This window comes from Neodiprion pinetum, chromosome 4 (assembly GCF_021155775.2).
Source record: "Neodiprion pinetum isolate iyNeoPine1 chromosome 4, iyNeoPine1.2, whole genome shotgun sequence".
In the NCBI taxonomy this organism is placed as follows: Eukaryota; Metazoa; Arthropoda; class Insecta; order Hymenoptera; family Diprionidae; genus Neodiprion; species Neodiprion pinetum.
In genome coordinates this window covers 40,961,089-41,033,177 of record NC_060235.2, presented here as the reverse complement: position 1 = coordinate 41,033,177, position 72,089 = coordinate 40,961,089, and the positions used below count along the sequence as shown (strand labels likewise).

General features: G+C 37.2%; 4 protein-coding genes and 1 long non-coding RNA gene across 6 annotated transcripts in view; 3 read left to right on the top strand and 2 right to left on the bottom strand.

Annotated features, from left to right (window-relative positions):
* l(1)G0289 (lethal (1) G0289) overlaps positions 1-26,601 on the top strand; it is a 28,388-nt gene extending 1,787 nt beyond the window's left edge. Inside the window, exons 2-8 of the mRNA XM_046622273.2 lie at positions 22,316-22,635; positions 22,913-23,239; positions 23,486-23,678; positions 23,780-23,989; positions 24,488-24,874; positions 24,954-25,090; positions 25,237-26,601. Of these exons, the coding sequence (XP_046478229.1) occupies positions 22,316-22,635; positions 22,913-23,239; positions 23,486-23,678; positions 23,780-23,989; positions 24,488-24,874; positions 24,954-25,090; positions 25,237-25,305 (1,643 nt within the window). The 3' untranslated portion in view covers positions 25,306-26,601. The remainder of the gene's footprint in view (positions 1-22,315; positions 22,636-22,912; positions 23,240-23,485; positions 23,679-23,779; positions 23,990-24,487; positions 24,875-24,953; positions 25,091-25,236) is intronic.
* Positions 26,602-32,276: 5,675 nt separating this feature from the next.
* Positions 32,277-59,633, bottom strand: LOC124217031 (uncharacterized). Of its 2 annotated transcripts, XR_011176990.1 has the most exons (6): positions 58,551-59,633; positions 57,087-57,861; positions 55,480-55,667; positions 54,920-55,125; positions 53,602-54,683; positions 32,277-32,291 (listed from the first exon to the last, which is right to left on the bottom strand). XR_011176990.1 is itself a non-coding variant. In XM_046622272.2 (4 exons), exons 1-4 carry the CDS (start codon positions 59,544-59,546, stop codon positions 55,060-55,062), a joined length of 2,025 nt encoding a protein of 674 aa, XP_046478228.1. In that variant the 5' UTR covers positions 59,547-59,633; the 3' UTR covers positions 54,750-55,059. The 2 variants fall into 2 exon arrangements, 1 of the variants encoding a protein (XP_046478228.1); XM_046622272.2 differs by lacking the exons at positions 32,277-32,291; positions 53,602-54,683 and having other exon boundaries at positions 54,750-55,125.
* On the top strand, positions 44,928-47,769 carry LOC124217042 (uncharacterized). Its single transcript, XR_006882762.2, has 3 exons — positions 44,928-45,031; positions 45,300-45,483; positions 45,633-47,769. It is a non-coding gene; the product is annotated as an uncharacterized lncRNA (long non-coding RNA).
* Positions 59,634-61,286: 1,653 nt separating the features above from the next.
* On the top strand, positions 61,287-66,140 carry Calr (calreticulin). The gene is made up of 8 exons (XM_046622276.2): positions 61,287-61,449; positions 62,424-62,528; positions 63,130-63,333; positions 63,629-63,780; positions 64,213-64,479; positions 64,578-64,814; positions 65,027-65,170; positions 65,411-66,140. The coding sequence occupies exons 1-8, from the start codon at positions 61,365-61,367 to the stop codon at positions 65,426-65,428; spliced, it is 1,212 nt and encodes a 403-aa protein (XP_046478232.1). The 5' UTR covers positions 61,287-61,364; the 3' UTR covers positions 65,429-66,140.
* Positions 65,878-70,693, bottom strand: LOC124217033 (E3 ubiquitin-protein ligase TRIM23). The gene is made up of 7 exons (XM_046622275.2): positions 70,437-70,693; positions 69,645-70,205; positions 69,258-69,366; positions 68,775-69,148; positions 68,321-68,689; positions 67,991-68,195; positions 65,878-67,038 (listed from the first exon to the last, which is right to left on the bottom strand). Exons 1-6 carry the CDS (start codon positions 70,503-70,505, stop codon positions 68,007-68,009), a joined length of 1,671 nt encoding a protein of 556 aa, XP_046478231.1. The 5' UTR covers positions 70,506-70,693; the 3' UTR covers positions 65,878-67,038; positions 67,991-68,006.
* Positions 70,694-72,089: the final 1,396 nt, after the last annotated feature.

The following is a 72,089-nucleotide window of genomic DNA, read 5'->3' as shown; positions in this document are numbered from 1 at the left end:
TTTCATTACCGTATACAGCTAGAAACTCGTAAGTCGTCAACGTTTCTTTACAGAGTATGTATGTAAAATAATTATCATAGGCACGTGAAAGTATCTACATTGTCACTTCTAGGTACACGTACATGTAAATTTATAAATATACATTCGTTTCATCGATATAAGCCATGTATAACCTGCCCCTATGCATGTAAACGACGTTGAAGATCTGTCGTATTCCTGTACAATATCATTACAACAACGATAAGCGGTAGAGGAGACGACGACAATCGTGTTCTACCTCGTGTTCAGAAAGCGTTACATTTACGTCCGGTGCCAAAGTATAAATATGTGTGTATATATGTATACATATTTATATTGTAATTTCAATCCCTGCTTTAAACTTCACATCATCAATAATTAGGTCGTACGTTGTAACCTCGTTTGTTTATAGGAATGATGATGGTTTATATATATTGTGTGTATATATATATTATATATATTATATATAATATAAAAATTTTGTGCCATGCAAATGAGTTATTAAGATGATATTAATTATTATTTAATATCGTCTTAATAACTCATTTGCATGGCACAAAATTTTTTACGAAGGACGGCAATAGACCGATAAAACATTACTAAATTCGACGCAAATATTTGAATACATATAAGCGATGTACGCAGAAGAAGTAGATGAAGAATAAGAATAACAATCAAGTGAATTTATGATTAAACTGTCGAGGCGAAAGTTAATTAATTAACGAACAATTCGACTTTGTATCATTCGCGGATTGTGACAGCGTCTTTATAATAATCTTCGATTAATTGCTCTGTAATCATCTCGTTTCAACTTCTTTTGTTACTTATGTTCGAAGTAGCGAGAAGGTCAATTCGAGAGAATTATTATACCAATTATAATGAGTAACACGTTACCAAGAGAACCATTTGCGTATACATGAATATATAGATTATAATATAATCTCAAACGCAGCGATTCGGGTACCTTTGAAATTTGCCTTGGCTCTTTTTTTAAGTCTCGACCTATAATGCATGCATTATAATGTTATTATCACAGTCCGAGACGGGTTTATTAAAGCCGAACTGCAGTCGTCGCTTCTCCTGCCTTCTCCCAATATCGAAGATTATAAACTCGCACTTTCTTTATTTATCATCTCGTTCTCCTTCCGTCGAAGCCTTGAACAGTTGGAAATTTCGTCTCCTCGCTATGCGTGCATAAACGAAGACCCGTTTCATGTTTCATACGTGTGACTTGCATACTTTTGTGCATGAGCCATTCCATCAAATCTTGTACGCAAATCCGGCCTCCAAATTTTGTGATGTTTTTTTTTTTTTTTTTTTTTTTTTTTTTTTTTTTTTTTTTTTTTTTTTTTTTTTTTAATATTCTTTTCATGATTGTCATTTTTAGCGCGGGATTCGAAAAGTGAAACTTAAAATGTCAATTCCGCCATGTTTCCCATCGTTTTTTGAAAATCGGTTTCTTTTTTTTTTTTTGAAAATTGAGGAAATTTTCCGATGAAAATTATGTCGGAAAGATTTTCCACTCGTTTACCCACAAATCACAGTGTGTAATATCGGTGAAAAATAATGAAAGATAAGCCCTCAAATTTTATCTGAACCGAAACTGTGATTTGGACGTAAACAAGCGGAAAATTTTCAGACATGATTTTCGTCGGAAATTACCTCAATTTTAAGAAAAGCAATTACGATTTTCAAAGAAAACGATGTGGAACATGGCAGAGCTTACATTATACCTTTAACTTTTTGAATTCCGTATTAAAAATGACATGTAATAAAAAAAAGTGCTCATTATTTTCGTAAAATTGAGAAAATTTTCGATCAAAAGCCGTGTTTTCATTTCTATTTTAAGGCATGTTTCCAATCATTTAATTAGATTGGAAAATTTCTAAGCAAAATCTAATAATTACGGTAACCCCTATTAATTGAAGTCAGAGATCTTTCATACTCGAAAAATCTCTTTGTTAACACCTAAATAACGTAAAGAACTCGAAAGAGAAAACATAAAAAATTTGGTGGCCGGATTTGCGAACAGGATTTGGTTGTGGAATGTCGCACGTAATAAATCGGAAGCTGGCGCAGCAGCTTTTCGGCGGTGTTTGTTATAACATAATTGTTTGAAAAACATTTCACAAACAACAATAATAATCATCTATAAATTACATTGAACGTAAAAATGTAAGGAAAATTTTATTCATATATCGTATATTGTATCTCACTATTTACGCACGGCGACAAATGATATTTAATTTATTGTAACTGTGATCGTAGTTTCCGTAGCGTATCGTTATTCATCAGCTATCGTAGCCAACAATCGGAGCATAAATTATACCGTATATCCTACTCGTAGTTTAAATTTCATATATAATCGTGCGGTGCTTCCAAGATGATGAAGAAATTGTGTTTTAAAAACACAACACTTGCGAAACGTCTTTGTTATCGAAAATTAAATTAAAGTTTTAATACCGCAAGCACTGATTTCGTCTTATATATATATATATATATATATATATATATACTTACGGGCTTATCAATCGAAATATTTCGGTCAGCGACCCGATATAAATAAAAAATATATACTCCCCTTTGTTTCTTGAGTTCAGAAAATTGGGCAAAAGTAATTTGAAAGAATCTGACGGTGTGATTAATAAATATTTTCTCTTGTAGTTTTCCTCTCCCTCTCTCTCTCCCTCAACGATGACTAATCATTCACTTATATCTTCACAATTCGATGATTATTCAGAACTATTATTATTATTAATAATAATAACAACAACAGCCTAATTCGTGTCACGAATTTTTTCGCCTCTGCAGTTATCATCTGCATCTCATCATAGCCATTTTGTTCTGCAGTCGAAATATGCTCGGAGGTTCGCTCCTCTCCGATGTTCTCTAAATAGACGCGAGAGACTCGTAGACTCGTTCGTCTCGACAGACAAAAAACAAAAAAAAAAAAAAAAACAAGAAAACAAGAAAAACGAGAACTCGGCAGCATCAGCAGCAAGGCTCGCGGTTATAGAACGTTTCGATGTATGATTTTTCCCCCGTCCCTCGATCCCTGCATCATCCTCCAGCGTAACGCATCTTCATGCCGTCGTCGGCACGCGACATTTATTATTTACCATAATATTTTTCGTAAAGATTTTGAGAAAAAAAATTTTCAATCCCATTGACCGACGGAACTTTCACCCGAAAATTAGATCGCGATAAATGTTATTCGCTTGCTTGGTTTTATCGTATGTACAGGTAAAAAGAAAGGGAAAGGCAAGGAAAAGTGTGTCTAATTGATCTGATCAACAGATACGGTTTACTTTTTACATAAATGTTTTATCAGCCGATTGTGCGAAGCGAAAGAAATGAAAGCAAAGAGTTGCGAAAAGAAATGGGAAGAAAAAAAAATAATCTGCGATACATGTATAATGCAAAATATGTAATAAATTTCAGAAAAAGAGGGGATAAGAAACACGTTAGTGGAATAAATTGGTCGCAAACCTGATAAAAAAATTTAAAAAAAAATCGTGCTCGTTGACGTTTCAATCTTTGAATCTTGAATTTTGAAATGTGTATATATATAATATATATATATATATCTGTAAGACAGTAATTGGCACGAAGCAATTTAATCATCGTCGAAAGAACAAGAGAAAAAAATATCTTCTCTCTTATTCTTTTTCGATGTGTGTAGAGAGACGCGTTCGTGCGGTTTGCTCACGTAAACTCGTATTATCGTGAGCATTAAATTCAATCCGGCACTCTATACTGCAACACACGACGCAGAGTTAATTAAGCGGATTAGATTCGTCGTCGAGTATCGTCTTGAGTTCTGTAATCTGTTACAGGTATCATGCATGCACAATGAGATATATTATAGGTATATATTATGATGCCGGTATGTTTACACGTATACGAAAATATAGACGAAGTTGAAAAATATCAGGAGAGAACTATTTTTTTTTTTTTGTGGGTAACAATATTCTGTAAAAAAAAAAACAAACAAACAAAAACAAAAGGTCTCCAGATATTTTATACAATTTTGCATATTTTGAGAATTATCGCGACTCAACATATATATATATCTTCACGCGAAATCTGAAAAACGAAAACTCGAAAGCAACATCTTTAAATTTAATCCGATCTAGCTGAAATTTGTAGATTTTTTTCATTATCAATCCTAAACAACATTAATTACGAGGAATTCGCATTGAAAAAAATAATTTTGTTTTTGTCGAATCACTCTGATATACGTATACGTTAACATCTCGCTAACCATACGCACACGAATCGTATAATATGCCTGTATACCCGTGTATACCGTATACGATACTTCTATTATACCCTATATTCTACGTAACAGCAACAGGCAGGCAAGTATTTTCAACGGGGAAAATACGCGCGTGCGCGGGTCAATAACTTTTATTTTTCATACCTGTGTCGTCTCGTCGTAGCCGTTTCCGCTTCTTCGCTTCGGCTGTGCACAAACGTCTAATGTCACGTATAATGTGTGTTTTATACCCCTTCCGGGCAGGATATGCTCCCTACACCGCAATCATGTAAACGTAACTAATTCATAAACACGAATCGATCGGTTGTTTTTTTTTTTCTTTTTTATTATTATATTTTTTTTTTTTAAATTCCCCCTCCCCCCAAATATTTCGTCGCGCTGATCGAAGCATGAAATTATATACATATCAAAAATTATATGTAAGAAATTTACATTATTTTATATGTGTATTGAAATACGTTTAAGTTGTTGTTAGGTACGTTTAATAATCGCGAGTATTGCAAATATTACAAATATATATATATATATAATAACGTGATGGCGGATGCGACGAGTCTCTGCAGTAATGGCGGATGTAACGGGCCAGTAAACCTCCTCATCCTCATCCTCATCCTCCTCCTCCACCTCCACCTTCTCATTGCAAGTTTAGTTTAGTGCACTCCGCGCTCTCTGCACTCTCTTATCTCTTCCCTCCTCCCTCCTGTATTACGTTTATACTAATACATATGCATGTATAGGACTAATCCACTTATCTGTCGGTGTATATATGTCACGGTATATGACGTAAAAGCGGTCGTTTGTCGTTAGTCATGTAATCATAATCGGTGCTTTTTACAAACTTTATTGTCACATCTCAAGTATTTATACTCATGTGTGTATATACAATATTATATATATATACACAATATATATATATACATATATATATACTTCTCGCAAAAATTAAGGGAACAACAAAATTTTCGCAATTTTTTGGTGATTTTCAACAGGCTGTATTTCAGTGAAAAATGGTCGTGCAAGAAATGAAAAAACAAAGCTTTTGAAGCTTGAAGACTCTAGTTTTTGAATTTTTTGGTTAAAAATTTTTCGAAGCACTATTAGCCATGCAATCCTTGGATAAAGCACGAAGAAAAAATTTTCAAAATTTTTTACGTTTTTTCTTTCGCTCTACGGGCATGGAAAAATTTTTCCGAGCTAAACCAATGCATAGGTCGCATAGCCTGTTTATTCAGCTTCAAGATGCTTTTTTTTAAACCTCGATACGACCATTTTTCTTCGAGATATCGAATTTTGAATGCCAAAGGATCCTTTTTCACTCAACTGCTGATATCTCTGGAACTACTGGTCGCACAGCGAGCCGAAGGGCAGTTTCTTTTTCTGCAGAAAATTTCCTACAAAAATCTGTCAAGGTTAATGTCAAAAAAAATTTTTTTCCACCTGTAGCGTTAACGTGAAAAAAGAGCAAAAAAATGCCATTTTGCCTTTTTTTGGATAATTGACTGTATCTTCGTCAATATTGGGGGGAAAGCTTAGGTTAGAAGAAAATTTTACAGCCTAATGTACCCCAAAGGTCCCCCCAAATCGGTAGATCGATCGGTTCAGCGGTTTTCCTGGACCGATTGATTGAAATTTTGAAAAAATTAAGGGAACAAGGTTTTTGGTTCTTAAAGAATTTTTGGATAATCGACTGTATCTTCGTCAATATTGGGGGGAAAGCTTAGGTGAGAAGAAAATTTTGCAGCCTAATGTACCCCAAAGGTCCCCCTAAATCGGTAGATTGATCGGTTCAGCGGTTTTCCTGGACCGATTGATTGAAATTTTAAAAAAATCAAGGGAATAAGGTTTTTGTTTCTTAAGGAACCTTGTTCTCTTAATTTTGTCAAAATTTCAATCAATCGGTCCAGGAAAACCGCTGAACCGATCGATCTACCAATTTGGGGGGACCTTTGGGGTACATTAGGCTGTAAAATTTTCTTCTAACCTAAGCTTTCCCCCCAATATTGACGAAGATACAGTCAATTATCCAAAAAAAGGCAAAATGGCATTTTTTTGCTCTTTTTTCACGTTAACGCTACAGGTGGAAAAAAATTTTTTTTGACATCAACCTTGACAGATTTTTGTAGGAAATTTTCTGCAGAAAAAGAAACTGCCCTTCGGTTCGCTGTGCGACCAGTAGTTCTAGAGATATCAGCAGTTGAGTGAAAAAGGATCCTTTGGCATTCAAAATTCGATATCTCGAAGAAAAATGGTCGTATCGAGGTTTAAAAAAAAGCATCTTGAAGCTGAATAAACAGGCTATGCGACCTATGCATTGGTTTAGCTCGGAAAAATTTTTCCATGCCCGTAGAGCGAAAGAAAAAACGTAAAAAATTTTGAAAATTTTTTCTTCGTGCTTTATCCAAGGATTGCATGGCTAATAGTGCTTCGAAAAATTTTTAACCAAAAAATTCAAAAACTAGAGTCTTCAAGCTTCAAAAGCTTTTTTTCTTATTTTTTGTACGACCATTTTTCACTGAAATACAGCCTGTTGAAAATCACCAAAAAATTTCGAAAATTTCGTCGTTCCCTTAATTTTTGCGAGAAGTGTATATACACACACAATATATTTGTATATATGTATATTGAATTACGTCACGTGTCGTATCAAATTAATTAAATTTTTATTCAACACAATTTTTATTTTTTTTTTATTTTTTTTCAATATTTTAACGGAAATAAAAAATTACCGTCGTGGAATCAACAGAATAATGGTATTATTATTACAGTAATAATTGATTGTTGTTTTTTTTTCCCTCTTGTCACTATTCTTGAAACTCCGTAAATCGGAATTATTTGTGGGAGAGATAAATTGACGTTTCACAGTTTGGTTTCGCCGAATGATTATTGTATCTATACATGTATTTGGTGTATATATATATAGATGTATATATATATATAAAATACACTTTACATAGGTATAATATACTGTTATATTTAAACGGAGACGTTGCGCCTGCCTGCCTGCCTGTCACGAGGTATAATAATGACTTGAACCACCCACCAACAATTCAATTCGTTCGTTGAAGGCTGCTGTATAATAATATGGAGTAATTTTTTTTTTTACCGACGTAGGTATAGCAGCGCCGTGACTAATTAACAATTATCCCACAACCGCAGACTTTCGTTCTTCGTTCTTATTCACGCTGACGTATACTGTGTTAATAAAAGTCTCGTTTGTGCAGTTGCGGTAAATTTGATTATTATTATTGTTGTTGTGGTTGTTATTGTTATTATTATTATTATATATATATATATATATATATTTTTTTTTTTTTATTTGAAAGTTTTTGTTTTCCCCATCAATAATTTTGCTACGATTAAAATACATTTGTTGCGATAAATTCTTTTTGGTCTTTATTATATACGGATAGGTTCTAGTTTGTCTCGTTATTTTAATTTTCTTCTCCTTTGTTGCGAAATGTAGAGATATAGAAAAAACACTTGCATGATTCCATTAACTCACTTTTCGTCTTATTTTCGTATCTACGCTACCGTACTTTGGAAGTTTGCGTTCCAAGCCATCTGTTAATCACCAACCTTCTTTGTCTAACGAATATTATGATTATTATTGTTATTATTGATATTGTTATTATCATTATTATGAGTATCTTCTATGCGCATCTTGTCGTCAAACTGTTAGGTTTATTACATATACATACATATGTATACATATACACACACACACACACACACATACATTATACATGTCTTCCTAGGCAACTCTGAAAATTTGTTATTCTTATCTTATCACGTGAGAGCAAGCATACGGCTCGTCGGTAATTTCTCCATTTCTGTTTTGAATTATGTAAATATACGTTTGTAAACCTCTCTATCTTGTGTCAAGGTTGTGAGGAGATCTTTATTTATTTTATTTTATTTTTTTTTTTTTTTTGCAAATCATCTACAATTTCAGTAACTATATTTAGATATTTGAACAACGAATTTTACTGCTGTAATCATAAACCTTCCAGGCCCTGTTATTAAATCGACGAAGTTTCGACGTTGAATAAACATTGCGATACTGGTCGACGAATCATTATCATACAATTTGTATTTTGCATCATTAAACCATACGTAATACCTTATTCAGAAGGAATTTTAAAAATTTTTTTTCTTCAACTGTTACTGAGAAATTCCGAGCTACGTTTGTCCTGAGTTGAGAATTTTAATTATAGACTATTGAAAGCGGTTGAAGTTCGTTCAAATAGACAATGAGGCTGACGTTAGTAACGTTAACGTAACGAAACATCGGGGAAAAAAATTAATTATTATTACGCAATTTTAAAATGCTTTTGAAGGAACTGGATTTTCAAAATAAGATTATATCTCGTTTATCATGGTTTAGTAAATTTCGGACATTGCTAAATGTACGAAGTAACGATTTTTCCTAAACATGCATCGTTACAGTAACGTTACTAACTTCATTCTCATTATAGACGTGTATGTTTATAAATTATATAATATCTATTATAATAATGATACAAGACGAGGGTAATCAATAAACATTTATACTTACATACTTATAAGGTAAGTGTACCAGTTATGGACATATTTATACCCAATTATTGAACCTTTTATTTTACAAAATTATAAATTGACGGCACCAATTGTGAATTTCTCCATGACTAAAACCAATTGCTAAAGGATTAAACGCTACAAATTTATTTTCTGGTAATCCTTGAACTAAGGTTCAATCAGATTTAATCAAAAAAGATCAATAATTAATTATACGGTGATACCACACCCACAGCTGTAAAATTCTGATCCCACGTGATTCACGTAATGGTGAATAAACTTGAATGAATAGATTCCGTTTGCATCAAAGTTGGGAAATGAGAGAGAGAGAAAAAGGGTTTAAAAAAACAACCTTTCTAGTATGTGGTAGAAACTATTTTGGAGTAAATTTGAATAACACGAGTTGACATGTCAATGTGAGAAAGGTTTTTTGTTTTTTTTTTTTTATTTTTTTTCAAAGTAGAACCTTGAAAATTATCCAACTCTGATTTTTCTGACCCGGTTTCAATGCCTTGTAATAAGTAACGTGACGGATGTAGGCATATCGTTGCTAGCATCTGTGATACCGGAAGTATAGCAGAGGACTGGTTATTGTTCCGGGTACATGACGGAGTGCGATGCGTGCCCGCATATTGTAACTCGACGGGCTGAAGCAGACGACGAAAACGGACGTGAAACCCGAAAGCCTTAAAACACCGAAAACCCCGTGCAGCAAAGGCTCGTAACCATAAGAAACCCCAGAAGTTTAAATACACGGTCATTAGATACGGTTTGTCTCTTGTTAATATTCCGTTTAGTCACCGCACGGAAGCTCCGTCGGTAAAACAGTCGTCTCGAATTACATACCACCCGCGCTTAACTACCTAATACTTTCTTATATCTGAAACTAATTGTACACTTATGAATTGTTAACAGGAAATTTGTAATCTTTGATGGAGCAAGAGAAAGAGAGAAATAAAAGTATCTACGGACATGATGTGCAACGATGCAATTTCAGGAGAAATCATTATTTTCTATTTTGAAATTAAACTGTCCAAATTTCATTGTTCATAATAAAGCAATAGATACTAATTACTCTGAAACATTTTCTCCTATTTTCAACTCTCTCAGTCATTCAAAAATGACAAAATATTTATATATTACATCTTTCAGTGTTTCGTTTGTTTATACGTCAAAGTTATCAATTTCAAGGCCATAATTTTTCCGTTCAACACTATTGGTATACTCTGCAATATTACGTTATACGCACCTTATATGTTGCAAGAGCTGCCCCCGCCTTCTTGTAACATATATAACGTATGTATACGCTGAACCATTTTATCTGTGGCTATAAATTCGTTAACTACCGCGCATTTTCAAGTTTCCCTTACATACTCATATACAAAAGGCTTGCTCAAGGCTTTGCACTGGTGCAGGTGACGTGGGTGGTTCAGCTTCCTCGAAGATGTATACATCCAACATTTTCGATGCCCGTAACCTGTGTAAACCGACCTATTCCGACACGGACGTCGGTTCACTCGCCGGACATTTCCCATTTATTATTCATCATTTTATATATAACTTGGTAGTACGTTATAATTTTTATTATGACTTGACGGTCATTTTAACATTTTTTTTCTATATCAGAATCAGCTGCTTGAGTTCGGAATTTTTCATACCGGAAACGTGTTGTGTATACTAAATATGCTTGAAGTTAGAAGAAAAGAAAAGAACGAAAAAAATTATCGAATAAAATGAAGTCTGAATGCAGAATTGACCTGTTAAACATATTATAATCGTAGACTATTTAGATCGTGCACAGACAAAGAACCAAAGAATCGTTTATTACAACAACTGAAAACTCTTCTTCGTCATAACATATGAATTACAAATTATGTTTACACCAATTGTAAGTTTTACACGTATGCATACGTGTGTTAATGTAACGTACCTCACACGTGTGTGCGATATAATATAATATGCGAGATGTGGGACGTGTGATGTTCCTCGGCTATCAGGACGACGTAACTCGTTGGCGTACCGAGGGTTTTTATTGAAAGATTGACTCAATGAATTTGCGTATCTGCGGAGAGCTGTATATGTATGTCTATCTATCTATACACGCAGCTGTCATTGTCGATAGACTGTGTATATATATATATATATATATATATATGTTATTTTATTATACGGCGTGTCAGTCGTGTGATTCCTTGATGCGTACATATATACATATCATAAGTCGAGAACGTTCGACGACCGGTTATACGATAAATGCACAGTCATTGTATGGCGAAAAGTTTAGATATTTCGAAACTTGAAATAAAAATAAATCCTCCCGCTGCAGCTTTTCGATTTCTTGCCTTATTGTAATCGTGCTACTAACGTAAACATGCGGTTGCATTTATATAACAAATTCGGATAAGATTTTGTTGAAATTCGCCTGAAATTCGGCAACCTTAATTACAGAGTACCGATCATAAGGCTGAAGTTAGTAACGTTAGCGTAACAAAATATTTGGGAGAATAAAATCACCGTTATGCAATTCTCTAGTGACTTTGAAGTGGCTGAGTTTGACAATATGAATTACTTTTGCCTCGATATAATTTACTGCATTTCAGAGATTCCTAAAATTACGAATTAACGGGTTTTCTCAAATACAAATCATAACGATAACGTTACTAACTTCAGTCTCGTTAGCGGTCGTCGTTTGTTTCGTGGTTTATACGATTGGTCGCAAGAGTTGGAAAAGTTAGCAAATTACGAACAACGAGACAAATGACGAGCGGTGCAACTTACAATCATCGGTTGCCGAAATACAGGCGGATGCCAGCGAAATGTAAACTGAATTGCATAAATCCAGGCGTAGATTTACCGTGTAATGTTGAGTTGGCCATTTAATGTAAAACTTAAACCTTTCCATGCAATAATCCGGTACACAGGTTGCATTATTCTTTCCCTCTGCATCGTGTACTCAACATTCTTGTTATTCCTTCCTTCTTTGTGGCGTTTCTTCGATTTACATAACCCTAGCAGCAGCAGCAGCAGCAACGCGTTACGCAAAGGCCAACGGTAATTATCGTGCCTACAGTTCAGTTACAGGCCGGTGAATTATACGAGCCATATTATAACGAGGGACAATCTTACCTCACCTTACTACTGCACTACGGTGCTTTAAATTTGTACAGATACGATGATAATGAAGCTCTCTACAAGTTACTGTGTGGGTATAAAGGCCGCGTTTTATCTCATTTTTCGCCTTTTCATTCTCTCGTTAAACGTACGTAGTTGTGTTTGTTGTGTACATAATATTACAACACAGTTTGAGGAATGCGCGCAGAGAAAAAAGGAGTCTAGGCCCTAATTATTTAAATAATTATAAGAAATATTCTAGGCTTCGAAGAATTGTCCTGGCTCAATGAAATCTTTTATTGTTAATAATTTTTTCATATAAATTACGTGATATACATGCACGCGCTCCCTTCACTTAAGGTATGTAATCATTATCGTGCTACAGACGATTTGAATGACGGTGAAAATTATTTCTTTCTTGTGTAACTAGAACTTGCAGAACACACTGTTTTATTTTGTTTGTTCTCTTCAATCGTGAAGTCTGGATCGCTACGCGTCGTTCATAAGTGATGATTAAGCCTGGAGAAGTGAGCCGTGAAGGTTTTTTTTTTTAATGTCAACAATCAGAAAATAAGACTCGCATATTTATCATGCAAAATATTCATACCTATAAAATAACGAATTGAAAATTGTCTATACGTATCTAATCGGTATTACATGCGTGTATTTTTTTTTATTGTTCACAAGTTATAATCATGTGTCGCATAAATATTTTTCACATTTTTTTATTATCCTTTTAGATACATACTATATGTATATAGTACATGTAAACATACGTCACGTGTAAATAATCATTATGCGGAAAGGTTTACACAATGCATATTGCGTTCTTGAAATTTCCACAGTTGAGAAAAATCTGTATAGTTATATTTGAATATAATAAGGTAATTTTGTACAGCGTGTATTAAATTTTATAACTAATCTGTTCTTTTTTTCACGAACGATTTTTTTTTTCGTCACACTTAGTAAACCACTTCCTCGCAAATTTGTATCTCGTGTCTCGCACGATTATCTTTACACGCAGCACTTGTGCTATGTTACTTACATTATTTATGTATATTATACATCGTCATATAACGTAACGCAAGCCACAACCCATGTACACCAATGTTGTATGATTTGAACAGAAGTGACGACGAAAATTTTCCTATTTTTAAACGGCGCAGGTTACAGCATATACATATACATGATATACACACCGTACCTGTTTGCATGCAACAAAATTAAATATATCGTTGTGGTGAGCATTGTTCAAGGATTTCGCACATTTAGGTATTTACATTCTGTATTGAAAAAGTAATACTGCGAGAAAATTATCCCCGTAATCACATGGAGCAAGTATGTGGATTTTAATTTTTGAAAGCTGAATAGAGGAAATGATATACTGGTTTTATATTTTAAAGATGTATTGTAATCAGTTCATTTATATTTTAACAGTTTTGTCCACATGTCGTTGTGAATATTCATTTTTCATATTTTTATTTTCATATGTATATATATATTCACATAAACTTCCGAATAAACTCGTTGCGGCCCATGAAACGTACTGTTTATCAGTAACTCCACGATGCTCCAGTGATAATAAATTTTAATTCAGCCTGCCCTCGGTTTGATTAAACTCAATTGACAGTGGTATGTATACAATAAAAATTCTCGACAGACTCGCACCACTATATGATGTGCAGCAATAACAGCAGCAGACGAGCCAGATAAACAAAATTTCATCGTCAATTGGCAATGTGTACTAGTGCATAAGAAAGAAAAGTATTCAGGGATTATGCTGGTAATTAATAAACAGTACCAACTTCTACCAGCCAAACTATTCCTCGAGATGATGCTTTTTTCAGTATTTACCGACAGAGTAAAGTATGTCACTTATTGCGACTACTACTACAAGCCGCACGATTCTACATGCAATACCAAATACAAATATCGAAAAAATTTGATTTTACGCATTAATAGTTGAATTACTATTTATTGCAGGAATGCATTTCCTGGCCTTCGTCATTCTCCCACAAATCAAAATGAAGGCTTTTTTTCAATATTTTTGGTATCGCATGACGTAGAACTGCATCCCCTGCACGGCATTTTCACGTCGGTAATTTTCAGCATTTAATAATATATTATAAAAAGAGTGAATCTGTACTCTGCCGGTAAAAACTTACTACTACAGTATTCTCGTAAACTCCATCGGAGCTAGAATAAGACTGGCGTAAAGATTCTTCTGACACATTTACTTTCTTGCGTATGCATGCGCAACGTTGAGCATACACCACTTAAGAGGGAATACGCGTCTGTTCATCCGTCCATGCATGCGTGCCTTAAATGCGGATTCCCTAAACGGGAACACCACGCAAGGCGTAGACGCTATGTATGTACACACGCGTTTCCATCCACCCATCGATCTCGATCGCTCTTCGTCTACTCCCTCTTTCTCCGTTCCTCCCCTTTGCGATCCGATTCGGTCGGATCAGTAACCACTCGCTCGTTCTTTGTTCGTTTCCGTTAAACGGAAACACGCCGAGCCGCCGTTTCAATACCCCGCGGACAACTCGGCTACTGTAGACTTCTTCTTTCGACTCCGTACCGCGTCGAACACACGATCAATTTCTAGGGGGTATTATCGGAGCTGGGAATTCAGGCGCCAGCTCAGAGTATACGTTATTGAAGATGGCCTCGCGTGTACAGAAAGTGTGGCGGAGGAGCGAGAAGGAGTGTGAGTCAGAGTTATATGCCAATATAACTTGTCTCTCTTGCTCTACATTTGATTGGTCGATACGTTTTCTCTCAGCTAAACAAACGTAGAGTGAAAGAGACGGGTTATAGTGGCATGTACACTTGGGGACAATGAATCTGAGATGGTTAATTTTTTACACTAGGCAGTTATATTGGCAACACAGAGAAACCTACAGCGACATAGTCGGCCAAGCGCGAAACTAACTCAATCTCAATAAACGTAACCTTAGAATACGGGTCAATCCAACAAGTCATTATCCCCGCGATATTCTTATACACATCCTATATCAGTGTTAGTTACGCATATGAAGTACATACAGTTACACAGTTACACTTACGGGCAACTTGCGTTTAACAGCGCCACCCTTATTTGCACTCAAAAATGGCTCACTTTTTCTAACCCTAAGATATCCCTTTTTCTGTAACCCCCATAGCCTCTATACTATATCGCCTCCTTGACGTACGTTCTAAAAGACGCGCAGAAATACCTACCACATGAATATTGGTTCAATTGGTTAAGTAGCCTCGAATGTTAATTTCTCGTATATCGCGAAGCGACGATGTCTGATTCAAGAAATTATTGCATGTGTACGAGATGGAAAATACAAAAATTGGAACAATTTCTGTAATGAATGCGTTGAGAATTTAAGATTGTGAAATTTTAATGCTGCAATTATATCACTTTCCGAAACATTGTTATCTATCGCAACTTTAATACATAGGATTATCTGAAATTCGACAAACTGTATTGAAGCAAAATATATTACTCATACTTTGCTATAACTTGACTCCTTCAAAGTCATTTAAGATTTGAAAAACAGTGATTATTGATTCAATGTTTCCGTTTGGTACATTTTATCGTTGCTAAAACTACAAAATCGTAGAAATTTGGTTATGCAGGTGTATTTATTATTCATCTGCGTGGGTTTCCGATAGTTAACGTATTAATCAACGGTCTGCAAAATCTAACTGAAAAGGACCCTGCAGATTTTGACATGTACTCAAATTATTATACAAGCCCTCAAGTACACGATAGACCAATGTTGTAATATTTATATATTATACGCTGCAGAATAATTTTCGAAAGAGTACAAAAACTTTTAAATGTATTAAAGTAGATTCAGCGTTCGTTTTTAATTCGCTGTATAATCTTAATATACACAAATAGATTGTGCGGGAACGATCGTGTTTGAAAATGATAAAGTTTGAAAAAGACGAAGGGACCAGCAGCTACAACAGCGTTTTACAACAAGGCCTTCTGTATCTATCAACACTTTCGAAAATTACGTACACTGCACGTGGAGTCAGCTTCTGGCTCTTTGGTTCTTCAAGTCGTCGAACTTTCTTTCCTCCTTTCTTTCTCTATTTCTGTATATACGTGACATGAGCCAATCGTCTGTATGCAGCTGCTGCATCCTTAACTTGAGTGTATCGGGTGGTGGGTCGAAGGAGCAAGAAGCAAAAAGGAAGCGGGGGAGACCCTTGAGATCAGAGACGACGACGACGACGGGATGAGGGTCCATTTACAATCTGTTTACAATTGGTAGCTTCTATACGTCAGCTCACGTTTCTTCATAAGCTGTCGTGAGACGTCGTTCGTGTATGGTTGTGTGTGTGTGTGCGTGCGCATGTAAAACGGTACATGCACTTCGGGCGCGAACTCAACGCCCCAAGTGCAACACTTTGATATGTCTCGTATACCTATATAACACATTATACAGGCATAACCATAACCGTACCAACGTTATAAAATACAAAACACCGGATCATGAATCGCGGGGTCTTACATTATCTGCAGACTGCACACACGTGTATACAGCTCTGTATTTCTATTCTTCTCTTCTTTCATAGTTTTGTATAGATTCCATGCAGTTATACTCTTGGCATTATACGATGTAACCCGAGCCTTTACAAACTACAAACGATTCTTCTCGTACGCTGCATCTACGTGTAAAAAAATACATAATTTTTTTTGCCTCAGAGATCAAAGAAAACTTTGGCTTATATTAGTGCATCGATCTGTAATGAATATGCGCTTGGCTTAATTGATCTGAAATGTTTTTATTCTCTCTTAAGTCAAAGGCACTTACATGTCGTTATTGTAAACGATGACTTTCTTCTCTTGGATCCAAAGTTACCAAAAATATATATGATTTATCATTTCAAGACGTTTGAGACGGGCAACGATAAAATCGCTTGAGACAAATTGACCTCGTGCATATGTATGTTATGTTGTTAGATATAAATGCACAAGTGCTACGGTTCGTTATATCTCTGACAAATTACTGTGTCGCCGGCGTTCTTGCAACGGGAGCATGTGGCTATACTATTTTTGATCATGCTGCAGAGATCGTGGACCTTGCACTGTGCATAATAATGCTACTTGCGCGTTATAACATTCTATTTAACACACTCATTTCTTCCATGTATCATTGATACAAATAATTTTTTATGTTTATACTTCATTCATATAGTATATTTCATTATTTTCACACTTGAAATGTTTCTTGGGATATAAATTTGAATCAATTCGTTCCACATATTACGCTATCATTATCATCTATCTGTCTTTGATCCACTGAGCTACAAGTGAGGTTTTGCCCAGTGTACGAAAAAAGAGTAATTTAGTACATATTTTCTACATTAGATACGTCCTGAAATTTATTAATGATATTATTCTTAGGTGATTAATAATTTTTGGTGGGTGAAGAACTCACATATTCTTGTTCAGTAGGTACCTTTATGTATTCCAGGTCCAATCATTGTTCATATATTAACTCATCGAAGACGTTGAGCATACATCTTAATTATACTGTCGTTTATTTGGAGACGCGATAACGCGTCACGCACATGCATCACGCGTATTCACGCTTTTATAACATTGACGAATCTTCTCATATTTTTTTATTGGTCCTAATTTTTTTAAAAACAAGTGCATAAACCTACGTGTCAGATGATTCAAATTATTTGTGTAACACGAATCAAATGCCCAATATTGTTTTAAACTTGCTCAAGATCAGAGTTCGCATTGACTTACAATTACTTTAACATACGTACAAATTATCAATTTTTTATACGTACAACGTTGAATCGTTACTCACGCACGGCATATGTTCGTTTCGTTGCAACTTATAATATATATTTGTGTAGTTGAGAGGGATATAAACCTCGCTGACGTTGACCTTGACCTTATGTACCCGCGAGATTGTTCTCTCAAGGGTCTTATTGCTCCTCACGGTGCAATGTGTAAGATACGACGCGGATTGATTACATGCATTGTGCGTATCTCCTGTTTTACTTATACACATTATATTATCTTCTACGCCCGCGGACTCGACATATCCTCATAGTGTCTGTTCTCCTGATGATTATCAGTATGGTGCAGCGTTATCACCCGTTATCGTATATAAGAAAAATAAATTAAAGTCACGATTAAGGTCATAATGTCATGTGTAGACATCAGGTTTCTGGGTAACTTGTATTCGGAAAATCGTGACGATTCATGCTGAGAAAAAACCGTTATTTCGCAACTTTGAAATTGTCTTAAATTCAGTAAACCGTAATAAAACAAAACACACTCATATTTCCAAATCTTAGTTTCTCAAAAATCAGTATAAAATTAAGAAAATAATGATTTTTTTCTCAATGTTTCGTTACGATAACGTTACTAAGTTCAACCTCGTGATATTCTCTAGCCCAATGACGATCAACATATTATGCCATGCTTTGTCTTATGAAAATACGCGATAGCTTTACAAATGGAAGAAAGGACAGTTTACTTAGTCCGCTATAGTTTCTACTGTGTTCCCAAAAACGTCAACTTTAGAATTGTATAACAAACAACGACAAAGTCTGTGTTTTTCCGCATATGAACTTAATTTTGTTTTTCTCAATATGATACTGGGCTGTTAATCTTTCCGTTTGAGTTATTTATGCAGTGTAAAACGAAACTCCAATGAGAAAATTAGCCTGCACTCAACATCACCTAAGTGTTAATCATTGATTAATTACTGATCTTTGCAAATAAACTTGCAAACTTGATGCTTCGATCGTTTCGTTACAACTCATCTTATAATATTATATCCTCGCTGACGATGAGTGCAACGCTCTTAAGTCCTAGCGATGACCGGGACTTAAATATACGTTGCAAGGCATGCACATGTGTGCGCCCATCACTCGGTACAACCAATGCGTTTCACTCCGTTGTTATTACAGTCATAAATTACATAACCTCACTCAGAGTAGGTAGTGCGAGTCTCCGTAAATCAGAACGAAACACAAACTTCAGGCATATTATTATACAGGTATAAGTTTTCACGATCTATTTTTATTATTCACTTCGTACTCTGTGGCGAAGGCTAATTTGTCCGAACTCTCATTCAGCGACGGAATCAACGACTTTCGATGTACATATAAATACAATAAGCGTTTGGTGAGGTTAGGTTATATTACAATGATTGATAGATTGATGGATGGTACAAGCCCCGTAGAGATTTACTCAGAAAATATTTCTCCATGAATCTGAGCAGATGGCTGTTTTAACTACTTATATGGGTTTTGCAAATTCATTCCATTCTATAGATGTGGCTCACTTTCAATCGCGTCCTCTAACACAATTCGCACTCGCTATACATATGTATGAACAGAGCATATGGTATGTGTGTATATATAGGTATAGATTTATACTTATGTGTACGAAATGTATTCACGTGCCGTATTTTATTACGTGGATACGCGCTAAATGGTTAGCAACAAGTCCGTGTACCTGCTTCATGTACACTTATATCTGAAGCATGCAGTGAACATTTGGAGTTGCGAAGTCAATCTGAATTATTAAATTCCAGTTGTTATATATGCGTACATCTCGTGACGTCTTATTATTTCTTTTTCTTACCTCGCAAGATTTTGCATACTTCGTGCATAACATACATCGCCATATGCTACGAAGAGTTTTTTTATGAAACTGTTCCGTATACAATTTAATACAGGGTAAATCAGCCTGCAACTATGCAATTCGGGTTACATTTTACCAAAATCCGCCTGCAGCTCAGGCAACTCTGAGTACATTTTACCGATCGGCATTTGTTTCATTGTTTACGATTGGCCAAATCTCTTCACTCTCTCCAATCGTGGACCATGAAACAAATGTCGATCAGTAAAATTGATGTAACCTCAATTGCATAAACTCAGGCAGATTTACATTAAATACTCGTGAGACGTTTCAATTACATATTTGGCACTGTCTTGCATGTAACGCGTATTGCAGTACATTTACGGAAAGTCAATCATTCGTTAATCGATATGCCTGAACCACTCACGTTCTTCGCTGTTAATTTGTGTTAATTTGTTACGCACGACATATTGTATTCATTTGATGATCGCATCGCCGTCGGACCGATTACGTTTTTTATTATTGGACTCACAGGAGATTTCCATAAACCAGATACACCCACCTATGTTACTATGTTTACTATTATCTGAATTTATACGTAATCCAATGATGATAATGACGAGCCGAAAACACGACGCTTGAAAAATTTCAATGCGTAATAGTTGTTTCTGCCACTTAATGACTCATTGTTAATCAATTTTCAAAATTTTAAGGAAACTACAGGTTTTGTATTTTTTTAAATTTGACATACTTTTCCCGAATTAACGATCAAACTTGGTTTAAAAAGTCTTGATCTTCCCAGTAATTTCGCTTTCAAGAGACTGCATTTTGTATTTTATTTTATTTTCCAATAGGGTCAAATTCTGATGATTCTAAATTTTTGTTTTGGTCCGTAGAATAAACTATTGTTCTAGATGACATTGACGAGAAAATTTTGGGGCACTGGCTTGAAGTTTCGGCAAAGACATCAAAATCAATTTTCAGTTAGTTGCTTTCTCTTGTCACTCCCTCTGCTAATAGCATTAATTATTCAGTAACATATTCATGATCCTCAGAGACACTAGCTGACATTTTTGTCTTTGCGTTTATTTTTATTTTTTTGTAAGTTTTCTGTTATATGTGTTATACCGCATTCAGTTCCAAGTAATGAAGTATCATGTCATGCACTTATTTATGCATATACGACTTACGTATACTTAGCAATGGAGAATTCTACATAGGTATAAGCCGATCCACGTCGAACGAATCTGCAGTCACGTCTCGTATATATAATACTTTTAAAATGACATAATCATAATTCTCGGTGTTAGATTTCCGTGCCAAAGCGTAAATTAGTTCGATATCGCAAAATTGATCAAGCTATTTACAAAATTTTATTAACAAATTAATATTTCTGCAACAAAAAAAAAAAAAATTATTTCAATTTGTGCATAATGTAATGCCAGAGATTTGGTAGAAGGCAATGAAAGTTGATAATGAAAGTTGATTTTTTATTCGCTTATTTAACAATTAATTCTTTCACAATAATCTGGACCATTCAAAATTATACTGATAAAATTGTTATAAGTTCTCTCATGAGTATTCTAAACATTATCAAAATTTAATGAACGCTTTGCTTTCTGTTTTTGAGCTATTGTAATAAAATGCCTCTAAACTTGAATAGAAAATATCCGCCCTCGCCAACAAAAGAATTTCGGAAAGATTGTTGACGATTTTAAACTGAACAAACACATAAATTGTGTTATTGAAATTGATTTTACAATCTTATTGCTCGTCTTGCGTTTCATGTGACAACTATGATTTTATGGTGCATCACACCAATTACAGGCTGGAGTCCAGATTCTCGAAAAATATATTGAAAGTCTGTTTATTGTTGAGCATGATTCATTCCAGTTATCCTTCTTATTTCAAGTTATGTTTACTTCTGAAGATTTCGAATCAACTGAATATTATCTCCCTGTTCGATAAATCCTTGCTTGTATTTTTAGTTGCTAAAATTTACGGAAATTACTGTAAATGAACTGATAAAAAAAAACATGCGAGGGTGAGACTACTCACGTTAATTTACCGAAACATTCACAAAAAATGACTATTTTTTAGGTTTAAAATAATTTAAAAAAAATCTTACTTACTTTTTTTTAGCTTTATCACACTATCACAGAATTTCAGATAGTCTCTAGGTATTGAAATAACGATCTTTACATTGACATTATACGAACTTCAACATTTTAAAAAACAACATGCAATGTGAAAGAAACAGGGGGAATTTTAAATACTGCTTGAGATTATTTTGTAACTTGATTTGCGAACGTTTCTTCACAGTTTTCTTCTTCCTCACATTGTTCAAAGTAGTATTTCAATTCTATAAAAAATGAGCGAATAGAAATTTCTTTTCATGCGCTGGAAAATCTCCGTGAAAAATTCTACTGAATATTGTTTTCCAGTTTCGTAGCTTGAAACTGTGACAATACTCGTTGAAACACGCCTTCAACAGTGACCACAGTTTTCTAATTGATGAACAAATATTGTAAATATTCGTCGCGACGCGCCGTGTTATCATTATCGCGGTAGGAAACAATGCACGAGGGTCTATCACTATATTTATCCAATATTCATATTACACTTGTGCAGATGAACATATTCATTAGCGATGCAAAGTATCACTCACATTAATATAAATACAAAATAATGAAGATAATAAAAGTCTTTCTCATTATCTGTTACAGAAGATTTCTACCATAGCTATGAAAGCTTGAACTTGGACAAGAGGTCTGCTCCAGCAGTGCCTGTGAATTTAGTCCTCTACGATGAACCAGCGACCAGAGTGCGGCGTAGCTTACCGGAACCAGCACCGGACCAGAACGCAACTTTGGATGTTGCAACCACACCATCGACGAAAACAACAGCGAAATTGAACAGCAGTTTTGAAAATGTTGCATACTCAACCGATAACAATACCAAGAATTCTACGTCTCAGCCAACGTTGGTTACAACGTCTCAAGTCGTTGTTTCGCAACCATTGAATGCTGCTACTGGAAAATCAGTTGTAAGTTAAACAAATATAACGTGTTTGTTGATATCCAAAGTCTGGCTCAAATTAGCTTAGAGTTATTTACAGCAAGTCATTGCATATTATTAGACAATCACATTATTGGCAATAATTAACCACAATAAACTACAGCAAGAGTTGTTGGGGGATCATATCTGAATAGTTATGTATGTGAATATGATGACCCTTGCACTCTCGGTTCATTTTGTTTCTTTTCTTCATTTACTGTTCTCTTGTTTAATTTCAACTTTGACATATTCTTCTGGAATTCCAGGATCATCCAAGAGTATGGGCCAACGCAACGATGAGGCCGGTTGTTCTGGAGAGTCCTGTTAACAAGACTGAAGTCTCGGCTACAAACACAACCAAAAATATGGACGATTCGATTGGCGATGATATAAACATTAGTAAATTTGGAGATCTTACGAACACTACGTTGTCTCAGAATAATATCACTAAGACCCAGGAAGATCATCACATTTATTACAACAGCACGATATTCACGGATGAGGTCGAGGCTCAGAAGTTATGGGTCGACATGGACAATCATCCGCACCTTGTAGTCAATGAGCTTCTCAGTGACAGCCATAGGAGAGCTGCGGTAAAAAATAATTCTTAAACCATCCCTAGGATACAAGTATTGAGATACACTGATCAGAAATTATTTATCACAAAGATTTGTGCTTGTGATGTGATCTGCTTGACCGTTGAGTTTATCTGGTTACCTTCCTGGCACTTTTATAAATCTATAATACCGTCTGATTCTCATTTGATTTTAACCTTCTTCTCGTTTTTACGATGAAAAAATGAAAATAAATATCTTATGATAGATTTGTTTCTCCCACAGACGGTGAAGCTATCATTTGATTTTCCATTCTACGGACATGATGTCAGGAACGTAACGATAGCAACAGGCGGCTTCTTGTACACTGGCGAATACGTGCACAGCTGGCTAGCCGCAACTCAGTATATTGCTCCTTTGATGGCGAACTTTGATACCAGGCTGTCCAATGACAGCTATGTCAAATATGCAGATAATGGTGTGTAACTGGATTTTTCTGATATTTCTTCCCTCTGTCTTTTACTGGGAGAAGCTACAGGTTACGAAAAAACAAGTCCAATCTTTGTCCAAAATTTACAGGCACAGCCTTCACTGTGGAGTGGTCTAAAGTGGCACTTCAAACGAAGCAAGACGTTGGAGACTTCACTTTCCAAGTGACTCTTCACAAAAATGGTGATATCGTGTTCGTTTATGCAGCTATACCACTGGAAATTGAAAAAATCGCAGACAATTTGCACCCTGTCAAAGTCGGACTCAGCGATGCTTACATAATCGACAGAACTGTCTTTTGTGAGTAAATTGCGATCAATCGATGGAATTTGATAGATAACCAATTATATTTAAAACTACTTTGTGAATGCAACGCTTTTAACAGAACTAAAATGTATACATACGTGTCTTTATTTGAGCTTTTTGTATAATTGCTGTAAAGTGTTTGCTTGGCTTGGCAAAATTCAACTTGTCAGATACGTACTTGCATTGCAGCACCTGACACTCATTAATCTTTACTTAAAGTTTTGTCTCTGGGTCTGCGCCAAGTTTCAAAATAGATTCACATGCATCTGAGTATTTAATACTTGCAGCCTTTTAATGTTCGTGCGTTGTAACTGCAGGGACATCTGTGCAGCTTTTCCTTGTCAAATTTTTCTCTTCGATTTTCTCCGCAGACACAGCTGCTGAAGATATCTTTGCAGTACTCTGTTGCTAATTTATACTCCACTTCAAATTTCTTGAAAGATAAATAGCCTTGAATAATTTAAGTAAAATGTCTGCCTTGAATATTGACAGATGTTCGACGCAAGACGATTTACGAATATCACAGGGTAAATTTCATGAACCAGGAAGTAAAAAATTGGACCGTAATTTACCTCCATGCATTACCAACATGTCTGAGAATGGACAACTGTAACGACTGTCTGAATACATCAATCGACTTTAAATGCAAATGGTGCCCAAGTTTGAACCGGTGTAGCACTGGCATTGATCGTTACAAGCAGGAATGGCTTATGAAGAGATGTGAAGAGCAGAGCATCAAGGAAGAGGAAAGCTGTCCCGTGACACCCTCAACGGCCACAACGTACGAGGAACATGAAGTCCATAGTCATGACCATCACAACAACACATTTGACGTACAAAAAATTATGCATACAGCAAATGCTCGCGGCCCTTTGCCTCGTGAGTGATCCTTGTTATAGCAACGACTCATAGTCATATTTCAACTTCGTATATCTACCGTTGATTTATTGTTTTGCAGCTACGAATAAAATGACTATGGGGGTGTCTGGAATAATCGGAATTCTCTTAGTGGTCTCGCTAATCGTTGCCTTAATTGGGTGGGGCGGATATGCTTATCGCAATCCACACAGTGCCTCCGGTCAAGTACTCATCAGAGTGAGTATATCTGTGATACTCCGTTTGCGAATCGAGGTCCTTTAAAGTGGCATTGCTCTTTCTCTGTAGTTGAATCACAAATTATCCTCAGTTTAACTGAATTAAAAGACTCTCATTTATGTTACATGTAATTATATTTTTTTCAGTATCGACCAAGTCAATGGAGTTGGCGGCGAGGAGAAGCACGTTACACAGCCGCAACAATTCATATGTAATGAGGTACCAAGACAATGAACAATAACATCTGACAGTGAAGATAGTCGGGCTGTCAGAGAGACATGAACTTCCTACTTAACGTATACAGTACATATACTATAGAATACACTACAGTAGTGGACCAAGTCTACTGGCTAGAAAAACCGAATTCTCAGCGTTTGTGCGAAACTGCCGATCTGCCAACAAAAATTAAACCGCATATAAACGATTATGAATAATAATTATGTTGAGCCGCAGAGCTGAAATGAATATTATGGTATAGTATATCGTCAATGGAAGGAAGTGTATGTCAATTAGGAATATAAGTCGTCAGAAGATTGAATTTATGAAACGAATGATACACTTTGCATCGGATGTGTGTAAATGGAAAACTAGTATGCATATGATCTTAGCAGTAATATTTACGAATACCCACGTTTCGCGCAACTTTATTTTATACGAAACTTGCAGCCGTGTACGTAATATCTTATGCTGTAGGGTATCATGATAACCGTTACAATTATTCGACATGTGGGTACTTTGTACGTTTTACACGATCTAAACCAATCTGACGAACATAATTTTATAGATTATAGTACTCGCGTATCCCGAAGCTAACGATTTATATGTTGTAACAAAGGGTGAAATCACCCGTTTTGTCCCCTTTTAATGATCTTGAGTAGTCATCGTAGATAAAAGACGTTTATAAACCTCTTATGTCTTTAAAAAGAATAAGGTTGCTGCGTCAACCAACATTATTGTAAAAACAGTCTTGTTTGAGACTTTAAACTAGAAACACGTTCCCTGCTATTAAAGCTTTTTCTCAGCATTTTATTAACGCCTTTGATTTTTGTCTCGTTAATTAAACTCACAAATCCTTATTTTTTTTTCGTATCGTCTAAGAACGTTACAATATATTATGGTGAACAGTTTCTCTAAAATAAATTAGTATTCTGTATATTGACAAAGATAAATGAGAGATCGATTTAAGCCAACGCATTTATCTGATCACGTGCAGGGAGTGGTGTAGAATTAATTTATACACTGAAACATAGTTCGACTACATTTTCATAAACTTCGAAGTCACTACGTGTGCTTTTGGGAAGAAAAGAGAATGAAGAAAAATGAATCAAATGAAATTGAAAGTGCCTTGAACGTTTTATACTATTCGTTATCATTATAGCTTTGTCCGAATATACCTATGTACGTGCATTCACGATCCCTAATTGATTATTGTGAAATAATTTTTATACGAGATCTGACCGAGCATAACGTATCTGTTAATTTTTATTATTATTATTAAAAAAAAAAAACAACTTTATAGATAGGAGAAATCGAATAATGTTTTTTATTTACATGTCTTATCCTTATTGTCAAACCGTCAAAGTCATGTGAAATGAGTTCAAACTCTCCAAGCGATGAACTCTGGTAGCCAAATTCATCATCTACACATAATGTAAATTACTTCAGTGTGAATTGTCCAATTTTCATTCTCATTAGTATACCTTGAATTTAACGCCCATAAGAACATTCCCAAATCTGAATAATTATTTGGTCGGATCAATTGTGTGAAAAAAGTTTCTTCATCGCTGAAAAGATTTTTTCGACTTGCTGGATTATGAGTGTGGCAACATTGAGTTCTGCAAGTCTATAATAACGCAAATATACTATGTAATTTAGAAAACCACGATTAAAGATTACATGCATCTTTTGTGCAACACGTATATATATATATATATATATAGTATACAATATACATAAAAAGGGATGATAAAAAAAATTTTATAATGAAAAAAATCACACATATATGATATTTTGGAAGATATCTTCATAATTGTATATAGTAGTATTTTAGAGCAGTATAATTTCTACGTATATATGGCTTAAGAATTGTAAAGTGAAAAGAAAAACATTCATACCCATTTTAAAGGTGCCTTGAGCGTTTTCCTATATAAAAAATTATGATGATCATTAAAACTCGCAGTTGATCAAAGCGAAATTCATTGATAAACTGAGAAAACTGTGAACCTCGTTACTATAACGTTAGTGCCTAAATTGTGTAAGCTTTGACGCCAGCTTTTGAAAATCTGTAAAAAAAAAATATGTCTAAAATGTAATCAGATGTTTGGAAGAAATTACAGAGATTGAAATAACAGCCCAGTGAGCTGATTGGGCGTTTAAACTTACATCTTTTCATCGTGAATATATTGTGAAATGAGAATAATCATGATTTATGAAAACCAAATCACATATAAAGTATAATTACAAAGCGTAAATGATTAAAATTTATAAATTTACTTAAGCTTATATGATTTTATTATGTACGATTTTATTCATAGTATGTGATAATAATTGTTTTAATTAATATAGCAATTAAACCAATTTCTTCGGCTGTATTAGCTTATCTTTCATTTATTTTATCTTCCACTATTTCATACAAATTTTCGCATAGAAACGATAATTTAGTCATGCGTGTTTAATTACAATGAGCTGGAATAGAGTAGATACAAACGTAGACTAAAGACCAATTATCTCAATTTACAAATAATTTTCTTGCAAATACCTGTGTTGTCCAGATGTTTCTCTAAAATTCATCATTTGATGAATTTTGCAACAGTATGTAATTGGGCAATACATTTGTTACAATCGCGAAAATGCCTAATCATGGTTTCGTCGTGACTTAATAATTCCTGTGATGAACATATTATTATCATGCATTTAAGACTGCAGTCAACAGTGCAAGTATGTCTGGTACAAAGAAAAAAAAATAAAAAAGTAACTGACCTGTTGAGTGTTCGAAAAAATTGTATCTTGTAACTTCCCGACTGTCTGCGTTTTACTAACTCAATTATCATATAGAAAGAAAATATGAGATGGGGAGAAAAAAACTAATGGTGTCATAATTATCGTGGATAAAAATTGACAAGACGAATTAACGACAGTGTGAGAATGTTGTACCAAAATTTTGCTTACAACGCTGCTTACAATCGATTTCTAAAAGCCGATGCCCTCTAATTGTGTTCACAGAAAACCGGAAAAGACATCCAGAACATCGTGGGATGAACAGCTAAAAAAACACGTAAAAATTTTGTGTCACTTTAATCTATGCGTGATTGATTTCTCTCACTTAATTAATCACAGTGATGTGGGGATCAAATAAGTTAGGGTTTGACTAAATCTAGGGCATTTGAAAATGTGTTAAAATTTGGCAACAAAAAATCAAAGCCTTCCTTTATTCCGAGTTTATTTATTTATTTTTTTTCTCTTCGTAAAAATCTTTGTTTCTGAAACGATTTGTTGGAGCTTGGTCTCGTTAATTTCACCCTCCAAACCCTCGAAAAGATACATTGAAACTGGCGTCTTGACTAGAGTACTGGAGCCAGTTTTTGACAGCTTTCTAATTGTTGAGTTGATTAGATGACGCGAATGGCGCAAAAGCCTTTGATATACATACAGTAGTAAACTTCGTATTAATATTCCTTGATTAGTTTATTTTTAGCTACATTGTTATCATACACAGCTATGTTTTCTTATTTTATCTCTGTACTTAGTGTACATCACATGATACCTAACGTCAAACATACGCGTTTTCATTCGCAATATACATACTTGTATGTTGCAGAATCGTGAGTGCAGATTTGCACAAATATAGCAATGCGACGGTAATGGAAAAAATGAATTAGAATATATGTAATATGTATAAATCAACCGTTGAATTTATGAAATACATTCTAGTTTAGGAACGTAATAATAATAATTAATATAAAGGTATACGATAACTTAAGAGTAAACCAAATAACTATTTTATTAAGATGCAAAAAAAATTTCCAAACTATCTGCAGCTAAGAAATATTTCGTTACAGATAAAAATGCTAGGCGTGTAAAATCGGAGCTTAACTGCAACAAACCTGCTTCCAGAATTATAGAAACGATTTCTCGTAAAATGTTGGGTGAGTTATTTTAAAAGTTGGCATAAAATTAACTAGGCTGCCGTTTACTCGCATTGTAATACAATCCTTTTTATGTTATCAAGTTCTGTTACACATGAAAAAAATATTATACGAAAGAATTTCGTTGAATGAAAGCCTAATGACTAATGATTTAGCTTTCGAGATACAACCATGCGTAAATACTCCTCTATGGTTCACTTACAAGAGCAACTTAAAAGAGCAAAGCTACAATTACAAGCTTATACCAATATTTGTAATTATAACATTTAGTAAATTTATGCTATATTCATAAGAATAGTAATATTCATGTGTAATTGTATTTTAAATTCATCGCTTACTTCGCTCCATATCTATTACTATTATTATTACTGTATGTACGGTGACTAGCTAATACTAACAAAATAAGTACGCGAAAAATACTGTCGAGCAGAAAATATTATTAAGGTACGTGTTCACAGAAAAGTTGTAATCAATTTTTTTGAAATTAATAAGTTCTATTTGAAACACCTGTAAGCATAAGGTATACTTATATGACAATATTAGTTGTGATGCGATAGTATATTGTGATATGTTAGACAGCAATTTCACACAGCGGGAACCAAAATATTGGTGTGACCAAAGCGCTTAGTGTTACATTTTTGATAACCACGGTTCTCAATACCCAAAACACGCGTGATTCTAAAACTAATTAATTCATTACTCATACCGTGATTACGTGCATTACTTTCATTTATCATTTTTCTCTACAATTTAAGAGGAATCACGCGGAGACTTGATCGTCGTAAAATATATTTATTTTAAGTACATCGCAGTTATGTAAGTACAATAATCTTTATATATATATTTACTTTTTTCATATACATACGAAAGCACTCTTAACTGTATCCCTTAAAGTACAATATATAACTTAAAATTAAAGTACCATTGCATAAATATATGTATATTCAAATATCCATCAAGCATTTATATGTATATTGTATATAGTAGATTAAATCACGTGACAATTAGTCGCGAAAACAATTTGCAATCAAGGCTTTGATCTATGGTTAAAAATTTTCAAATTAGTATATTCATTTAGGCATTCGATGCATCCCTGCAACCAAATATTCGTCACGAATGCGAAGGAATTCAATAATATTATGGGAATACATTATTCAAGTTAAAAAGTAACAACAATTGTCTTTCAACGACATCTTATTGCAAGTAATCGGTAAAACGAAACAGTCGATTGCGCCTGCGCCGAATCCACGTGTTTCATTGGTTCGTTGTTTAAAATACTAGCGATTGGAATCGGACCGACCAATGAGAACCGAGTAATTTGGCGCGAGACATAAATTTACTAGGTATTACATCATTTTACCAAAACCTGATATCCGCAGATAGCGAAAATCGTAGTTCGCTCGTATCGGGTGAATCGATTGCGAATAATCGGTCAAGCAATGCACTTATATCACAGTTTTCACACGTAATTACTCTGCTTTCAGAAATATTATATATGCTCGACGATAATCATCATACATGCTAAATTATATATCTTATATTTCGTATAATGTTAATATACATATGTATATATATGTATAATGTAATTATATTAATTATGCTCGGGTTTGGGGCCTGCGGAGTATCGCGCGTTTAGTTTACCGCTTGTTACGATTCTTCATCGTGAAACGTCTCCAGAAGTTTCCTGGCTTCTTCGAAGCCGGCGTTCCACCTCCGTGGCCATCGTAGGTGTAACTGCACTCATCGTCCGCGTCTTGACCCTGAGGTTCCCTCGTAGGAGAACCACCGTGCCCAGAATCACGGTCCACGTCATTTCCCCCCTTCTCAACACCTGCGCAGGATAAAAATAAAAAATTGTTTCAACCGCTCTATGTGAAAAAACGTTTGTACATACATACAAGGTGTGTCTACTTCACTTCATCCTGCATAAATAAATAAATTCATGCACTTTATCAGCACGTTTGCAGATTTGCAAAACTCTAAAGTGGAAATTTTCTAGATATAGTACTGGAAAATTTAATGGAATAGCTCCACCGGTTAAAGGTGAACCTGACACAAAAGTTGTACGGAACTTAATCTTTTTCTTAATCTGACACAGAAATCTGGTTTACAATAAAAATTGCGGTCTCTGTGACCTCTTGAATCGAGGTCTACTGAACTAGCGTCAAAAATAGCGACCACGATTCACCCGTATAACCGTGCAATCAGTTTACTGATTATTTCTACATTTTCACGCCTCAGTTCCGCATCATTATAGGTATACACTTGCCAAGTTTCTATCAAATTGACTTTCGCATACGTAACTTCGGATCCATGAATTTCCATAATGAACTAAAAAATCCAAACGTATTGGAGATAATAAAAATTTTGACTAAATTAAAGATTATTTTTCATAAAAAATAAATCATCCTTTTAGAAAGTTGTAGGTCTCTATTATTGACAATTGGTTAGAATAATATAATGAATTTGGTTTTCTCACCTCCACCGCCTCTGAGCATGTCGAGAAAATTGCTCTCGGCGTTGCCGCGATTTCGTCCCTGTTTTTGAGACGGTGTGCCAAAGCTTAGGCTCTGTATATTTATCTCAGCCTTGAGCTGTTCAGGAGGAATGTCATCGACCCTGAATTCATTGGGATCCTCGACGAACGCTTGTTGAAGATCGCGCATTATCTTCTTCCGGATGGTTTTCTTCATCGACAAGTGTCTCTCGAGGTGTTTAACGTCACTCTCCGTCAGGGTTTTGCTGTTATCGCGACGCCGTGATTTCTTCTTCTTATTATTCTTCGGACTTTCCTCGTCGCCCGAAGTCGAGCTAACGGAAACGGCGCTGTCGTGTCCCGGAGCTTTTTCCTCGGCCGGTGTTCTCCCGTTCTCCCATTTACTACCGAACCCGAATATGTCCCGTAGGTGAGGAATGTTCCGGTCGGTTGTCTGTTGCCTCGCCATGTCTTATTCACCGTCCCGTTCTCCCCTCTTTTGCGGTAACGATCGACGAGAAACCGTAAATATCCACCGGTGTTTATCCAAGGCTGGATTACTTCCAAGGACGATCTTATTCTGCAACAGAGAGTAATTAAATTTACCTAGCAATTAGCTTGTTTAATAATTAAATCATAAACTGTTAAAACATATATCATGGAACAATGCTAAATTCCGTAGCGCGAAAGGGAGAAACATGGAAAGATTGTACAATATTCTTTATACCAATAAAGAACCGCGACGTTTGAAACCCGAATGGTTGGTCAGACGGCTTGAAATACGGTACGTTACTACCAGTTTTTTATCCTCTCTTTCTTATCCTCATCAACTCTCTTTGGTTTCATGTTTGTCAGCGTATTTCAAAGCATGAAAATCACTTTTACGTGATTCTACCGATCGAACGGCTTGCAGATATATTCACGATTGAGTTTTTGAAATTAAGATTTTATTATAAATTGTTGGTCCTGCATGTATTCAGATATAAAATACGTATGTATGTACATGGTGTCTCACTTTTAATCGTACAGTTAAATGCTGTTTTTAAGTGAAAATCATGCGTAAGAAAAGATTGTCGCCTAAAATATTTCTCGTGAACGATGCCACTCGCGGTCCAATTGTCTCCTAAAATCATCATACTGCGGGCTGCAGAGTTTCAGCGTTATTTTGGTGCTTTAATTAAATATCGCACACCCGGTATATGAAACGAGAGATGAATGCCAGAGGTTTTTTCGTTATTTACGACGATCGTCCTTGATAAATGCGCCTACGCAACTCTATATTGTCCAACTTTGAATAGGCAAGGGCATTATAAGCGATATCAGGTTTTAACAGCTGCAGTAGAAGTTAATAAAAAGTATATAAAATAATGGCGGGGAATCATCGCCGGATGAAGCATAACATAAAATGGCGATGTTATTTTTCGTATAACAATATCAAAGGTACTCCGAGAGAAATTACTAATCCTTATCCATTTTAATTTTCTATCATAAGCGAAAAATATTATTCTGGATACAGAATGAAAGTGAATTTTGTAAATGTATCCAAAAAATCAGTAGTACGTGCGATTACTATTCTTTTTGATCATAGTCATTCGTATGATATATTGTTGTAACTATTGCGATAATTCGATGTTAAGGCCTTAATTTGACTGAAAAAAATGTTGTAGTAAACTAATCAAATAGATTTAACATCGTAATAATCAGACAACTATGATTACGTGAATGCAATAGTTATTTGTACATTTTTTTTGTTTATGTTTTGTAATGTCAATAATATTCCATCCATTATTATAACAACATGAATTATTAACTACAATTTTCTAGTAACTATGACAAATGAAATTTTTCTCAGTATGGATACAAGTGTTCGCGGCACGTTGATTGGATTGCATCGAGCCTGTATGAAATGAGTGCCTCTTGCCCGGTCACAAGCAGGTCGGAGATAAACGATCTCAACGCGTTTCGTTGCGCAAACAAGTCCTGCCGATGCGATGGTGTGTATAGGATATATTATAACCTATGATCGTGAGTGCCGATGAAGTGTTATATCACTCTCTTTGTCGCCGACTATGAACGCGCGCTGCTTTGTCAGCTGCCCGTGAGCTGAGATAGTCGAGAGGAGGTTCACGGCGGCAGCATCATCAGCAAACAGCTCTCAGCGTCTTAGTCGCGTCGTCCGCCGAGTCAAAAAACAGGTATATAGCCATAAGTATAATAAAAGTTGTAAGGTGAGTCGATTAAACGCTACATAACCAGTCGGTTAGGCAATCCTCCGCAGCCGCGTTAATATCATCGTCATATATACCCTCGATTCTTCAAAAATTGCTTCGGTACGTACGGTAACGTTCATTAATGACGTGGGCTTCCGGCTAACTTGTTTTCGGTCCGAAACAAAATGCGAGTTCGATTCTATACGAATGATGTGACAATGACTGGCGATGCAGCCGACATGAGAGATTGGGAGTAATTGTCACATAATTCGTATAGAATCGAGCTCGCATTTTGTTTCGGACCGAAAACAAGTTAGTCAGAAGCCCAAGGCATTTAATGAATATTACCGTACGTCTTTCAATGTATGATGATCATGTACTCGCATCTTTTTCAGAACTAGTTTGTCCCGGAATAAAGACTTGTTCCTGCAGTTGTCTCATGAACTCAACAAACAAAAATGGCCTCTTCATTTGTAGCACTTTCGCGTCGAGAAGAATTTGGCCGAAAACAATTCTTCTTTTAGGCACTACTGAAAATAGTCGAAGCTTCGAGCGATGCCTGCACGAACTCAACTGTACGTACGTATGTATAGTTAGGGCGAAACGGAGTATGAAACGGCCGTGAAAATAAAATGTCTTTTTTCACCCGGGAATCGTCGGCCGTGTTTAAACGAAGAAGGTCCAGGCTTCCAGAGTCCCAGAGATCGTCTCATGGAACGCAACGCGGCGTTTCGGCGTATCTTGAATTTAAATTTCTTCCTTTCCATTGTCCCGATCCGAGAGGGCAATGGGCATAACATAACAGCCAGCCGAATGCGTTTTGTCTTCTCCCTTTTTTTCTCTCCGACCTCTTTCTTTCTCCGGCTCTCTAAAACGAAACCTGCATAAACTAGAAACAGGAATCTTCTAGACGCTCCAAATTTAGAGATATATCACTTTGAATCCGGGGCCTACGAGTTGATTCTAACGACACTGTTTTTCGGACTCGATAAGTTGGCCATTTAGCCGGCTAACGAATTATAATTAACCGTTGCAATTGCTCGGGTAAAAGTGCGCAGAGCCATTTTAATCTCCAGCGTGGTAGAAAACCTTCACTTGTACTTATATGTAAATAAGTGTAGAAAGTGTCGTTATTTTCAATATTTCAAGAAAGTTCTGGATCGGTTTTAATAGTAACGAAAGTCGACCTCATCATATATTATTATAAGCGCAGAGATTCGCGCTGATCCTCACTTTCAATTTTCCTTTTTGGAATTATTATCATTGATTTCTTACAGCGGCCTATGTATACCTCTATGCATTATATACACCGTGCAATCTATAAACTTGGAACACATACACATACCTACCTTATACAACTCGATCCGTTTAACCGCGGAGAGTGAACGCACTGACCTCGAATTCGCTCGCGAGGACAGATCGATCGATTACGTAGAACAACCAATTTCGTTTATAAATATCATGATCTCGGGGCAACAATCGAATGCGTCAACTAATGCAACGATGTTTGCAATTTTTTTTATTTTCATTTCGGTTATGACGGTCACGATTTATCACAGCAGTTCACTCATACGCTGGCTATTCAAATATACGGTGATCTGGTTCGTATTTTGTACCTTTCACGGCTAAACGCTCATTCATAGTATAGAACCAATCATCTTCAGCTTCTGAATCAGATCAGTCGTAGTTTGACTGTTAGATCCTTTTATTATGCGCAGTCTCAAATTGTTTAAAGAGGACTCGGATATTTCAATCTTATAAATACATGCCGAAATAGAGAGGAAAGGAAATTGAAAATCTGCTGTATAATAGACAAGAGTCACAGTAAATTTTTACTATTCATTTCCAGTTTTGAATTATATCAATCCAAACGCTTATTCGCTCGGATGGTTAAGATGAAATACAGAAACAGTAATATGATTCGAAGAAAACTTGTTCTAGGTATAAAATATATACATATTATGTAGTACCAAAAAACTTGAATAAAAACCCAGTTGACGATGCGGTTACCCGCAGCATCCATATTTCATCTCTTTCACCTTTAGCAGGCGCATTTGTAGCGAGTCAAAAACGAAGCACAAACGCATGGCATAAACAGAGAGAGAAAAAAATTAAAATCAACTTTGATGGCCTGAAATTTTTTTTATCTTTACAATTCTATAACCCGATCAGTGAAATTAATATTTTACCAATAAGGCGATACACGTAACCGCAATCGCAAATTCACATCTCATCTGAATCTCACTTTAGGAATGAATAAAAAGAAATGAAGTTGAAAAGTTTCGAAGGATTCATCGAATCTTTGTATAATATCACACTTCGATTTATGAACTAATTTTTGTTTATGAAAAAATTGCCAAATCTTCGCACTTCTTTTACGTATAATATAATACAATATTCAGCGATACACGAGGTGACTGCGATTTGAAGCTGTGAAACTGTAGCTACATGAGTTGTACCTACATGCATCATGCACGTTCTAATAATATCCTGCACGCGTGGGATTACAAACCGTCAGCTTTTACCATTTATACCTGTAATGCAAGCTAAAATGGCGGTGCAACAAAACGAACAACTGGCGGCTCGGTTAGTCGGGACGAATCTGTACCGACTACCAAGTCCAACTGTAACACTATATTGCCATGCCATATGGAATATCCTTCATCGTTTTGAGACGGAATCGAGAGACTCTATAATTTTTAGCCCAAGTACACATTTTAAACTAAGAAAAACTTTGAAAGTTACAGTTACTCAAAAATTCTAGTGTAAAAATGGGTATAGTTACAGTGAATTTCAAGAAAATTTGGTACCAGTAAATCAATATTCAGTGTGATTACAATTGTCAATATTATATTTTCTGATTATTGGAAGATTAAATTTCTTTCTTTTTCATAGTCGACTACATTCTTCGAGTTAAATAAGACCTTAACATCATTTTGTCGTTGCACCAACAACAAATTATCCCCATCGTTACAAGAACGTATAGTACGAATGACCCAGATAAAAAAGGGATACAAATACACGACTAATATCAGATTTTATGGTTTCATCTACAAAATTAACTTTCATCTTGTACCCAGAACGGTACTTTTCGGTTATGATAAAAAATGAAAATAGTTATAAGGACTGTACGGTAACTTGTACAGGTGGAGATCTCTCTCGATGCATAATGGAGAATACGGGGTCGTTATAAACGCGGATCTGCGTCTACTGGATCACGATCTCCTCTGTATATCGTACCTTGGTTAGTGCGGATGACGCATTGATAAGTTGTGGTTTACGTAGGCAGTTTCATAGACACAAGGAGCATTTATGTGGTTCGACTTTCACGATTTCATTATACTTACACACAGAATTACACTCACATACCTCCCACATTTATGCATTTATTTATATATTCGTTCTAAGTACTTGCAGGAAGAATTTGGAAACGCTATTTTCTATAACTGCAGCATCGTTTAATAGTAACGATTAGCCGGATGTGCGGTGAAGAACAGCAGACGCGTATTACAGCTTCTCTTCGTTACTTATTGAAACCGAAAACTTTGTTGCAGATTTCTAACACTTATACGGTTAACCCTTTTATTGCTACATGTAATTATCACGCACTGGACTTCGCAATGTCTAAACACTCGCATCCATCACATTTCGCAATTGTATTTACGCAGCAACCGCGAAAAACCGTGGCGAGAAAACTTCGAAGATTGCAGTTGACAATAAAAGTCAGACACGGTGGTTTCGTATCCTCCGCCTGCAATGCGGCGATATTTGAAAGGTTCACCGAATCCCCGTATCCACAGAATAAAATACGTAAGTAGGTAAAATAATGTAGGTATATAATTTTGGCCACGGCTCGTTTGACACTCCGGAGATGCCGTGGTTACGGTTCCGATTCCGATTGCAATTAAGATTACAACACTCCGCACCACGTTTGTTATACGACTTGACTGTGCTGTTATAACAAATCTTTCGTAAATACTCACCCTGCAATATCAATCATTCACAGCTGTATTAAACTTGAGCGTTCAACGAAGCTCATCCGAGAGCTGCGAACTAAATCAATTACGTACCGCTAAAATATTTCCAGTTTCGTCGAGAGCGTGAACCATTGCATAAGGCAACGCCAATGAACGCGTGCGTGCAAGCACGTACGGTTAGAAATTTCGCAAGCTAAATTCTCGGCTTGCAGGCCTTCTTGGAAGTTCAAACCATGAGTAAACAATCCTTGCCATCGATATGTTCGGCTTGAAGTAGCACTCGACAATTCGGGAGTGACGGAAGAAATCTTAGAGCCAAAACAAAACCGGAAGTGTGCGCGTCAGCGGCGGCCATGTTTGTTTTGTTCCAGCAGCGTTTGAATTATATACCGTTGTAAAATCGTGTCGTGACGTTCTTTTCTTGTAACAATTTGTCTCCAATAATTGGAGTGCGTCGAAGATGCTGTTGATGTTATAGTTAAGCTCCCACGATCTCAACGGAACAGCTATTATTATGTAATTCGAGGCTTAACTGCGGGCTACTACTCGACTCACCGAAATCACTGGACCAAAAAGTGTTTTACAGTAGCTATACCCAACCACCCACCGGTACAGTCACCCCCCTTCTTTTTCCTCCTGCAAGTAACGAGCACCGCCGCGAACTCCCGCGGACCGAAGCGAACCGGAGACCCTAGTCAGGACTCGACTTCGAGACTTTCACTCCTCTTACATTGCAGTACCCTTGCGATATTCGCAGGCTGGTCCGAACGATGTGGAGCACCTCAACAGCCTGCATGCAAAACAATATCGACGATCATCCGTTCGTTTGCTCGCTAGCTAGAGAATTACCGAGGCCTGTTAAAATCGAGGTTGAAAGAGACTTAAGCATAAATACTGCAACATTAGCGCAGAACTGGCGTCGTTCCGTTAAGAGAGAAAGAGAAACGAACAAACAAATTAAAAACAACCTCATTATTACGAAGTTACAATCTCTCCACCGGATCTGATTTTGTCATTAAAAATTACACCATTTCTTTCTTTTTCTCTTCTGTCGTCAGGATTGAGCCTATTCATTTACATACATACGTTCAACTCACTTGCAATTAAATATACAGGCATGCAAAGTTACTTCGTATATACATATATTCCATCATCGAGAGGTCGCGTAGAAAAACTTGATTTTCGAATCTCATTAAAATGATTGATGTAAACATTTCACAAAAAGTAAAAAAATATATTCAAACTTAAATTCTACCATACGTACCGTCGATGATTTATATCGCGAATTGATAATTCTATGCTAATAGTGTGTTACATTATACTTATACACGTTATTGCAATGCAAAGTACAACGTACTTGTATGCAAACATAACCGACGCCGATGCGTATTATGATCATTGCGAACGTACGTATTATGCGTACTGAGAAGACAAGAACTAATTACCGTGTGTACATAAGTACTCGTAGAGCCGCAGGTATAAGGTAGGTACAGTTGTACGAATGAAAGCAGCGATCCACCCCCCACCCCCTATCTCCTTACGTAATTATCGCGGTATAAGGTACGTATTTCCATAGCGGATTGTTCATTCGCCGTTTCACACTTTCTTAAAATAAATCAAGATGGGAACTGATACAATGCTGCTGCCGCCGTGTAATTACTGATTATTTCCCGTTTTAACTACATTGCAGTCACGATTGCTTTACTTAAGTTTGTTTTGCCGCGGAACTTTTACGGTACTGCAGTTATAGTTCAGTCTGATTCAGTAAAGCATATTATTTTCATCATTCATAAATTCATTTATTTATATTCACAGATGAACAGAATACACTCGTGTAACAAGGTTATGTGACTTATTGAATTATACGTTTGTCGGGCATTTACGGATACACGGAAATCGTGACGACTTTCGCAGTGTCGTCTGCATCTTAGTGTGGAAAATATTCCGATATCGATGTCCTTTTATTTATCCAAGCACAATCACCCATATCGAGATTGACTGTTATACGCAGTTGCAGGGATCGTTTTGTCCAACCGAGTCTGCAGGGCGTGCAATGCTTTAGTTCGATTTTCGATATCAGTGAAGCATTTTGTCGCTGTTTGTCGGATGCGATATAAATTGCGTGTCGGGTTTTGCGTCTAGACTTTGTCGGCCGATTGTAGAGACGTCTGTTTCTCCCTTTCTCTATTTCTCTCTCAATATTGTGAATTGTCTCGTATGCAATTTCTACACAACGTATGACAAAATAATTTTTATAAAAGTTAAAGTTTATTACATTACACGCTATTTTACGGATTTATATTTACGATTTGGCGTCATTGCGTGTGGATATTTCTGGTTAGATGAAGTCACGGTATAAACCGAAACGTCACATGCACGAGGAGAAATATTGTTAGCATGTTACGTAAACAATTGTCGTATCCAACAGCAGAAAATAAATGACCGCGGGTTTTATACCATGTATGTAATACTCATACGACATACGACGACGATAATCTCGCTTTGCTACCATTTTGCTACCGCATCGAGGATCGAGTATCAATTAAAAACAAAATGGCGCCGTTTAAGAACGCCTGTACAGAGAGATAAAAGGAGAAATCCGAATTTTGTGAATAGTACAAACTCTTCTTGTCGAAAACTGCTGTAAGTAAGCTGAAATTGTGATTTCTTATACGATATCAGAGTTTAGCAAACGGTGAAGATAACTAAACTAACTATAAAGTATGGATTTCTCTTCAGGCATACTGTATTTTTTTGTTTTTTTTTTTCTAGGAAAAGGTCTAAGCGATTTACTTGCACTTCTCACGTGCTCGCTACCGATCATCGAGCAAAAATTTATATAGTTACACGAAACGATAAGCGAGCAGGCTTTCCTTCCAAAGTGGATAAAAAATTTATACATCACCTCCGATATATTTCGGGTGATCGAATATATAGCTGCCCTTGCTTTTGAAATCAATATATTGTACATCGTGAATTTCTGTATTCTGGGGAAAAAATTTACTTTCACTGCAAATAAATTATTAAGTGTCGCTTACACCTATGGTTACTCAAACACTATGGTTACGACTTGAACAGAATTCTGGGAGAAAATTTAATAATTCAGAAATAGACTTCAATCCTAGTCTTAACAAAAAACGATGGAGGATGTGGTAGAAATTCTTGAAGCACCTTAAAGTAATAGTAAAACAATATGTGATACATGAACGGGGTCTCATAGACCCCAGAGTTTTTTCAATCATTCTTCATTTTACTTGCGCAAACAACCCTGATTCAAGCACGGTGGTTTGAAAATTGTACGCAAGTCGGTTCTCGGGTCAACTGGACCCCGTTTCAGCGACCAGGGTTAAAACTAGGCTAGCAGTAGAACCGGGAGACTTGAACGAGCTGAAGGAAACGATGCAAAGTACATGATACGGAGGGGAAGAGTTCACACTTGAGATAACGAGATGGACGAGGAGGCGGATAGCGGCTGCAGGTCTCCTCGTATTATAGTTTAATAATCACTCTATACGCTACGTCGAGCAGAAACTCACCGCGAGCTGTAGTCACGTAAGAGTAAAAGAAAAGTGTCGATTATAGGTTTTCAGCGACAAATTTATAATCGGCAGAAAGCTCAAGTAAGAATAATACAAGAGAAAGAGGTAATACAGTCAGAGGGACAGGTAAGAAAACAATCGCTGGTTTCTTTTATCTTATCGAAGCGCGCAAAGAGCGGAATTATATTCGCGGGTATATATCGAGCGGCAATATAACGAGCGGTCTTCTAGTCTTCGTGCACTGCTTTCAACGGGGTGTGTAATACTGTACCTAATTGGTCAGGAATTATACGGAACAAAGAGAAGGAGCGCGAAACTCCGCGGATTAAATAGGCCGGAGTATTTACAAAAAAATTGCTAATGCTCTTAAAATTGTTGGCGAGAAAATTAGTTTTAGCGTTATATGTACCTATGTAATAAACCCGATACCCGCCACTCAACACGTTTAAATAATTTTCACGACGTTAAATTCAAGCGCACTTTTGTACTTACAGGACAAAATTGATATCCGGTGAAAAAAAAAGCGCATGTTCGATATTTTATTCAAATCAAGAAGGTAAACTTTCGTCGTTTCATCCTCGCTGATTACTGATTAATTCATTTCAATCTTCGGAACTACATGTTTTTTTATTTTTTTTATACAGTATTCATGAAATGTATTCGTGTTATCTATCATACTAATTAAACGTGTCAGAGAAATCATCGCTCAAATTTTATAGCGATGTTGAATACTACGCAGCAATTATTACAGTTGGAATTAAAATATCGCGACATCTTTACCAATACGCGACTTTTCGATTATCCAGAAGAGACGAAGAATCTAAATGTAATCTTGGTCTATTCGATTATATCCTATGCGCGGTCTAATGTGAGTATAAGTTCTTTCAGAGGAGAGAAACTTCCCCAGAGATAGACGGAGTGATTTTTTTTTATTTTATTTTTTTTTTTTGTTCGCCAAGTGACCTCAATGCGCGCTAGGTATACATATAATGTTGTCAGCGTCGGGCAGTTTTATATAAAAATGTGTAACGCGCGATGTAATCTCGCAGAATGCAAGAGAGAACCGGCTCTCCTGCTATACGTTTATTATTCGATAATGGTCTGGCACAATTTTTTATTTTATTCTTTTTCTTATCTCATCACACTTTTTCTCCTGTCATCATTTTGTCCATTAGTGACTGAGATATTTGTCAGATCGTGAACGGTACCGGCCCTTGAATATTTTTTTTCCCCTTCAAAATTATGGGAATTATTCAATAATTCTCTCACTTTTTGCCAATTTGATGTACAATGTAAGTGTTTTAAAATTGCGTTGGAATGAAATAATTTCGGGTCTTTGCTGTAAAAAAATTTGGTCATTTTTTTTTTTCTGTTTTTGATTTCTGGATGTATAAAATAAAAATTGCGTAGTTGACTAAACGAGAGAAGAATTTCCACCGTCAGTTTCAATGACTTTCTCTCTCTCTCTCTTTCTCTCTCTTTAACGATAAGTAGATGTACCACATAATGATAGTTATAGTACTCCAGTATTGTAACGTGCCATTTTACCGTCGTAAACTCGTCACATGAATCTTATGGCCAAGAGACAGTGCAGTTGCATGTATATAATTCCAAAATGCGAGAGCGGGAGGTTTGAACGAGCTCTATATAACTAGCCTAGCGTAATTTCAAACTGTCCGAGGAAGCTTAAAGGCGGAAAGCATCTTCTCTTTTTCGCCTGAGCGCGTACTTCGTCAAGTTAATGTAACGTACTTACATTATAACTCGTATGTACGTACGTATGGATGTCCTTAAATCCGTATTTTTCTCGCAATTTTTTTATTTCTTTTTGACACTTACCTGGTCTTATCTCCGTTAAAAAATCGTAGCTGCAAATAACTTGGGTAATAAATTTTTGTCTCCATTGTGTTATATAAGTTTTCAGGCTTTTTATACGGTGTTTCACTTCAAGATCGTCAAAGACTATAACAGTAAGTGATACGATCTTAACAATGATCATTAACTTTCTAAACTATATTTATTTTTTATTCTCTTGTTTCTAAGTTTTAGTTGAAAAAAAATAAATAAGAGTCGAGCTTATTACACGCGTTCGCTTATATATATAACTTCTTGCAAGTTTTCTGAACTCGAAAATCGATTCCGCAGAACGTAAAATTGTCGAGAATGTAATTTTAGTTTTATAACGATCTATTTAGGGGACCATAATTGTCGAGCAGTTTCAGTTCAGTTGCTGATCACTCAAAGTTGGCTGCCTACTGCGGCAGGTGACGGGTACCGCAATTCGATCGTGTAAATTGAAAATTTATAGCTCATCGAAGCGGTTAATTAAAAAAATAAAATCAACTACAATCCTTTGTAGCGATAGATTTCACGCAGCATGGTATCGATCGGCTCAGCTTCCTCCGTTGCACAAATATAAAATAAACTTTGTAATCCGGTGCATTAAAAATGGCCGGCGTTTATCACCGGAAAGAAATTTCATGCATATATCCGACGCTTGTGAAATTTCTGTCGTGAACTTAACGCTGAATATTTTCGTTGTGGTTCCAAAGTGCAGACGCGTGATTGTGAGCCATCTGTATAGCCGTGTGCATATGTACATACATCGGGTTAAACACAACGTGAAAATATATGCGTGGAAGTCTCTAATGTGTCCACATGAATGGTGCACGCATGGCATGTTACAAAGAAACATCTCTCGGCTGTACCTTACAGGTACATAACATACCTATACCGTCTCAACGGATAAAAAGAACCGTTGCGAAATCACAAGATGACGATTTTGTCATCGTTATTGTCGTTTTGTTGCGTTTAGATGCATAAGTCAATATCACATGTCGTACACAGAAGAACGCGCGTCGATGTTGAACCATTGAATACCATCAGGCTAGGCCCCAAGAACGCGCAACGATTGTAATACAGGTTACACAGCTGTGCATGGTGTACAACTTGGGATGATTGTGAGATAATTCAGTCAGAATGGACTCGGGCAGAGCGTGAATTATGTTACACAGCGCCATCAACTCACCATTGGAAGTTACATGTTGCATGAAATAGTTTCTAAACTTCTTGTTGGTGAATTTTCTACCTCGGCCTTGCTTCTCGGGTTGTCACGAGCGTCGAGGCAAGCATTGTATAATTGTCGCGAGAAACCTGGGTACGTAGAGATTTCATTACCAATAGAGCGGAACGTGGCATGGTTATTATACAACGAAATCACATAGTACACCTATCGGGTATAAGTTACGACGTCCAAACGTGACCAACTGAACCGAGCCTCTTCCGGCAGATTTGAGCTTTCGGAAGCTCCGTATTTCACTCCGGTTTAACTCATCAGCATAAGTCACGAGGAATAAGGAAACGCGTCGATTCGGAGCCGAATGACTTGCTTCTTCCAATTACCGTTCCGCTCTTACGTAAACGCGCACGCGATCTTCAGGGATCCTAACAAGATAGGAAAGTACTTTAGAACAGTGCATGGAAGGTCGTGTTCGAGCAAGGAAGTCGACTGGCGACTGCTTCGTGTGGAATAAAAACAGACCGCATATTGGTTCCCGTCTAATTACAAGAATTGCAAATTGTTTTATTGCCGAGGTAATTTGGCGCCGTAATTATTATCAGGCATTATACCCATAAAGTGAGGAATCGCTTGGTAATGTATTCCCCGGACGTGGATCCTCCCGATGAACCTTGATCCTTGAACCATGCGTAACGGCACGGAATTGGGATGGCAGTGTGGCAATGGCAATTATTTCACGTCGTGTATTATACAGAGTGTATATCGCGTTATAAATCGTTCCACCTGACGAGAGGCGAAGCGTCTCTTGACAAAAAAAAAAAGGTTTTTTTCTTCATTGTGTAGGTATACCTTCGTTTTTTGATCTATGATCGGTTGGCTGGTGTATAAACTCGACGGTGCATTGACAGAGACAACAAGTCCGAAACTCTAACCAACAAGCGACTCGCTTATACGATGTCGATTCAGATTACGATTTGACTATTGCTGACAATAGATGCGGTCGTCTCATTGCGAGCTACGGTAATTGGTAGGTACATACATACTTAGAACGATTATACATAAGAAAGTTTAGTGACCCGAGTGAAGTTGCTCACCGATGCACGTCGCTTATTGTCTATGTATGTACGAGTAACTTTGCCGTGGTGTCCTAAGAATTGAATTGGTTTAATGTTTCAGGATTTCCCACGAGAAATGTGATCACTTGAAGTTCTTCTTCTTCTTCTTCTTCTCAGCGCTATCGCGGCATTGCGAGAAGGAACAAGTAGCAATTCGACTTGAATGCAATCCATTTCCGACAGCTAGGAGAAACTTCATCGCTCATTGACCGACGGAACTGTGGATATTACTTGGTCAAAGTCTACTCTGCTGCACCTGCTAACGAGCCTGGATACCTACACTGAAATCTGAGAAGAGGAGTCGATCCCTCGTTGTTTTACGTTGACATTGGACGCTGTGTGGACCGTTAGACAACCTGGGCTCAAAACGCGAAGACCGACTCCCGTTGTAGCAGCACCCGACTTTCATCTCCAGCGACCCCGTGGTCGAAGCGCTGCAATCCATACATCAGAAGCCACTGCTACATTCTTAGTGGTATACCGTGCACATGCATGGTGCTCATAACGCCGAGGAGTAGGAGCAAGCCACCGGGTACGGTTAAGCCCATTACACAATGTGACGTGAACGTAGGGAATATGAGAATACTATAGTACATGTATTGATAGAAATGGTACAAGACCCGAGAGTCTTGTTGCAGTTGCGAACAATCAACTTGCTCGCATCTAACGTAGTTTCAAGGAGTACGTACTCGCGACGTCGCCATGGTAGCCGCCAATCGAACATTTGCTTTCAGACGAATCGTTATTCCGTCTAAATTTATCAAGATATGTAAAGGTAAAAAATCTCAAGTAAAATTGAAGAAAGAAATAATTAGTTCGACGAACGATCAAAACTTCATCCACATCTATATGGGTCGACAACGAAAAGAACCTCTGGGTTTTCTCAGCGGCTGCAGCGAACGATATCGATAAGAGGACTGTATACATGTCGATATGTGAATGGATATGGACTTAAAGATGATAGATATGTATACTGTGTATAGATATATAGCAACACGGGCACGGGTAAGCGGATAAGTAGAGTGTATTTGGCGTGGGTGTTACGAAACGATTTCGTTACCCAAGATCTCGTGTCCGGCGCGGCTCGGTTTCTCTTTGTTCCGCTGGCTTGTTTCTGAATATTTTATACACTTTAGACGATCTAGCCTCTGCAGAGCTTCCCGCTTCAGCTTGGCTCCGCCATCCTCCTCCTCCTCCTCCTCCTCCGACTCCTTCTTTATTCTTCCTTTTCCTAAGCTGCCTGCCTGCCTCCATCGACCTGACTTCTTCGTCCAGCCGCAAGTGACGTTACGAGTCACTGTTCACGGTAGGAATACACCTACATGGCGATTGTATACATAGGTGTATGTGGATAAGAAACGGACCAGTTGGTCTCCACGAAAAGAATCGATCTTTAAAATTACACCTTAACGATGTGTAATGGATCTCAACATTTACCTCATATTTTCGACTTGTTTTGAACCTTTATTTATTGTGGTCGTAGGAAGACACCGAGACCATAAACGTGGCACGAAGTACCATTTTCGTCTACTGGTCAAATCGACCGTAAAACGGGATGATGGAAGGGTACTATTGACGAAAGTATCGACCATTCTGAAACAAATGTCAGACAATCAGTGTAATATTGTTTTTTTCTTTTCTTTAATTTGTTACTTGTTGCCAGCGTGAAAGTTTTGGGCAAAACCCTTTCAATGGAAGCATCCATTCGTATACTTGATGAAATTTCCACATAGGAAATGGTTTTTAGGACCGTTGTGACAGTGAAAAGTAGCAGTTTGTCACAAGATTGACAAAAAAGAATCTCCTGGTTTTTCGATTCAAGTTCTTTGGGAATGATTGGCAGATTACTGAGAGCACCGATCTTCCTGCAACTGCGCTATACTTTCAAATAAATTTTATCGTTTAACTGACATTTGGAAGCCTGCTTACAATACAAATTGCATGAGTCACTCGAAATTGACCACTCTGCAGGTTCCACGTACCTACCCACCAATACCTATACCTACTGTTACATGTTCTGCACGCCTGTGCCTTTCATCGTAGCGGCTTCATACTTGTTGAAGGAATTAATCAGCATTCACGGTTCGCGCAACCCAACAAAAACAACGTAACAAAAGCAACAACAATGACGACGATCTCGGGTGAATCACGAATAAAGTAAGCGAAGTAAGCGATCGTCATGACGTATTCGTCAATCATTACTGTCACGTCATACTTCAGTGTAATAATAATACCGTCATGTCACTCGATGTATTCCGAGAAAAAGCTCCGAATCGCGCTTTTTTTTTACCAGGATGACATCCTCGTGAATGGTATCGAAATTATTCGCTGCTTGTACAAATTACAGAAGGTTGTTACTCTTTTCTGAGGACTCAGAGACCCTGACGATTGGAATCAGGCCAACGTTCAGCTCTGGAAACTTTACGACAATTACCTAGCAATTTTGATACTGAAAACTCGTAACAGGTACGTTAATTATCGACGTGATTACGGTCGATGACCGATTATGTATATACGGTCCACGGTTGATTGAATTGGAACTAAGTTCCCACCCGATAAAAGGGCCGCAAGGTGATTTGAATAACATATCCACATCGTCCACCATTAGTAAAAATGGCCTCAGTTATAACTAATCCCGTGATCGATCATCGACCACAAAAATAGGTGTAGATGAGCCTGGAGGGTTTTCCCCTAAGTGCCGATTGTCAAATGAACGTGAACCTTATCGGGTGTATTTCCCGACTCTGCGCAAGGTCAGGTAATAACTTCATTGCTCAAGGCGACGTTGCGTCTAGGACCGGGGCTGGTTAGTTACAAGTTGTATCGATATACAGGTACCAACAGGCTCGTAGGCAAGCTGATTCGCGGGTTCTGAGTTCGAGCTGGAACTCCAACGACCAAGGTGATCCGGTGTGAAAGCGAGAGGCCAAAGCCAGATGAGAGGAGAGGGAGAGAGAGAGAGGGAGAGAGAGAGAGAGAGAAAGAGAAAAAGAGAGAGAGAGAGAGGAAAACAAAGAAGGAGAGGACCGTGGTGGTCGATGACGCCGTCTTCGTGGGAGCAGAGCATGATATTTTACAGAGTCAACTCCAGCTCCAGCTCCAGCTTCTCTCCCGGAGACCACTCGACGCGTGTGGAACATTCAAATTCGCGGTTCCACCTACTCCAGAACCGGAAGTTGACCCCAAAGGCACTCCGTCATTCGTTTGGCCTCGGGCATTCTCCCCGACGAAGAGGGGCTGCGGTTCGTAACCCCGAAGGTTTTCCTTATACGGCATGGTTTCACTGGTGTACGCACAAACACGCTTCACGGTCTTGCTGTGAAGCATGCGGAGAGGCCGCCCGGTTTTAGGGAGAGTAACGTGTCAAGGGGTTGGAATACGACGCAAGCCTTGGTACGAGGATGGGAATTTAAAAAGCCTGCGATCGATGCGGAATTTAATTGAAGAGGAATCGGCATGGCTGTATCCGTTTCAAAAATATCCAGGAGTGTCGCGATCTGCGCCAATGATGGTGGACACCAATTGTACAACACCTCTACTTGTATAAATTAATTATAATTATAAGAAGTAATTGTATTGAAATGGATCTGAACAAATTCGAATAACACGGTCTATAAGATATCATTATTAATTTAAGGAAAGGTTTTACAGTTAAAACGTTTAAATTGATTCGATATATTATATTACATTATATTTTTAATTAGATTCTAACGTTCTTGGAATGATTTTGCTCGCTGAACAGATGCAATTCAGCCGTATTATAACCCTTAGAATTACATGTGCACAGTCTTATTCGCAATTCCGCTATCACTATTCCGGATCTGGCATTTTTAATCTCGATTACTTAATACCGGATTTGAAATTTCCTGAAACCACTTTGCAATCTCGAGGACTGCGTCTTCAGGCGTGCTAAAATTCATAAGACCCCAGACAAACGGTGTCTGGAACCCTTTAGAAAGCTCGATAAATTCGTTCTGAGAGGTAGCAATTTATTTGGAAAAATGGTCTGTCCTTATTAGTCCTGACAAATTTTATGGCCAGGTAATACGTCAATAAAATCTGATGAAAGTTGGGGATCAAGCAACGACTATCAAGCTTTAAGGGCCACGGGTCACGGGCCAATTGCTAAGAGGGTCGCGGTTAATCGATATCAAAGGGTAAGAAATTGTGCGGAATAATTGAACGAAGTGAAGTAGCGAAGACGAGAAATCTCGTCGTAATAAGGCAATTTGGAAAGAAGAGACGGAAGAAAAATGGAATATTTTTCTGCATAAAGTTCCGAAAAAAATCCCAAACTTATGGAAAGTCTTGCAAGGTTTTTGGAAAATATAAACAATTTTTCCAATCAACTTCCAATATCGTCGAATTATTGCATAGAAATTTTCGCTCTTGGCTGGTTATCAGTTTGTGCGATTTGACATTGCTTGCGTGAATGCAGCGAAGTTTCTGGCCAAAAAAAGAAGCCTCATCGATTCTTTGCGAAAATCAATCGATTACGGATCGATGTATATTTATTCAGCGAGGTAGCGACGGTGATTTGTTCATCATTTTCATATCGGATGTAATATTAGCACACGCAATTACCGAAATTTTTGTAACCCGTGCCGATTTTTTTCGCCACTGTAATATCGTGAAATTGCGAAAGTAGTATACAAGAGAAATAAAAATCGTCTCACGTAATCGCGATCAGCGAAAAACGATCATGAAATCCCGGAACGAAGAGGGCCGCAAAAAACTGTCGGTTCATCAAACAAATCCGTTTCTCGTCTTCATGGCGTTACTGAGCCGTCGAAAACGGAACCTGACCAAGTCAAAACTACGCAAAATGGCAAACAACCAGTGGCGTCGTATGTCGGGGAAGAAAAGATACCGATATATACTGAAGGCGAGACAAGAAGCCCGTAAACGAGCCGCCAAAAGGAAGAGACGCTGAGAATAAACGTCGAAAGAAAAGCTGAGTGCGCATAAGTGAAAATTAAGGAAAAAAACTTTCCCTTTCCCTCGCCCCGTTTTCAATCTTATTGAGATCCGAGTGACTGCACAATTATCTACATCTGTTTATTTATTCATTTACAGTACCTAATTTTTTGCTACATAGATTTATATTTAAACAAAGTTCTTGTTTTTACCTCCACGTTTCTTCCTTCTCGTCCATTCGAAATCAAACTTATACACGTAATAATTATGCGTGCAAATTTTATCATTACATTGATAATTGCAGTGCGTCATAAATTTTACTTTTTTTTTTTATCGTTTATTCCGATATATCAACGAATACAAATTATGTAAAGTTGAGTCGCTGCTACTTTGGTACTTTTTTTTTTTCTTCTTCATATCGGTATATAATAACACTTGTATAAATATTTACCGATATTATTAGCATGTACCTACCGGGCGTTTTAGACTTGACAAGATGTATATGTACAAATACACGTACACGTATACCTAAACTACAGGAAAAATCTCCGATGTATTGTATTGTACGCCTGTTTTAAATTATTGTGTATCGTATTTTTTCGTTTAATAATAATAAGAATAGTAATAATAATGTACTCCCGTTCTTAAACTGAAAGTCTTCAACTTATTCCCGATTACGTTATTAATTGTTTCACTCATTTTTATGTTTTTTAAGTACTTTTAATTACTTATCCAAGGTATAATATCGACGCTTTAATTTATCGTGACATTTATAGGCGTATATACACATATATATAATATATATGCGTTCTTACAATATTTGTACAACTTTGGTGCACCTGACTCAATTGAATATCGGGGTCATTAGGGCGGTTTGAGTAACATAAGATATTACAAATTTACAATTCTATGGAAAAGTTATAGAATTATTTTATAGAAATATAGCATTTATTGTTTCTAATTCGCACCTTGTATTGTGCATAAATATAAGCCGTAAACAATCGATTCACGCACAAAAATTGCGTGTTCACGAGTGACTCGTCATACAAATAATACGAATAAAATGAATTCAGGTAACGTTATGTACCTACAATATGCATATGAATTCATTATTTGCATACAAGGCGTCGATAAATTATAAATTATCCCGAGATAATATATCGCGGATATACTTTACACAGAAATTGAATTACGCATGAGTTAACAATCGATTTATACCCAACTCACACATCAATTTTTAAATCTTTCAATTAATTCCTGCGGGTATATTACAGGATTCTGGTTTAGGTGATCAATTACAAATTTCACTTCACGCTCGATTCCTTGCTTATAATTATTCATGCACCGTGATCGGCTCTGCAGATTGGTTTTAAAACTATGAAATGAAGTAACACGTAGTTTAATTATCGTTATTAAAAACCCTGTTTTCGTTTTTCATCATGTTTCGTAATTCTTTTAAATAATTTTAGCTAGCCTGAAATTAAATCTCGTTGAAAATCTGTAATATCCTTAATTCTATACGAGCATTTCCTTGGACGCGATGCCGTTATATAACCGTTCTATCGAAATATTCATCGTCTCTTCAAGATAGATGATGATAATCGCGACCCTATAATAACAGCGATGAAATAATTGTTTTAACTATAATTCGAGATCTTGAGAACAACGCGGCTGAATGCGTGTCAAGGATGTGAAGACCCTGGAGTACGGTCTTCGGCTGAATCAAGTAATACGAAATCGAACCATTGTTCGATCGTTATCCTTCTCCGATCACCGTCGCTGATCCATAATTTCAATCAATAATTATTTAATCGATCGATTAAACGCGGACGGTAACTGCGAGAGAAAAATTAGTCGCGTTCAACTATGAACTTGAACTTTTATTTCCCATCTGCCGATCGCTCGATCCCGCATTGAGTATTAAACGAGCAGACATCGATCTTCTCGGAGGTTCATTAGCATGCGAATAGACGATTTGACGAAAACTCCGGTTTAGGAAACCCTGGATCACTTCGATCAGATTTCTATTACGATCAAAAATACGCCTCGAGCCAACGTGATTTTTATCACTTATTATTACACAGATTGCGAGTGTATTGATATTCGATATCGCTGGTTAGTTACAAAGCGCGGATGTCTGTTTTCAAGGCGAAAAATATTTTATACTTCATCAGACTGTACGCCGCAGACCCAGCCAAGCTAATTACCGCGAACCGATCCATTCTCTCAATAACAAGTCTTATAAGCCAGACTATAAACGGATATTGGAGCGGTTCTTTCTCATCCGGTACTTTTAGCCACACAAAAGAGCGTCGAGTAAGCTTTGGGTCGTGACTTTTGGAGAGTAACTATAAAAGATGAATCGATCCTTTGCTAAGCTTTCTTCAAACATTAATGCCATGAAAAGTAGGATTCTTTATTTATAAAACGCAGTGTAATTTTTGTCCGGAAAAAGCAGCCAAATCGACTTTCTCTGTTTCTTTATTTCAAAGATACACCGAATGCAGGTTGACATTTTTTTTTCTATCGTACCTCGTTGTGTAAGAAGAATCCGTAAGCAAGTCGGATACATTCATTTCACGTTTGTCGAAGCCACAAGTTAAATTATTCCACGTATAAGCCTCGATATGTAGGTATATTTGAAAAACTGAATAAAATAAAATTTTACACTCCTCCGTATCTTCTCTGTTAATTAAATTAGTGAACAACTAAAGTTAGATCACCGTTTAGCGTAAACCGTTCCCAAAGATTTTTCACGCCTACAATAAAGCCAATTGACCATCCGCGTATTATATACCTGAAAAGGAAGAGGCTTCTACAGCTGAAAATCGCAAAAGGTTAATTACCAATTTTGCAACTATAATTCCGGAAACGAAAATGTTACTCGTGTAAGGTATAACAAGACATCAAACCGTCAAATAAATTAAATCACCGCTATAACAGCCGGCCGTATGACGACTAATTAGCAAAGATGATCGCGGTTCCCACACTTTTTCTCGAGATCTCATCTTTATTTCGTTTCTATCCTGTTACCAAATACTCGAATATGAGTATGTATGTATATACAAGTATATATATATATATTTATATGTATGCACTATAATAGGACTTACCAGCAACAAAGGGACGGTGTTTCGAATTTTGGCATGGCCGAATATCCGGACGTGGTCTTCAGTTCCGGTAAGTTTAGTTCAGACAGTAGGCGGTAAGAAACTGGATTTAAAAACAGGATAACACGTCCCTGTCACTGGCAACAATTAACAGTCTGCACCAATTGCTTCTCCACAATAAATATATTAAGTATATATATGTATATATATTATAACGATATAGAAAAACAAAACTTAACAATTGTCAATAAAGAGTTATCGTTTTTTTTTTATCTATAATTTTTCTTAAAAAATAAGCACCAAATTATGGGTTCGAAAGAAAAAAAAAAGGTATACTTCTAAAGACTTCTTTCCTCCGAAATCGTGTGGTAACAAACAATCTCTCTCTCTGAACCTCTCGATGAACGAATCGCGGATTATTATATCCTTACGTGTGTTTGAAAGGCCGCGTTTCGAACGAAAGTTCGCGGGAAGAACGGCAGCGGGATCGGAGACGCGGTACCGCGAGCAGTTCAAGAACGACTAGCTCGCAGACGTGAGTGACGACCATGTCCTCCTCCCCTTAGGTCCGCCTGTTCCACGGTCTCTTGGATCGACTCTCTTCGCCGTTCCGAGGAACGTTTCTCAACCGAGCTATTCGCCGCTATTCGCCGCTACTCGCCATTCGCAAGTCACCTGGTGCGGAGCGGCTTCTCGCGCTGTGAACTTAGGTTCACCAAAGTTCACGCAGACTTGGGTATTTTTTATTTCAATTTTTTTTTTTTCTTTTTATCTCAACCTTTTGCCATCGGCGTTTGTTTTTTTTATTTTTTCTTATTTTCTTCAATTTTCTTTAGTCATCTTGCTTTTCGACTCTTTTATTGCCAGATTGAATTGTTGTCGTTATCGGGATCACAGACAATTAACCAAGCACCGTGACGTAGACGTGACGCGTGGCGCGAAATGAAGAGTCGTGAAAAACACGGGCTGGTTTAACTTCGACGCCTCGTCCCTGTACCATGAACCGGAAGAATTCTTCATCGAAAAGACGTTGTCAAGCTGCGTGATTAACGCAAACTTTGGTTTATGAGGAGTAATTAATTAACCTGTGAGATTTATTAAGAGAGGGATAAATTAGGAGAAGGTTGATTGTTGTTTATGCCGCCGGAAACTTTCGACCGATTTCATTGTTGGTATGTTGTTATGATTATTGTTATATCTATTATTTTATACGCGAAGTCTTGTACACCGTATTTAAACCATGTATGGTATGCTAAATAATTTAACTCCATATATCTGTATGGAAAACAATTATAGGTTGCGATTCAAAATACATACCTACATATATACATATATAACAAAGGTTCGAAGCCGTTGATAATTAAATGTTCTTCCTTTGCTTCTTCTTGCCTTAATTATGTCCAGATCCGAAGTTGAACGACAGTATATAATGTATGTACATACATCATAATTATTTAATGATCATGTCACGTGACATCGCCTCTCTCGAATAATAATATCACGGAAACGTTGCGTTTCACGAATCATCTGCAAAGTAAAAAACAGAATTTATTATTCACGTGTGCCGATTATCAATTTGAAGAAAAGAAGAGCAGTACAGGTATGGTTAGATTCGATGCAGCGATATCGAAATATACGTACAGTAATGTTCATTAACGCCGTCACCTTTCGGCTAACTTGTTTGCGGTCCGAAACAAGATGCGAGTTCGTTTCTATACTAATTCCGTGACAATGACACCCAATCTCTCACATCGGCTGCATCGCCGGTCATTGTCACAAAATTCGTATAGAATCGAACTCGCATTTTGTTTCGGACCGAAAACAAGTTAGCCGTAAGGTTAACGCATTAATGATTATTACTGTACGTGGATGTCTCCCCACCTTTTTCGTTTCTTTCAAAGTGACTGGGATGTACGTTGCGTTAATAGTCGATGCTAAATTGCTGTAGTCTCTGTAAAGGACGAACTGCTGTTTCAGCCAATGTCGTATTCCAAGGACACGTTCGTGAATCATTCGCAAATGTAAACGGCTCTCGCAGTCCAGGTTGGCGGTCTTGTCGTCTTCGAAATCTGGATCGAAAATACGAATCAAATGTTTGATTGAATATTTGTATTTTTATCTTCTCTTCGTTACTTAGTTTTCATTTACTTGTTTATTTATTTATTTTATCACCGAACCACGCCCTCTTTCCGACAGAGAGAAATCGTGATTTGTTAGCGAATGAAGGAAACTAAAGTTCAGTTTAGAAGTCGTAAAACAGTGGATAAAAATAGCCGGGAACCGGATTTTTGACTCGTTACGTATATATAATCTGTTACCGCACAATCCGAGCGAAGTCAATAATTATAACTGCATATCTAGGAAAGCAACCGTTTTTGGGAACTTGTTCAATCCTTGACAATTAGACAAAAAGAGGGATCGGATCGTTGACCTCATAAGAACGAGGAAAGTGGGAACCTATTCCCAAGAGCATGAATTAATAACCATAATATTTTAATGTTTGAGGATTATTTGATTTGAATAACTTCTGCACGTATTTTATATAAAAATGTTTCGTGAAACAGAGATTACAAATATTGCACGGAGCACACGATGAAAACAGTTTTTTTTCCCTATGTTCTCAGAACTCTATATCTATACACATCTTCGTGTATTTTATTCTCTTACGCGTTGCATACACATACCTATACGATGCACAAATTGCATGTCCAAATCGACTGAATAAACTTTCTTCGCGGCAGAGTATATGGACACATACCTATATTACTATACGCGCATGTATATATAAGTTCGTAAGAAAAATAAATAGGAATACGTAAACTGAGTGATTAGCGAATGAACGGTCGGTGCGTGGTTAATTTTAGTACTGGATTGCCAGAATCCGTTTCTCGTACAGCTCGTAGTTCATCCTATCGACGTAAGTATGTATATGATCGTGCTTATAGCTCGCAGGCGTTTTCAGAGCAAGAGGAAAAAAAGAAAAGTGATAAATGTTTAGTGAGAGTTCAACAAAACGTGGATCAGAATTTTTTTTTCAGAAAGAACAGAACCCGATAATACGATCTAAATCAGTTAATTCCCTGTACATATATATATATTTATACGTAACGAATTAGTACTCGAATAATAATTATCACACGACGATGCGGGTTCAGGTTTAATATCAGCATGAGCAAATTATACCTGACGTATACACAACAATTAAAAATAACTCGAAATTTCACGCCGACGAAAAGCTTTCCGAGGATTCGTTTTTGTTCGATTCAATATTTTGTTGTCGGTTGGTCGTATTTTTTTTTTTTTTTTGTTAAATCTTTTTCTCTCCGACTTTTTTTGTTCTCGTTAAAAATACAACAAACGTCGCCAGGCCGAAGCCGAGGCCCTGGAGCAACATGCGATCAGAGGCGGCGAGGCTGCAGGCAGTAGCAGGTTCGGACCACGGCGAGGCTAACGGTAAACTATATACTCCAGTGGAGGCACCAGTTTACCGGGTCGTTTAAAGGCAGCGACGTTCGGGAGGTCGAGCGGCTTGAAGAAGGAGCGTAGACTCCGGTTTCGTCGCACTCCAGAAGACGACGAGGCTGCGTCGCAGTCCCCGAATCCGTCATCCTCGTCCATAATTTGCTGCAGGTATCTGCGTACGCGAGGTCTAAGCTGATCTCGTTCCTGTTCGAGAAGAAGCTCCTTTAACCGTCTTCTGAGCCTCTCCACGTCCCCAGCTACCCGTTTCGCATCTGTTTCTTCTTCTACGCCTGCGGACCGGCGATGGCGGAGCTTCCGGTTCTCTCTGGTTCGACTTTTGCCCGCCCGATGGCGTTCCTCCGTTTTGACTTTTTTCGACCGGTGCTTCTCAACGCCGGTCGCAAGCCGAACACCGCCTGCGGAAGCTTCTTCGGACGATGGAACCCGTTCAGGTTGCTGTACGGCCGCAGAAGCAGCGCTCTCCTCTTTTTCCCAATCCTTGGAGCGAGTCTGCAGGTCGAGTTCTCCGACCAGTGAAACTGGAGTTTCGATCCTCGCCCGGTTTCTCACGCTCTTAGACTCCACTTTTTCCAGAACCCTTTCGTGTCTCTGAAGCATCTCGGTGGGGTTGGTAGACTGCGGATTTTTACCTTCCATGAGGAAAACTATACGACGATTTTCCGCCAACGTTTCATCCTGTTTAGTAATAATTTCTACCTCGTTTCTGCTCCCAGTTTCAGGATCTTCTTTCGACGAAAGTCCGGAGGAATCCCTGGAAGAAACTGCAGGCCTTCGTTTCACCTGGTGAAAAAAATTTCTGTTATCCTCTAAAAAGTTTTTCGTTAAACATTTTGCTTTTTTACGATCTTGCCTTGTACAGCAATCTTTCAGATGGCCGTAATTTATCGAAGAATATCTCAACATTCTTTCTGTAACTATATGCACTGCGTTGTTCTTTCTTGAGTCTTTACATTCCTTGTAGGTACGTATTCATAATCTTATAGAGAGAATCATTTCTATAAGAATTGATATGTGTCTGCGAAATTCTTAAATGAAAAAAAAAAACAATTCCCGTCTCCATTTCCAGTTCTTAAATTTCTTCTACACGAATTGTAAAAACTCACAGTTTTCTACAATTATCTACGTGAAACTAAAGCTGTTTTCTATTCAATGATAGATTGTCGTATAGATTCTTAAAATTCTTTAAGAATTCACAGAATTTTACGTTTAGTCGATTTACTATACTTTTGTCTTAAAAAATTGTGGACCGTCACAATTTTTCGTAGAAGATCGTTACACTCTTCTACGAAATTTCATGGAGTTTTACAAAGTATCCGAAAATTTTTCCATTCTGTTTTAGATAATTGTAGATGAATGTAAGATCAAACGTAATACTTGATCGTTTTCTGTGAAAAATCTACAAGGAAAAAAAAAAGAAAGAAAACACGATATTCGTTACAAATTATCAACATCGCGGAAATAATTTTTACCCGGTTCATCCGGCGAATCTCATCGCTGCGATCAGTCGAAGGCTGCGAAGACCTGAGAAGACAAACGGGGCTTGCGGTGTTTCCGTTCGTCGATGCTTTTACATAATTGCTGAGGCCAGGATCCAAACCGGCGTCGCATTTGCTCAGGACGCGAATCACCTTCGGCGCTACGAGTTGGGTGAGCTTTTTAGTTTCCAACTGCATCGATGTAGGCGATGACCGTTGCGGCCGATAAGAGCCCGAAGGCGAATATGAGTCTTCCGGTTCTTGCGCCTGCAGATCCTCCTCCACGGTACTGAGAGTCTCAGCAGAGAGCGTACTTCTAACAAAGTCGTCAGAATAGCCGGCGGATGCCATCAAGGTCGGTGAATCGGCGTCCAAGGTGCTGGCTCGCCTTTCTTCCCCATCAATTATCGACTCGACGCTTTTCATAGTTATTTCTTCGCCGAGAGAAGGGACGTCTGGGTGGTCAGAGACCGGACGTGAAAATGGCGCGATCGACCGAACGACTTCCGGGACTTCTTCGCTAACCGAGGTTTCCGTTTCCGTCGTCAACTTGCCCGCGGCTTCTCGCTCGGATTCGACCTGCAGGGACGGAGTTTCGGATCGTTTTCTTGCCTCCTGGTTTTCGGCTCCACCGGCCGCCGGACCGTCTCTTTGATAATTCGCCGATTCTTGGCGCGGGCTCTTGTTCCCCGACTTACAGTCGAAAATCATCACCAACTCGGCCGTAGGCTCCGAGGCTTCCTGCCCTCGACGTCCTTCGCTGCGCTCCAAGTAAGCTTCGGGCATTCTCACGTCTAATTTAGGCCTCACAATCGCATCGCCGGAACCAGATTCACCCGCGGGTTTCGATAATTCGTCCGCGCTGTCGACTGCGCTTATATCGCTCAAGCTGGATTGCCGTTTCACGCGATCCTCGCTGCACTTCATTTTGTACTTTCTGTCGATTTCCTTGAGTTTCATCAAGGCCGCCGTGGCCTTCGATCGCATCATTTTACTTATATTTATATTACGCTTTTTATACACTGCAATGAACTTTTCAATTTTGCCTAATTTTTAACTGTCAAACGATCCTCGTTCTAATACACCTTCTGCCTCTGGAATCGACGCGGCACTACCGTCGCCATGATGTATACAAATTCGTTGCCATAGTTACGGAATTAAGAAAATATGACGAGCGACCCCCCCCCCCCCCCCCCCCCGCCGCTGGCGACGGTTTGGCAGGGTCACGTGCCACTTATAGCGGTTTGAGTTAATTTGACACAAATGATTTTATCTAGCTAAGCGATTGTTAATCCTAGAAGTTTCCAGCTTCGTGGAAGATATTATAATATTTTCAACACCACCTGGAAGTTTAATTGCCTAACTTAATAGGTTGCAATGTGCAGTTATACTTATAATAATCGAATTTTACGATTCATGTACGTATTCTCGAAAATTCCAAAGTCCAAATGTGACGGGTAGGTTCTCCCGGAAACATTTCCCTTTCTCGAAACTCATCGAGACACTGCAAGGTCCTCCTATTTCGGATAATCGACTCAGGCAATAACGCGTGTTGCATGTATCGTTCGATATAAAACTTTGAACTGCAGACGGTAGAATCGTGTTTTGATCTTAATGCATTGAATATATTGAGACACGCGTCTACGCGCGAGAAGTTGTTACCTTAATTTTCGAGAAACATTATATATATGTATACATATACATAAACGTACTTTCTTACAAAAACAATTTCCTTATTTTTTCTTAAAAATTCTTTACGCGACCTGGCCAATCACATCACATATTATCACCGTCCTACAATAGCTCGTAACTGGGTAGGTATAATATATATCCTATTGAGATATTTCGAAAATTTGCACATAATTGCAGCGATTATATCACTATCATTTGCCGAGCTATAGGTAATATACTATACCGAGCTCGAGGTAAAATACGTAGGCATACGTAAGCGGATAACGTGGCAAGAGTTTATTACGTCGTGTGCATGGATGAAAATTCTAAAATATACTAGTCGCGTGAGCTATGCATTAAACGTATTATCGCTATTCTATTTTCAGAAACTTCGTGCAACGATTAAAAACGTTTACCTATAAAACCTGTGAAAAATTATGTTCACATATTTAAAAAAAAAAAATTGATTATTCTTCAATAAACATATTTTTCTGAAATATATGATTCTGAAAATCTCTTCGAGAATCCAAAAGTTTATATTTATTTCAATGAATAACCACTTTTTATGTAATGTTTCGCCTATACTTTCATTTTTACACCATATTACATTCATGTATACTTATAGGTATGCCTACAAAAAGTTTGCAGAAACGAAAGGTACGATGTTCGATTGTTTGCAGAACAGCGTGCTTGCATATCATCAGTAAGAAAGTGAAAATGTTTTCCTGCATCTCAGTTATTTTTTTGATAAATTCTCTTGTACCGTGCAACCTGACAAATTTTCAGAATCTTTCCACCTGCCGTTGATTAAAATCATTCTCGTTTGAATAAAATTCCGACGTGACTAGCCGGATGCGCCGCGCCGGTTGATAACTCTGCATTATCGACGCGACGTGGTGTTTTCTATCTGTTTACCTTTGGATAGTTGATTCGTCATCTACGTAGCGGCGCCTCATAGGTCGGCGAGCGTGGTCGGAGGTGATTGGTCGAAAATAGGGAACGAATGAGCGTTTTCCATCTGTCTGGCCCGACGGCTGCTCGGTGTCTCTGTTCGCCACCACGTCTGGCATTATTGGCTTGTTCCTTGTGCGAATAGGACGATTTGACGCGGGTTATTTCGCGATCCCGGCGCCCGAGATGCGGTCTTTTTACGCGTTCTTCGCCTTGTTGGCGATATCGGCTGTATGTGCTGAGGTCTACTTCGAAGAAAAGTTCCTCGACAGTGAGTACAAGACCATTTTCAACCCCCTGATAATACCCTCTTTCGTATCCGTCCTTTTACATTTCTTCTCCCTTTTACTTTTCGTCACCCTCGATCTCTTGACAATGCGTCAACTGCTGCTCCTGCTGCCACTCTGTGACGACGTATTTCTCGACGTTCACTCTCCCGGGCTTTCGATGTCAATTTATAAACCACACCCTTTAAATATTACCATCTCTTCATGTGCGTCGGAAGCCGAGTAGGCAAATTCCGTTCACTCGGCAGCTTGACGAATGCGGTTACAAATTTCCCCGCAACGAATACCTACTTAAATAAATTTGCTACTATAGCATCATTATTATTATTATTAATGTTATCATGATCATTCGGTGCAACGTAGCTACTTCCCGGCGAAAGCTTGTATCTCAAATATAATCAATTAATCACGGTCAAGGGGATCGATATCGTTCGACATCGGAGTTTCATTGGCACTTATACGTTAGAGATTATCGGATAAGACAAAATTTTCGGCACCGGCATACGTGCTGGCATTAGTGGTATTGTTATTATTATTATTTGTAAATAAAATACAAACGAAAATGCCAACCGGCACGGCAGGGACGAACGAACGAACGTAGAGGTGGCCACTGTCCCTACTCGGATTATCGAGCGCTGCCATCTGTGACAGTATCGCCGTAGGTATGAGACTATGCTATCATGTAGCACGCTCAATGCTTCCTTCTGCTAATTGAACTTCTAGACTCTGTAAAAGAGACCCGCCAAGTATTGTCGTTGAGGAAAAAATTAATCGTTGAAAGCGAAGTGCGAACGTGATTTCTGTTAACGTTATCCTCAAATATTTACGTGTTTAGTTCTACAACTTGGATATTACATTCGATTTCGCGTTTAATCTTGACTTTAATTAAAGTTTTCGTTCGTCTATTAATGGCGGTGAAAATTATAGCTAACCTAATATTCCTGTCTTTTAATTGCAGACGCATGGGAAAAGGAATGGGTATATTCTGAACATCCCGGTAAGGAATTTGGAAAGTTTGTACTTAGCCATGGAAAGTTCTGGAATGATCCCGAGAATGACAAAGGTTCGTATCTATAACTGTTTTCGTATTTATCTATAATTTGCTTTGCCAATGTAAAATAAAACTAATTGATCTGTTTGAATTGATATTTAAATTTTTTATATCAAGTAATTGATTTCTGCCACACAAAAGTTAATTAAAATTCTTGAACTTTGAAATCTTCAAATATTTTTTAATTGTCTACTTAGTTTTAGATTAATATCAATGCATATAATTATGTTTAATCTTAATCGTAATCATTGTAAAAATTGAAGTATAAATGACTCAGTTGAATTAAAATGAAAGAAACTTTCTTTTTTATTAAATTAATGTATTTCATGTTCTGCAAAAGATAAAATTCTACAGCCATTATCATCTTTCAGAAATGTCATTAAAGAAGGCAGAACAAATAACTGTAATAAGAAAACATTTTGATAACATAAAGATAAATTCAGTTTGTTTACTTTCACTTCATTCAAAACTTTATTATTGCATAAACAATGTCTTCTATGTATTGAGAATTATATTTTCAAGTGTAATATTTGTAAGAAAGCAAAAGAATGAAAATGTAAACTTTATTTTAATACTTTGATAAACTTTATATTGTATATAATTATTTCTTCAGGTATCCAGACGTCCCAGGATGCAAGATTTTATGCACTCAGTAGGAAATTCACCCCGTTCAGTAACAAGGATAAACCACTGGTTGTTCAGTTCTCCGTTAAGCATGAACAGAACATCGACTGTGGAGGAGGATATGCCAAAGTGTTCGACTGCTCGTTAGACCAGAAGGATATGCATGGAGAAACGCCATATCTTCTCATGTTCGGTTAGTACGATTAAAACCAATTTGCTAAATTTGCAATTTCTTCACTTTCCACATAATAAAGGAACAGCCGACTTGTTTACTTTTTATTTTTATATGAAGTATAAATTTAACTCCCCCAATACCAGTGCACTCCTTTTGGAATTGATCCAACATTGTTAGGTTGACTGTCTGCGTCTGTTTACATGATAATTGAAACGGAATTTCCAAATAGTTTTGGCATTAGATCAATAAATAAAGAAATGGAACATATTTGTTGTTTGTTTAGCAAAATGCATAAATTTCTTTCTGTAAACAGGACCCGATATCTGCGGACCTGGCACCAAGAAGGTTCACGTTATATTCAACTACAAAGGAAAGAACCTACTCATCAGCAAAGACGTTCGCTGCAAAGATGATGTCTACACTCATCTTTACACATTGATTGTCAAGCCAGACAATACTTACGAGGTAAAAAATGCCAGACTTTTTTTACACTGGTCTTGAAAAGCGATTAGATTGCTACATTTTGTCAAATATCAACGAGCAGAAGTATACTCCCAGAAGTCATTCACTGACCATGGATTTAAAAACAAAATTTTAAATCGAGCCTAGAGTCACTCGTCAAGTCTCACCCTTGTGGAGGATGAGTGCTATAGGAACTCGAAGAGCATAACGCGTCTTACTTATGCCCTGGAATAAGTTACTATGCCTATCTCAGGTACCAAGTGAAGACACAGATCACTATAATATGAGAGATCAAGTCGTAAAAATGCTGAGATGATGATTCTGATTGTTTTGCCAAATCATACGTCACTTAGACATTAATTTGCTGTCATTTTTGTTAAAAGTGGACGAATTTTACATTTTTACTAACATCTTTAATAATTTTCTTTGCTTCAGGTCCTTATTGACAACGAAAAGGTTGAATCCGGCGACTTGGAAGCTGACTGGGAGTTCTTGCCTGCGAAAAAAATCAAGGATCCAAACACCAGCAAGCCTGATGATTGGGATGATAAGCCCACCATCCCTGATCCCGATGACACAAAACCCGAGGACTGGGACAAGCCAGAACACATTCCTGACCCCGAAGCCACGAAACCAGACGACTGGGACGACGAGATGGATGGTGAATGGGAAGCACCCATGATTGATAATCCTGACTACAAGGTAAGAAGCTTCAATAGTGAGGGTGCACAAATTATGAAATATCATTCGCCAAAAACCATCGTAAAAGTAATGATACTTTCATTTTTCAATTATCTTAGGGAGAATGGAAACCCAAGCAAATTGACAACCCTAACTACAAGGGACCCTGGATTCATCCCGAGATTGATAACCCTGAATATCAACCAGACCCTGAGCTCTACAAACGTGATGAGATCTGTGCCATTGGTTTTGATCTCTGGCAAGTCAAGGCCGGTACGATCTTTGACAACGTTCTGATCACCGACGATCCTGAATTAGCGCACAAAATCGGGGAAGAAGTTTGGAAACCTACTTTCGTGAGTGAAATTTTTTTGCCACATTATTAAAAGTGGTGCAACGTTGTTGAACTATAATTTAAATTAACGCAAAATGATGATAAAAGCAGGTCTGATTATAATGAGCGATAAAAAGCTGGAATTCCTCGTTACTGACAAATACTCTATCAAGCAGTTGACTTTTGGCAGTACTTTGAGAGTGCAAATCTTAATTTAGAACTTTATTAATTCAGGAAGGAGAAAAGAAGATGAAGGAAGCTCAGGATGAAGAAGAGAAGAAAGAGAGAGAAAAGGAACTCAAGGAAAGTGAAGACAAAGAGGAAGACGATGAAGAAGACGAAGATGAGGATAACACCATCCCTGATCCAGAAGAAGCAGTAAGTATTCACAAAACCTTCACTTCCTCAAGAAAAATTATTAGCAAATCTCTAATCTCAAAATGATGAAAAGACGATTTCCGATTATTATGAGCGATAAAAGCCGGAATTCCTCGTTGCTGAAGCTTTATCTGTTGATTAATTTCTTTTTACTACCATATAAAGCTTAAGTTCTCATCGCGTGCTGAACAACGTGCTACATGTCGGATATAACAAAATGGAATTGCTTCTTTTTTGCAGGAACACGACGAATTGTAAATAGTGTGTCAGGTGGCACAAACACAGACTGTATTCCAGGAGCTGCTGCCTAATTGTGCGACGCTATCAACTATTGCAAGAGTGTGAAAAAAGAAAGAGACAGTTGGAATGAAATATTACAAAATGTTATACACTAGATGCTTTCAAACACTAAATAGTGTGTAAATCATACGTGCGGGCAAGATAACGTTGATAAAATTTTAAAAACGTTACTCATCTGCGCAATTTCGTAACAGTCGGTTGCGAAACCGAGAAAACTGGTTGCTATTATTGAAAGGATAACAAGTTTCTCTAATTGTCGTAATAATTACTTCAAGTGATTGAAGAATCTCCAAAAATCGTCGGAAAAAAAAATTATTTAAATCGCGACAATTTTTATTCTTGCCCCCGTGTCCACATCATCATCATCAGCTCCAAAAGACTAAGTTGTTCCGTTTTTGTTTGTCAAGTGTTTTTATATATTATATTGTATTAAAGTAATTTTGAAATTTACTTTGGATGATACAAGAATTATTATTATTATTTCATTCTCCTTACAAGTACAGTGGGTACGCGTCGCAATAATGCGCTGCGACTTCTAATAGTGGTTATGAATTGAAAAAAAAAGCAAAAAGTGATGGGTGTGTGCAAATCGTGAGTGAGTGATAACAATAGCTAATAATTGTATCAAACCACCAATAACCATATAATAAATAAATAAGACTTTTCTAGACTTTACTTTGTTTATTGACACTCGCCAATTTCCAATTTCCCATCATTGTTTCTCTACCGTTTGCATGGGAAAATGATAAACATGGAACGAAAAGAAGACTAAATAAGTTTGTAAACTTTTACTTGTTAGTGATTGAGGAAAATTTATTTACCCAATATTTGCACGACGTCACCAGAGAATAGACGATTGGTTTTTAAAAGCGTTAATTATCGTAATTTATTTGGTGACATATATAAATATACACTAATGTACATACATACGTAGTAGTCCTGAAATGGAAGCTGCACATTGCTTTACCGGAGCTAAGAAAATTAAATAGATTGTGCACCAAGGAGACTTACACCAAGCGTAAGTTGGTAATGAGTCGTAGGCGAGTGCATGCGCAAGCCGAAGACGAATATGGCAAATATATGAGGCGAAAAAAACTATCTCAAGGTGCACATGATACTTTATGTAACAAAATTGTCGATTACAAATTTTTTTCGTATAATGGAGTAACAAGAAAAAGCACTTTTCAGTACTAGGACACAAAGATGCACTCCAATGCTCTTTTTCTTGTACTATCGCAAAAATAATTACTTTATGTACAACTTTGGAAAATATCAAGCATTTTTAATTTTGTACTAATTTCATAGCCATCTCTTCGGCATTTTTCTACACATCAAAGACTGAAGGTGATAAGCCATTATTATAATTGAAATATTCTATCACAATATTTGCAGCATTGATTACATCTTCAGATTTAAAACTACAAAGTTGAGCCAATTTAACATTGTCCTAACTTTTATCATTTCTGAAGAAAAAGTCGTTTCAATCGCAGTTTCATCTGGATTAAACAATTGCTTCAATCCGTAATCTTCTTCCGGAATCGTTCTCCAGATTTTTTCTACCTGCAACGCTAGGAGAAACGTGAGCTGATTAATTTTCGCTACAAATAATTACGATTAAAATCTTTTTTAATTCCCATGTGTTGATGACGTTCTAATGCTTCAACTGAAAATATATATATTTTCATGAACTTGTGTTTTGCCATCTAATTTCGTACAATTTTACAGTGTCTATCCACTGCACATAGCACATCACCGAATTCGCTGTATTTTAAAAAACCATTTTTTCGAATTGTTTTGACTCAAGAAAAAATATCTTTAAAACAATAATTTAAAAAGAATAACCCATGGTTACTTCTATTGAAGCGTGACGCTTTTACTTCTTTTACTGCGTTTACCGAACCACAACCCACGATCACGTTCAACTACGTATTCGGCTTACATGAAGTTTTTGACAATTTTTATAATTTATAATTAGCCTTATTAGAAAAAATTATGCACGACAGTTTTGCGGTTTAAAATAAAATTAATTCATAAGTACAGAATATGAGTGTTTCATATTACTTTTTATCAGAAGGTCCGTTCAATGGAAGACCGGATTTGTATCTTCTATAAAACCAAATATACAATGCCTCTTGTAAGTTATCTAAAAGAGATATCCTGATGCGATTATTTTTCTGCCTCTGATTTAGGGTGATTCATGTGTCCAATCTCAAGTTCACTCTATCACTTCATATTTTTTCCCCCACTTCTTTTACTGTAGCTCCGGTATGAATGTCCTTTAAGATGTCTATTTTAGCTAAAATGATAAGGCTATTGCATTTCTTTTCATTACCGTCACATTTGACACTATTCTCTGTTATGATAATTTAATACTTCAAGCGCAGAGCCGATTCTGGTCACGCTTCCGTTCAAGTGGCGCGGGGTACCGAAAAAATTTTGACAGCTTTCGGTGTTGAATTAATGAATATAACGTGTGGCGATACAAACCGTGCCTAATGTAAATCAGAAAACTAGATTCACCTAGTATTTTTTATGTTTAGGTACTGTTAGTGTACAGGGCCTCGTTTGCACCCAATTGCTGTGTCAGCCAGTCTAATCCCTGAATGAGACCAGTGGAGTCAGTCAGAGGCGAAGATCCCTCTATATGCCAGGCTCTACCACAGCAAAATTTTTGTAACGAAAGGATTTCCGTCAGCTCTTCGACTGTCGCACAACCTGGTACATCCTGAATTAAAAACAGATTATTTTCTTTTTATTTCAACAATAATCAATTTCACCTATCATCAATTTCCTAAATTGTACTGATTATTCATTTCATTCAACATGTAAAGTCATAAAGTCATGTTGTACCTGCTTGTTGGCGTATATAAGTAACAAGGCATCTTTCAGTTCGGGTTCGCTAACAATTTTTGTCAGTTCTTTATGCGCCTCTTTGAATCGTAACCTATCGCTAGCATCGACAACAAAAACGACAGCCTGAGTATTATGGTAGTAATGCTTCCACAGTGGCCTCAATTTATGTTGTCCACCAACATCCCACAATGCAAACACCAGGTTTTTGTACTCCAGACTCTCTACATTGAATCCAATGGTAGGAATCGGCGGACTGCACAAAGCCATGTCCCTCATGGCAAATAAAATGCTAGTTTTTCCAGCCCCATCTAGGCCAAGTATCACGACTCGCATTTCTATCTTTGTTCCAATATAAACTCTGTTGTCCTAAATGAACGAAATTTGTAAAAATAACGCGACTCTTTCTCTAAATTTCCCATTACCGATCATGAGAGAATTAAGCTTTACGAACCCTGCTAAATATTATGGGAATAGAGGATTCGGGCGTGAGCAGGTCTGGACCAAGCTGAGCGTAATGTTTCTGCTGCTGTTCCAATGACGTCAGAACTTGGCTGACATCTCTGGCGCTGCTGAGCAGTTTCCAATCTTCAGAACCCAACAGACTCTCCCACTGAATGCAAACTTCGGCAACTTGGGTCCTAGTCATATTCAGATTTTCGTGTAATTCTCTAAGCGTGCAAAGTCTTTCCCTTGTTTCAGCATCAACGCACATTGCAGCTGCTTTTTCCTGTTTTGCTAGCAGTGACCTCAGCTTTTCAAAGTGCTGACGTACTCGCTGCCGAGCATCTTCTATTGCCCAGCCTTCTAGTTCCTGTATTACAATTTCTAGAAGTATTCGATAAAATGTTAACAGATTGTCTGCAATCAGTAATTGTAATACTGATAATTAAATGTTAACTGCTGCATCAAACAGAGCCAAAATTATCTTCATTACCTATCCTATGAGCTGTATCCCTCATGTTTTCCGTAAATAGAGTCATTTTTTGCATTGCTGTGATGATTGAAACTCGGATATTCTCAGCTTCTGTCTCTACCAATGTATGCTGCAATTCAATAAACAAATCTAATGAATAAATCGAATAATCAAAGTCCTGAACAGTGTTCTTGAAGTTTACAGCCAAACATTAAATCCGGGAAACATATGAACCTTTTATTAGACTTTTCTTAACAATAAAGTTGAAGCTAGCAGCCAGAGTTAGCAGCTAAACGTGTTAAACTTTTTGGAAACAGGAAAATATGTTTAATTCCACTTTCCAATATTCATTTAGATTGACGGGTGCAACAAATGAAACTCTTTTGTTTGAAAAACTATAAGCTTCACCTTGTGAGTACTGTGCCTCCCATAGTCCCTGCAAAGGTAGCACATAAGAGCACTGTTGCATCCATCCTGTGTGCATGTGAATTCAGCGATATGCGTGCTATGAGTGGGACACTTTGGTTTTTCCTTTGGTTTTTCAGACAAAGGAATGCGCCTGTGTCTGGCGAGAGTTTTTGACGAGTGAGTGAGAACATCGCAGGCGTCGCAAAGGTGAGTCATGCATACTGTGCAGTACAGAACAGCAACATGTTTCTCATCTTCGTCGCACGGCTGAGTAGACTGTAGCCTCTCCCGTTCGAGTTTCATGTTTTTCTCAATATTTGACTCTTCTAGCCTTTCCAAGAGTTCGATGAGCACAAAGTTCTTCTTTAGACTATACACTCCATTCTTCTTGATGGCTGTGGGCTGCCGGTCGAAGGGACATAAAAGGAACTTTTGATCCGACACACAGGGACGAAGACGCAGTAAACAAGAGTGACACACAGTGTGACCGCAGTGAAGTAGACGTGGTACTTTCCCACCTTCCGCAGTGAAAACTTCTTCGCAAACCCGGCATTCTAGAACCTGTTGAATTTATAAGTTGATATTCCTGTTCCGCTGCTCAGTGGTAGCGCAAATAGAGATAACCTAATATGGGGATGTAATGAACAGTATTGAACAAAACTCTCCAGCATAGAATAAAATTTGACGAATAATAATTTAGAAAAGTTGTATGTCGGATATTTATTGGCAGGACATAATTGTTATTTTAGAAGTCAAGAAGACGGTTTGGGTATAATAAAAATGTTTCTTTACGTTCGGTTTTGAAGATACTGATGCGGATCTGTTGAAATATTTGTTTAGTTGGTCCATGTCTTCTGTCATCCTTATTCGACCCTTGTTTTTCAACTGTAAAACGAACCGCTTTGACGTTGCAAGTGTAGGATCGACATAGGTGTAAATTTTAACATTCTTTGTCAATATGCATCATAACGACTTGAACATGAATTTCGCATTCGTGAGCTTTTACGTTAACTGAAAAATATAAAGTTGGGCGCATGCGCCCCCTGAGATGTTCGTGTGGTAGAGTTGGAACTTGTTGCAGAACATCAGAGAGTTACCGATTTCGACATGATACTGGCTGTATTCACTTCCGAGTAACACAGTCTTCGCAACGGTAAGCCCAAGCCAGTACTTAGCCTGTGTGTACTTACCGACTTGTCGGCGATACAAGAAATTAATAATGAGAATAAATTTCGTCCAAAATTCGTAGCAAAACAGTGATTTAACTAAAGTATAGGTACCCGAGAGAAGAATGTGTAGATAGATCATAAATAATTTAATACGTGATGCATACTATAAATTTTATAATTTTCCAGGAGACAAATTAGATTATCTACAATAATTGGCTATAATATAGAAATATAATATAGAAAGTAGAAGAACTATTCATTTCCAAATGGGATTCTATTCGACGCGCCCTGGATCTATTCCATAACATTAATATTCATAATTATTCCAACAACTTATCATTTACTCTCTCGATCTTGAATTTTCGTAGGCATAGAATCAAAACGCTGTTTTAGCTAGTCGCAAGTGAAGATTTACGTTGGGTAGAGAAGCAGAATTGTTTGTCGAAAAGTATTCGTATGGCAAAAAATTCAGAGTAACTTTAATACATCACGGATGCGCTAATTTTGATCAAGATGAAATGGATGCTCCGTATATGAGACAGTATTTAACGCAGTGTCCTGACTTAAAAACCTAAAAAGGTGATTTTCGGCCATTTTTTTTTTAATAGGAAGAGATAAAACGAAGCTTCTTAAAACTTCGAGTGTATTTTAACACACATTTAAAAGGAACGAGCACAAATTTTTATCATCCAACTGTCGCAGAACGGCAGCGTTATTAGCTGACTCGTTAACTCAAGAATATATCTTTAGTCAACGGCTGACCATCGAAGGGCCTAGCCGCTTGAGTCTGAATTCGGCAGGAAAGATAAAGTGCGTATTTCTTATTTGAAATGTGAAAACTGAAATCATTAGACATCATATCATATCATACATCATATCCGTGATCATTTCATATCATACATAGTATTGAAGTTCGAAACCAAGGTTTGGATGTTCCGATGTTTAGAAAGTGACGTCAGCCAAAATTTTTTTTCTCTTGACGTCATCGATCTATATAGACGAAAATCAGCTAGCCGAATTCCTCAGTCCGGAAGCAACCGCGTAGTAGATAGTAGATGTAACCGTTTTACGACAGTTGGATGATAAAAGTTTTTGCTCGTACCTTTCGAATGTGTGTTAAAATACATTCTAAGTTTTAAGAAGCTTCGTTCTATCTCTCCCTATCAAAAAAAAAACAAAAAAATACCGACAATCACCTTTTCAGATCTTTAAATCAGGACACTGCGTTAAATACTGTCTCATATACGGAGCATCCATTGCATCTCGATCAAAATTA

Coding starts and splice junctions, on each gene's coding strand:
- Calr (XM_046622276.2), top strand. CDS start 61,365: ATGCGGTCTTTTTACGCGTTCTTCGCCTTGTTGGCGATATCGGCTGTA. Junction 63,334..63,628: donor GCCATATCTTCTCATGTTCG/GTTAGTACGATT, acceptor TTCTGTAAACAG/GACCCGATATCTGCGGACCT. Junction 64,815..65,026: donor AAGTTTGGAAACCTACTTTC/GTGAGTGAAATT, acceptor TTATTAATTCAG/GAAGGAGAAAAGAAGATGAA.
- LOC124217033 (XM_046622275.2), bottom strand. CDS start 70,505: ATGACAGAAGACATGGACCAACTAAACAAATATTTCAACAGATCCGCA. Junction 69,367..69,644: donor GGAGGCACAGTACTCACAAG/GTGAAGCTTATA, acceptor ATTGAATTGCAG/CATACATTGGTAGAGACAGA. Junction 68,690..68,774: donor TTCCCATAATATTTAGCAGG/GTTCGTAAAGCT, acceptor TCGTTCATTTAG/GACAACAGAGTTTATATTGG.
- LOC124217031 (XM_046622272.2), bottom strand. CDS start 59,546: ATGATGCGATCGAAGGCCACGGCGGCCTTGATGAAACTCAAGGAAATC. Junction 57,862..58,550: donor AGATTCGCCGGATGAACCGG/GTAAAAATTATT, acceptor TTTTTTCACCAG/GTGAAACGAAGGCCTGCAGT. Junction 55,126..55,479: donor CTTTGAAAGAAACGAAAAAG/GTGGGGAGACAT, acceptor TTTACTTTGCAG/ATGATTCGTGAAACGCAACG.